We start from the raw sequence: 72,089 nt of genomic DNA, 5'->3' as shown, positions 1-72,089 counted from the left end.
AAGCACTTAATCACTACTGGTATATCCTTAAGAATCTGAAAGATAGTAACAGAGATAGGTAAGAATTTCCTGTTGCCAAGAATATGAAAAATACTATCGAATTAGCCGAGTGTAGTTTTATTTTTAATGACCCTATATTTCATAACATTTTATGTGAAATATGAAGATCAGATGAAGAAAAATTCAGGAACTATGCGGAGAAATAGTAGGGAAAGACATCTTGGAACAGAATCAAAATCCTCAGCGAAATCAAAGAAAAGGGTTCAGCATGATTACTCGGCTTTTCTAGAGGCAGTTCAACACGAAATACAATAAGTAAATTTGTTCATATTAAGCATACTGCCTTCATCTGCCATTAGTTTTCGCCAACTGTTGTCACATTTAACGAACTACAACAAGAAATATTTTGTTTCAGATGTGTCTCCAATATCTGACTCTCGCAGTCAAAATAAAAGGAAGACTGACAATATGGCTTCAAACATTGTGACCAATTCTGGAGACAATATAGAAATTTAATCCAAATACCTTAATCTGGAAGAGCGTTAAATGTAACTGTATTTTACTAATCAAAAAAGAGATTGGACAGATTATGTTATTCGTAAACTACTTCAGAATTTCTGATAATCATAGAATAGTAAGATGTAGCATTGGATTCACAAGTAAGTACGAGAAAATTTATGATGCGGGAAATCATATATGTAGATTTTGATAATTTAATAATAGGAGGGTGCAAATTATTAAATTAAATTTAGCATCTTACGAAATGAACAATTAATTATACAGGCATGGAAGGAAAGAATTATTATTTTACATACTTTACAAAAGTATTCAGCTAAAGGCAAAAAATGTTGAAAGTAAGAAGGTAAGCACCGCCGTTCTGGCAACAGATAGGTCAATAAGGACAGAGCGACCGCGAAGTCATCATCTGCCGATGGCGTCCTTTGGTGTGGTATGGAGGGGCGTGAGATTAATACACAGATATCCTAGCCGTTGCCGGTTCAGGAAACCTAGTGCTGTTACTAACCCGTCAAGTAGCTCCTCAATTGCCCTGACGAGGCTGAGTGTACCCCGTTCCACTCCCCCCGCTAAGGAAACATCCCTGGAAGTGCTGGAAATCGAATCCGTATCCCCCACATGGCAACCATACTTGCTGAGCACTCAGTTCCGGAGGTGGACCAACTAAGACGGCACAAGAGAAAAAAATCTCAAATGGAAACATTAGTTATTAAGGAGAAGTTACGAGTTTTAAATAAATGGCAATCCTGGTATGATAGAATATGCAGAAGTATGCAAAACTATTCAGATTCATGTTTTACATTCTGTTACGCTCAATGAAAATATAATAAGATAATCAACTGTAAACAGTATGAGTGTCAAAAAACAAAACACACTTAATTGTCCAGACATCATATTTCATCTGTTGTGGCACACTAACTACAGAGAATAATCAAAGACTTCTGCAGTTTTTGTCGGTATCGAAGGAACAATAAGAAAGAAATGTAGTCAATGGTGAAAACAACCACATTATGGAATTGACGACAGATGAAATGTACAAACTAAGTTGAGATGTAATGGAAGAAGAGTCACCCGGACATAAAAGTGTTTCAATCGATGGTGAAAGATTTAGGCAAAGTAATGAATTAGGAACTTGTAAAATTGTTTACAGAATATCTGTCGACGAAGAGAATTCTGGAATGTTGAAACAGATGGAAGGAGAACAGCTAGACTTACGACCTACATACATATCAAATGCCTTTTCATAGTGTAAAAGATATCATAAAAATTATTTCCCATTCGAGTGAAAAGACCTTAGATTTTAATCAAGAAGTATTTTTTTCCTTCAACTGCGATTTGGAGGTGTCCTTTTTTCTGTTGCTCCTTTAGGATTTTCTTGTTTTTTCTTTTTTTTTTTATTGTTTGAACATCTTTATACTCACTCACCAGTTCGTCTGCTGAAGCTCAGCAGTCTATCCTAACATTACTTTTATTAATTTGATCGGTTGGTCAATTTTAACCTCTGATTTTAGTTTGTGCCACTCTTAGATTCTTTTTCCTGTTATGTTCTAGGAAAGTACTGAACAGAGCCTGTCACCTTATCTCACTCCAGTTTCAGTTTCAAAGTGTTCAAAATAATGTTGCTAGAGACACCAAATGTAGGCTGATCTACTGGCACTATGTCCTTCATTCGTTTTGTTCTGTAAATCCTACCATCACGGAGAACACTCAGGAAAGTGTAAAGAGTAAAGTTATACATAAGAAAGGAAGAATTTCTCAGAAGCTGCTTTAATAACTAACTATGGTACAACGGTTTCAAAGTACATGTGCTTACTGAGGGTAAATTTAAAGCAATAAAGCTAGCGAGATTTCTTCTACTTTTAAAGTAATTGCTACTTTCTCAATTATACAGAACAGTTGCTATTTATCTCCCTCTGCTATGGATGCAAAGGGAATCATACAGTCAACCTGTTGCACATCAAAAGTTTAATCAAACCTCTCCCTAGGTTTCGACAGATATGACCTATCTTACTCAAAAAAATTAATGACACCAAAAATAGATTATATTACAACCGGTAAGTGGACGTTCACCATTTCCACAGATTTATTTGCTTTTTTTATAATTTTTGCTATGTTTACTGTTTCTGTAATATTATTTTAATGTAATTTCATTAAAATATCAAGTTGTGAGGTACAGATATTATTTTGCTCACTCTGTAAAATCTGTTTCCTATGTAAATATCGTTATGAATAGCTCACACAGATCAAAATCTTGTAGCTGAGTAATCTTTGATTGTTGCTACAACAGCTTTGTGTTGCTACACCGCCTCTGCTGAGAGTGCTATCAAAGTTACACGCATTTTAAGTTGAGCAGTGTTGAGTGGCAGACGTGCTTTGAAGAGTGGTCAGTAAATTTTCTTTATAAGTGTCTTTCGAGATTGATCGAACTGGAGTTTGAATATTTTTGATGCAATTGTGGAGAGAGATGCTAAGAAGATTATTTGTGAATTTTTATGGAATGTTGAGATATTGAGATAAGAACACAAGAGCTACAGCAGCATTTTTTCTACTATTGAGATTATAGTAACGATGCACTAGTAATAGGTTTGTTAAATGGATTACTCTGATAGAAAGATGATATTTCTCTCGATTAAAATTATTTCTTAACGTCATGTTATATAAAAGCACTGTGAAGATTCAGTTGAGTTTTAAAGTATCATTCAGTTTTTTATGCACGCACATTTCAATTAGTGGTATGAAATTTTCAGTCGTAGTTTTTAATGTTGCTTTGTTGCTGTATGCTGCTTTTGAGAAATCTGGAAAAACGTTTGTCAAGACACGAGGTAAGTGAAAATACAGGTCAGGGTCAGAAGTCAGGTTACATTCAGAGTAGCACTGAATTTTTTTAGGAACAGTTAGGTTCAATTTCTAGACTATGTTGATCAAATCATGTTAAGTCTTTGTATAATTCAGCGTAGTCACAGTTAAGCATAGTACGGGTTTGTCCGGAAAATACGTATAAAAGTTGAATAATGTCTTTATGTTACAAGTTGCAGTCACCGCCAGGTGGTACTACTGCTGTAATCAATCCCATCAACGCTCAGTTCGAGTCAGAGCACTCTGCATGAAGGTGGGAGTGTGCGGCAGCTTGTTGATAGGTACCCTTTTTCACCTGCCGTCGGCATGGAGCTCTTTCTGATTGAGGAACAGCGTGTCAACATCAAGTTTCTTGCAAAGCTAGGCAAGAATGGCCGTGAGATTTTTGAGTGTTTGAAACAGGTTTACGGAGACAATTCTCTGAAGGAACCTACCGTGAGCAAGTGGTTAAAAGGTTCCGGCATGGCCGAGAAGAAGTGAAAGATGACCCTCGCCCAGGACGCCCGTCGACATCGAGTTCCAATGCAAATGTTGAACGACTTCGGGCTTGTGTTCTTAAAGACCGTAGATTGGCAGTCAGAATGATTGCTGACGATCTGTCAATCCCCAAAACAATCGTTCACGAAATCCTGACACAAAAACTTGAAATGAAGAAATTGTGTGCGAAAATCGTACCGAAGCTCTTGACACCGGAACAGAAATCAAAGAGGGTTGAGTGCTGTGAGGATTGGTTGGAAGCAGAGGAACGAGGGGACTTTCTCAACCGAGTCATCACTGGAGACGAGTCCTGGTTTTACGAATTCCATGTGGAGCGCAAATCTCAAAGCCAGGAATGAAAACTAGCAGGAGAACCGAGAACAAAAAAGTCGCGAAAATCAAGGTCCAATGTGAAGACAATGTTGATTGTTTTCTTTGATTGTAGGGGCATTGTTCACAAGGAATTTGTCCCTCCCGGCCAGAGAGTGAACGGAAATTTTTACGTTGAAGTTCTGACACGTCTCAGAGCTCGTGTGGCCGGAGTTCGACCGGAGTTGGCAAAAGGGGGCAGGTGGATCCTTCATCACGACAATGCGCCCGCTCACACGTCGCTCGTTGTGCGCGAGTTTTTGGCCCGAAGCTCAACCACCGTGACAGACCACCCGCCTTATTCACCTGATTTAGCCCCGTGTGACTTCTTCATGTTCCCGAAATGCAAATTGGTGCTTCGGCGGCGGCACTTGGGAGATGTGGAAGCCATCAAGGCGGAAACGACACGGCAACTGAATAACATCACAACTGAAGACTTTCAGCAATGTTATCAACAGTGCAAACGGCGTTGGCAGAAGTGTATCGCGTCTCAGGGCGAGTACTTCGAAGGAGAGCATATTGTAATACCTGAATAATTGTAAAATAAAGTTATTATTCAACTTTTATACGTATTTTCCGGACAAACCTCGTACACGAGTTTAGGTTAGCCAGTAGTTTGTTTGATAATCATTTCTGAGATGTTTTAGAAGACTGTTTTAGGAAGACTCACTCAGACATGGAAAAGTAGACAAGCATTTAAGTTACAAGGTGTATATTGTGAATGGCATCGTTTGTTACGTCAGCACCATCTGGGCGTAAGTTTCCTGCCGGACTGTCCCGTCCGTCCTGTTAGTTGTCTTTTCGTGAGTATGATGCAAGTCTACCTTAGATTTTAAATGGATCATTTTTACTGTTGATCTATGGATAATTTTATTGTTGACGAAGTCCTATAAGTTCTTTTCTCTTTTTATGGTATGTGTGACTCTTAAGTTTATTTTGTATTTCCGCTTTATGCAATTTTTGATGTTTCTTTTTGCTGCAAATATGACTTCCGTGGACTGGCTGTAATTTATCCTGTTTGAAGTGTAATTACTTCTTCTGGGAAAGGCAAATTTATGTCTGTCAAAATCTACCTAAATATTTGATTAAAATTTTAATGTGTAACTGTTTGGCTGTGTGATTCACATTATATCTATAATTCTACTGTTGCTGCCTGCTGGTATGTTCAAGTGTTTGTTCTTCGTTATTTTGAGATGCATATGTCCTCGTTGTTGTTTATCATAGAACATCAGTTATTTACATTTATGAGAACATGAGCCTATTCCCCTTGAACTTCCTACTTTTAACGAATCTTTTCTTTCTGCTATCATAAGATCTATATGCCATAGTTATTTATCACAAAAGGTCAATTATTTAAATTTATGAGAATATGGACCCATTTTCTTTGAACTTGCTACTTTTAACAAATCTTATGTCATAAAATCTAAAAAAATCAGGTGACTTGCGAAAGGAGCGTCTGATTACATATTCAACATGTTCGACTCAGTTGACTGAAATGGGACGGTTAAGAGGGGTGAGAACAATGTTCACAATGCAACGAAAATCTGACGAACGATATTGCTTACAATTATGAAACTGAAAATTATCACGTATTCAGTCAGCATGCAGACCCCTAATTAACCCTGGACAGTAAAAGTACAACAATGTGACACTAGCTGTAAAGGTTGTTCAAGCCTACATTGAATTATCAATAGGTATTGTTGCTCAGTTTCACCGACAATTAGTTCATATATTAAGTAGTAGAGACAACGAGATTCTGGAACGAAACTCAGTCGCTTCCTAATTACCCCCGCCTCCACATCCACTTTCACATCCAGCCAATTGTCCGAAGACAACCCAAGTCCCACCCTATGACGTCACAAGCTTTCTCAGGGCTTTGTAGCCACACTATTCTAGGTAAGAGACCCACCATTTTCATTTTTCTTAAATTTCATACGATGTTAGGAGAATTTGCAGTAATATCTAAAGCAAATACCACCCCTGCAGGAGTACCTACACACACCTTCCCCCACAGCCCTCCGCCACCCCTGCTGCACTTCACTATCCGCACCACCCTCTCAACCCCACACCTGCCCCCATATCCACCACAACCCGTCGCAAGCCCTAGAGTCTAGAGCCCATCCCTAACCCACCTCCACCCCTGCCATCACTGTATCACTTGAATGATACCATTGAAGTAATTCCCAAACTTTGTCTCTGTGAAGGGGATTGTACATGTGTACAAAAACCCCATACAGCATGTAGCACATTCGATAGCAGATGGCGAAGGTCGATTTTTTTATGTCACAAAGTTAACGCAAACATACTCCACTGGAACTGCGTTATCATGTAAGCTTCAATAATGCATTGCAAGCAATGGTTATTATCACAAATATTAATGTCTTTGTACAGAAATAAATAAATATTCTTAAACCATTTTTTATTATTATTATTTTTGTTTGCATCCTACAATATGGTTTAAATAATAGATTTTTATATGCAGTGAACTCTGCTTGTACAGTATTCAAACCACTAGGAGCATCAGTGTACTTACGTATACCAGCTATAAATTCAACTTGTATGGATTTAATACATACAGGAGTAATAGCACCAGACTTTGGTACTGGATTGCGACATGTTTTTGTACACTATATACACACTAATAACTCACAAAGTCATCGAAAACTGTCTTGGCATATGGCTGCCATTGTCTGTCTGTCTGTCTGTCGTAATCCATAATGCACTCAAATTCAGTATAGTTGATTGATTTAAATAATTGCATTGTGAAGAGTCTTCAGATGTTAACTTCACTCTTAGATCTCTGCACATGTCGATGATGGTTGCCTTGTTGCTGAAGACAGTGATGTCTGGAGGAGGATGAGATTATTCACACTCTGTTATCATTAAGTCCTTGATGTACTTCAACTTGCTAGACAGATCATCTCACTCCATCACAGTATACTTCCTTTTAGCACTACGTTCAAAATTCTTAATTCCTATTATTACTTCACTGGTACGTTACGTATGTTTACACATTTCGACCCACAGGCTGTTAGAATCTGTGTACTGGTAAACAGGTGCTTTCCGAACTGAATTACAGTTCTTGGAAGACACTAACGGTACTGACCGACCACCATGTGTTCCTCCGCCTATAGGTGTCACAGGATGCAGATACAGGGGGCATGTGGTCAGCACACAACTCTGACAGCCATTGTCATTTTTCGGACCAGAACCACTACTTCTCAGTCAAGTAGCTCCTCGGTTTACCTCACAAGAGTTCAGTGCACCGGGCACCCTGCTTGCCAACAGCACTCAGCAGACTGGACAGTCAACAATACAAATGCTAGCCAAGCTCGACAGCGTTTAACTTCCTTGATCTGGCGGGAACTGGTGTTACCACTGCTGCATGGCTGTTGCCAATACAGTCTGACTGATAGGTTTTATATACCCTAGTATGACGCCCTCCATAGCTGTGGAAATGGTTATGCGGGGGTGCATTAGGCATTACTGCAGAATTTCACTTCAATTGGATGCCATTTAAGGAAACAGAACATAGTGAGACTCAACACCAAGCGTTGTGACTACATTGTAGTACGGGGGGCCCAAGATGATTGGCCTTATGTGGAAGTATGTCTAGGTAATTAGGGAGTGGCCTACTTTGTCTTAGAATGCATCTTATCGCCCACTATTTTATCTTTCACAGTCAAAGATGAATGAAAGAAAGGAATATTTATGTTTTGTGCTCCATCGACTAAGATGACATTGGAGACAGAATGCTAGTTTTGGCTGAACAATAACGGTTTTGGAAATGGCTGTGACTAGTATCATCCCTTGAAAGAAAAATTCTGTCCAGTTTATAACACTCTTCCCTAACAACCGAACCTTTGTTCCTGTTACGGGAAAAGCTGCATATAACACTAACGAGCCACGAAACACGCTTATGTTACCATCTGAGAGGATTTTGAAGTTCGACCACGCGTGTGTCTAATGAACAAGGGTATCGGACTATAATTTCGAATTTGGTGAAACAGCAGAAAAACCAAACGGGTTTCAATCTTGGGAGTTAACGAAAGTGGTAAAATCATAAATGAATAAGAAAATGAACGGTCGCCAGCCCAATTAGGCACATTAATTTGGAAATATATATTTGAGAAAATTGAATATTGGTTATTGAAGTTGCTTTTGTTGAGATTTCCCTTTGAATAGCAAACAGGATAAAAATTGACACAGTGCACTTTGTACTGTGTGTAGCAACAGTTACCAATAACACACACACACACACCAGTAAATTACGGGGAGAAAATTTGCAACAACTCATAGTAATGAGAGCCACACTCAAGAGCACTACTTAATCAAACACTGAAATGTCACTGCATGAAGTGTAGAACTAAATTTGAACATTGAGGGCTTCTATCTTGACTAACATGAAAAACACAGATAAAGATGAATAACATCATAAATACACTGTTTAAGCTCCTCTACATATAGCAGTTTTCCTTAGTAACAGTAATAGTTCAATTTTTTCGTAATAGGTGGAGAATGTGATGGGGACCTATAAACTAGAATAATTTCACTAGTCAAAGCTCTTTGATTATTACAGTAGTAAAGACTAACTCTAAAAGCTAATCATTCACTTCACTTTGAGTCGTTCATAAATTATTTTGCAAGACAATGAAATACAACGCTGGGTTTAATTAACTTCAAAAAAGGAACCTTTCAAGATGGGTACCAAAAATACACCTTCTTTAAAATTGTGCATAATTTTTTTCTAACAATACAATCGTAAATCTGTTCATTAAAGATTTACATGTACTTGAACTTTAATTACCTGTGAAGCAAGTATTCTTTGCAATAATATTTACACAACCTTGCACTGTAATCCTACAAAACTACATTTTATAATAAACTGAGGATACTTTAACAGAAGCCTATCCAGCTTTTGTGGTTTTTGCTTTAACTTGTACTCCTTTTACTTTAGACAAAAAATTACTTTTAGACACATGAATGCAAGAATTGTCCATTTAAATCAGGATACTCGGTTTTAGTCACACTTAGGTGAGGACCCTGCGTAGGTTCGTGATCAGGATTGAAAATACGGCTCCGGACAAGAATTTACGTTTTATGTGATTAGTATTGAAACAACACAAAAATTAACGGGCCCGTGCCCATATACATCACTGAATGTATAAAGTTCCTGAAGCAGTGGCGAAGATCTATGGAGGGCTAATTGTACTCACGGCGTTAGATGTACGAATGCTCTATAAAATCTCTTCTTGGCGACGGATTTTCAACACGTTAGAGCCATTCCATTATGCCGTGAATACCAAATAATAGTCAGATCCATATCCGAGGCAAATCCCTTATAATTCAGCCTTCAATTGCCTCTTTTAGCCCCGTTGAAGAGTACCGTGCTAATGCTAGCTACGTACTGCGTGTCATTCACACAAAGGAGCCGCTCAGTACGACCACCAAACCCACCTTACAACGTGCCATGCCACTTCCGTTTGCGGAGGGACTTCCTTACAGCGTTCACATGTTACAAATACAAGTACCCTAATCATTAACCAGCTTTTAACAAACATTTTATTTTTATAAACATGTTCATCTTATAAAAATTTACCATTTCAACATATTCTTTTGTATTTTTCGCATGTACATTACAAAACTCTAATTTTCTGGCCATAGATCAGGAAGTTTAAACAACACAGAATACACACTTCATAAATTTGCATTTACACAGTTACATAACATGAATCTACTCTTAATCGATATAAGTGCTACAAGTGTTTTGGAAGGAAGCACTAGCCATACCCGTCTACAACGGAAGGTTGTAGAAGTTATCCATGTAACTACTGTTCATTACCCTCGACTTGCACTTGTTGTAAAATCTTAGAACATAGTCTGTGTTCAAATGTAATGTGGTATCTCGATCAAAACGATGTCCCCCATGCCAGTGAGTATGGGTTCCGAAGACATCAATCATGCAAAACCCCTCTCCCACTTTTCTCACATGACATCCTGAAAGTCACCGATCGAGGCGCTGCAGTATTACTTGATTTCCCAAAAGCATTTTCTCCGGTACTAGACATAAGCTTGTTATCGAACCTATGATTTGGTACAAAGCGAAATCAGTGACTGGTTTGAGGATTTCTTTGTAGAGACGACGCAGGATGAGATCCTACATGGAGAGCCATCAGCAGTTGTAGAAGTAACTTCAGGTGTGCCCTAAGGGAGTGGATTGGGGTGCTTGCTGTTAATGTTCTATATTAATAGCCTTACAGACAATATAAACAGAAGCCTCTGATAATTTGCAGATGGTACAGTTATCTATATGAAGTACGGTCTGAAGAATGCTGCACAAACACCCAGTCGGTTTTGCAGAAGATTTAAACGTGATTAACAGATGAGCAGTTGATTTAAATGTACAGAAATTTAACATTGTGCCCCTTTCAAAACGAGAAACATAGCATCCTGTGACTACAGTATTAGCGAGTCAGTGTTGGAATCCGTCGACTCATGCAAGTACCTGACTGCAACAGTATGTAGCGAAATGAAATGTAACGACCATATGAGTTAATTCATAGGTAAAGCAGGTGGTAGGCTTTGGTTCATTTGTAGAATACCTGGGAAACGCAATCTACAAAGAGATCGCTTGCAAACCATTCATACGACCCATCCCAGCGTATTGCTCTCAAGTGTGTCGGACCCGAACCAAATACGACTCACAGCGGGGACCGAACGGATACAAAGAAGGAGAACACGAACATTCACATGTATTCATAGCGTGTAGGCTTTCACGGCCGGCGTCTTCAGTAATTAAAACTTCCGGGCTAAGAGGAACTTCTCCCTGACGTTTCGTTGCCAGCTGCGGGCAACATCATCTGAGGTGAGTCTACGACTGGCTGCTAGGCCGTGGAGGTCCTGTTTATATAGAGCGCTTAGAGGGCGCCACCACTCGTCACATGTTGTCAACAGTAAAACTATCTCTGGCTGGCGTCATTACTCTCGATCGAAGGTAATCGATTGTCACATCTTTGGTACAGAGTCGATCGCCATATCTTATCTAGCTTCAAGCCTTCTTCTTTCCTGTTAAAATTATTGTGGTGTTTAAAAATCTCTACAGCCTCTCTATACATACGTGTGTAATAATGCGATGTCTTAGCTAGCACGCTCGTCTCACTAAATTTTATTTCATGGTCACCCGTTTCAAAAACATGTTCCGCAAGCTCTTGCTTGCATATCTGACATATTTCCTACTGATATAGTAGCTTTGTTTAGACATTGCCTTTCCACGACTTACTTTCAGTATAATAATGAGTTCTATGAACAAATTAATGGAGTGGCAATGGGTAGCCCTCTAAGTCCAGCCGTTGCTAATATTTTTATGGAATTTTTTGAACAGCAAGCACTGCAGTCAGCTAGAAAAAGGCCTTTGAAGTGGTATCGGTATGTGGACGACACTTTTGTCATATGGAATCACGGTGAAGAAGAACTGAACCGTTTTTTGAAGCATTTGAATAGCATCAATTCAAAAATACAATTCACTATGGAGACAGAAAGTAACGGACAGATAAATTTTTTGGACGTCTCAGTAATTAAACGAGCAGATGGGACGCTGGGTCACAAAGTCTACAGAAAAGATACGCATACCGATCGTTATATTCATAAGGATTCAAACCATCATCCCAGGCAGAAGAGAGGTATTATCAAGACATTGGTGGACAGGGCTAATAAAATCTGTGAGCCAGCTTATTTGCAAGAGGAACTAAACCACTTTCGAACCGCTTTCCAGAAAAATGGGTACGCTGGCAAGGAGATAGATAGAGCACTCCATCCCAGAAGAAAAATGTCCGAAAACGTGCAACAACAACAACCATTGGTGGGGAAAGTTTTTCTTCCATTCATCCACAATATTACGGACCGTATCGGGAAAGTGCTGGCCAAGTTCAGAGTTGAAACAATCTTCAGACCCACCAAGAAGATTAGTGAATGCTTAAGATCGGCGAAAGATGCACGACACCCTCTAGCTACTCCTGGTGTCTATAAGATTCCGTGTAGTTGTGGGAAGGTTTACATTGGAACCACAAAAAGAAGTATCGATACTCGCCTAACTGAACATAAAAGGAATTGTCGACCGGGACACACGGACAAATCGGCTGTAGCGGAACATGTTTTTGAAACGGGTGACCATGAAATAAAATTTAGTGAGACGAGCGTGCTAGCTAAGACATCGCATTATTACACACGTATGTATAGAGACGCTGTAGAGATTTTTAAACACCACAATAATTTTAACAGGAAAGAAGAAGGCTTGAAGCTTGATAAGATATGGCGATCGACTCTGTACCAAAGATGTGACAATCGATTACCTTCGATCGAGAGTAATGACGCCAGCCAGAGATAGTTTTACTGTTGACAACATGTGACGAGTGGTGGCGCCCTCTAAGCGCTCTATATAAACAGGACTTCCACGGCCTAGCAGCCAGTCGTAGACTCACCTCAGATGATGTTGCCCGCAGCTGGCAACGAAACATCAGGGAGAAGTATTTCTATTATTGGACCACGGCCTCTTAGCACGGAAGTTTTAATTACAGGATTCACATGTATGTTCGTGGGAGAGGGTCACAGAGATTCCGGAGAAATTGAACTGGAAACGCTTGAAGATAGATGCCAACTATCTCGAGAAACCTTACTTACAAAGTTTTAAGGACTAGCCTTAAAAGATGAATCTAGGATTATACTAGAACAGTATCCTTCTCCCCTCCCTGCCCTCGAGGACAAGATTAGACTAATTGTAGATCGTACTGAAGCGTTTAAACATTCTTCCAACGTTCGAAACTCAATGCAAAGAAGTCCTAAAAACGGGTGCAATGGAAAGTATTGTCTCGTGCGAAGTATGGATATAGATGTAGATAACCGCTGTCTCAGTGCGACTCAGTTTTAAACAACCAATACTAGAAAACAGTTACCACTAAAAATGAGATGCATTCCGAGCACCACAGATGTGATACAGATGCCTGTAGCTGGATGTGTAGCTTTGAAGCCTAATGGTGAAAGAGTCTATGGTTTGAATGTGCTTCACAGAATATTTTTTTTTAATTTTATTTAAATTTTTTTTGTAAACTTGAAATTATAATAAACTAATAATAAATATTGAATAACAATTTTCTAATGAAAATAACATCAAATTAGTTACAGTTATGAGTCATATGAAACAAATTCAAATTTGATACAGACTTGTGAAATAACTTATATGTATCAATAACACTCCATAATGAATTCTCACTCTGCAGATGAGTGTGAACCGAAATAAAACTCTCTTGCGGATTTAAATGCAACTGATCAGCAAACCTTTCTGTACATACTGTCCATCCTTTCGAATTATTATGTACTAGAATCTACTAGATTACTACTGTCAGGAATCCCGCTAATGATAATTGTTTACTTTTTCACTTAACTCACAGTGACTCTCAGAGTCTTACGTGACTACATTAGTTTTTCTGTAAATATTATTCATTCCACCAAGTATGGACACGTATAGCTTTTTTTGGTGGGCTGAATCTCTTTGCAATTTGACACATACGACCACCAGAGGCGTAAAATCTATACAACCTGCTACCTGACCAGAGTGCAAGCACAAATAGAGTGTGTAACAAATGTGATAATAGCTCTAATAGACTACAATCCTTTTCACAAATCAGCAAAATTACAACTCGATGAGTGTAACATCTAATGGCAGCCTTAGGTACTTGGTGGCTTGCCGTCACGAGCCGCGGTCCCAGTAAGACAACGTTTTAAAGTCGAGTTAAAATTACCTTTGCCTTATTTTCAGAAACGTCTCCCAGACGACGACTATCTTTCCCAGTAAATCCTTCGTCTAGGGCGGCAGGCGCTGGCGGCACCCAGCTGTCACGTGGACTGGGAAGGAGCGATTCATCCCTGTCAGGGCAGCAGTTACGTCTGAGCCCGGCTGGCTTCCCGGGGATTCTCAGACGTTAGCCAATTGCATTACGATCCTCTGCGGCTCCTATTTGGTAGACGATGCCAGCTGCAGGACAACGTGCTTAGGTAACTGACGATCCCAAGCTGCGCTTGTTTTGAGCCGGTAGAAAGCATAAAGCAAAGCGTACATCATCCACAAAGATGTAGTACACTTTTAGAAAAGTGTAAACGTGTAACTAATGTCCCTACAACAGACCACCGAGAGACGTGACCTCGAGTAATTTAGTTCGTTAGTCATACAGCGCATTCCATGTATCACGCTTATGGTGATATAATGAAATGGAAAGTGTCAACTGAACAACAACCTCACAATCATCTCGTCATCGATGGGACATTACAATGTTACCTTGCTCCTGTCTATACTCGAACAACAGTCGCATGTACGCCTATGTGATCAGAAGTATCCTGACACCATATACCCAACCTTCGCCTTTATGACGGCTTCAACTCTTCTGGGGACACTTTCAATTAGCTGTCTTAATGTCTGTGGATGAATGGCAGCCTGTTCTTCCCCCAAAGCCGAAACCAGACGAGGTAGTGATGTTGGACGCTGGGATATCATTCAATAGTGTTGTATCTGATTCAGCTCGGGACTCGGGTGGGCCAGGTCTTTGAGGAATATTACTGTTCGCAAACTACTGCTCATAGATGCCACTTTATGATGGGGTGTATTGTCATTTTGATACAACCAATCATAGTCTCCGGACTGTTCTTTTACTGCACACGATGCCGCAAAATGTGTTAATCTCCTTCTTAAGCAAAATAAGAGGACCACACCCTGACCAAGGAAAATACCCCCATGGAGTAACACTGCCTCCTGCATACTTCTTTGTTCGCACTGCACACGAAAGGCAGATAAAGTTCTACAGGCATTCACCAAAACCATACCCTTCCATCGGATTGCCACAGGGTAGAACATAATTCATCACTCGTTTCTAGTCATCCACTGTCGCACTTTACACAACCTGAAGCGTCGCTTAGCACTGACCAAAGAAACGCGGGGCTGGTAGACCATTGTGCCCCATACTTTTTAACTCTACACTCATAGTCATTGTGCTAGCTGAACTGCTGGTAGCTTTTTGGAACTCGTGATTGCTTCCACTGATTTCATACGATCTTTCACGACCATCCTCCGCAATTCACAACGGTCCCAGTCCGTCAGTACATAAAGTCTGCTCGGTCCTGGTTTAGCACGAGTTGTCCCTTCGCTTTTCCATTTCATAATCACAACAGCAACAGTCAACTTCGGCGCTAAAGGAAGGCTGAATTGTGTTTGATGAATGTTACTCAGGTGATATGCAATCAGTAGTCCATATACGGATACACTAAGCTCTCCAGACCAACACATTCTGTTGTTGCTTACTTCTCTACTGACAACACAACACATCCCACTTTCCTTTATACGGGTGGATCCGCCTCTCGTAAAATGCTGTGGTCAGTCCGCAATGGTGTGTGTGCTTATGTCGTTCATCCAAGTCTCACGCCTCAGGAGTATGTTTACAATTCGCTTTGTGTGGTTGCAGCGTAGCGGTTATGTAGATAAGTACTGTCAAAGTTGTTTGTGCATTGTATTCGAATATTAAATTTAGTAGTTTTCAATCGTTCATCCAAATATGAGCAGTCTGTTTACATTTCACGGCGTGCAGTTGCAGCTGTACCGGTTCTTAAGTTCTGACAAAGTAGTTTGTGCACTGTTATACAGTTATTAAATTTAATAGTTTTCAACGGTGTCTCGTGCTGTTTGTGGCGAAATAACGGTTTAATAAACTTTTGGAAACGTTCGCTCTCTGTGTCTCTTAGAGTTTTCTGTGCGTTGAAGTCGTTTGGTAAATTTCGTGCAGTAGTTTTCAGCTAACGTTCGCTATTGTTTCTAGTGAAATACTTCAGTAAAATTTTCATTCACTGTTTTAACTTCGTTGAGTGTTCCAGTGGCCGCTTGAATTTTTGGTTTGAGCTAATAAATTTTGTGAAGTTCTGTTGGTACTGGTATTAGCTGTGGCTTGTATTGTATTGTATGTTAACCGGGGACCTAGAAACGACGGAGAGGCTCCGTCCCCGCCGCAGCCGCAGTGGTCCACAACCCCATGACGATTACCGCAGTCCACTTCACCCCTCCGCCGCCTCACACGAAACCCAGGGTGATTGTACGGTTCGGCCCCCGGTGGACCCCCCAGGGAACGTCTCACACCAGACGAGTGCAACCTCTGTGTTTGCGTGGTGTACGCGTACGTGGACAACTTGTTTGCGCAGCAATCACCGACATAGTGTCATCATCATCATCAGTGTTCCGCCTAAAAGCAGGTTTTCACATGGTAGTTCTCCAGGCTGTCCGGTCTTCTGCCATCCTCTTCAGGTCTGCATAATTTCCTCTTCCCTTTATGTCGTCTATCATCTTGTATCTCCTTCTTCCTCTCAGTCTTCTCCCACAAACCAATCCTTCCAAAGCATCTACAAGCAAGCACTCCCTTCTCAATGAATGTCCTAACCAGTTCTTTTTCCTTTCTCTTACAACCTTCAGCAGACATCTTCTCTCACCAACCCTTTCCAATACTCTTTCATTACTCACTCTTTCCATCCAGCTTATTCTCTCCATTTTCCTCCACATCCACATCTCTAATGCTTCTAACCTTTTTTCATCCTCTCGTCTCAGCGTCCATGTTTCTGCCCCATATAGTGCCACACACCAGACAAAACATTTGCCAAGCCTTTTCCTTAGTCCTTTATCTAATTTGTCACATAAGAGACTCCTCTTTCTGTTGAATGCCTCCTTCGCTATGGCAGTTCGAGTTTTCACCTCCTGGTGATATCTCAAGTCTTCAGTTATTGTGCTTCCGAGATATTTAAATTCACTTACTTGGCTAATGGTAGATTGTCCTATTTTAACATTGGACAGTCTGCGTCTTGTACTGATGACCATACTCTTTGTTTTTGCTGTGTTTATTTGCATCCCATATTCCACACAACCTTCATTCAGATCTTTCAGCATGTTATTTACTGTCCGCTCACTTTCTGCCACTTGTACCATGTCATCAGCATATCTTATACATTCTATTCTCTTTCCACCAATACATATTCCTCTTTTCCCATCTAAGCTTTTCGCAACAGTCTCTTCAAGGTATACGTTAAACAACAGTGGGGAAAGGCAACAACCTTGTGTAACACCTCGTCCACTGCTGCTTCCTTCTCACATTTCATTTCCAATCCTTATCCTTACTTTCTGGTGTAAATATAGATTCTGTATCAGTCGTCTCTCTTTCCAATCTACTCCTTTCCTCTTCAAGATACCCATCAGCTTGTTCCACTGAACTCTGTCAAAATCCTTTTCTAAATCTGTAAAAACAGCAAAGATTTCTCCACCCTTTTGCATATATCGTTCCCCTATAGTTCTTAGCAGGCCAATAGCATCTCTTGTTCCTTTTCCTCTTCTAAATCCGAACTGCTCCTCTGCAATCCCTCTATCCAGCTTGCTATATAACCTTCTATTCAACACTCTCAGCAAGACTTTAGCTGCATGAGAAATTAGACTGATTGTCCGGTGCTCTTCACATTTTTTAGTATTTCTCTTTTTCTCTATTGGTATCATAACTGTTGCAGCCAAGTCCTCAGGCCATTCCCCTTTGTCATATATCTCGTTACAGAGGTAGACTATTTCTTTTCTTGCGTTGTTTCCCAGACTCTTCAACAGTTCTGCTGGCAAATCATCTATTCCACATGCCTTCCTATTCTTCATCTCCTTCAGCGCCTTTTCTACTTCTGCTTCCAAGATGGTAAATCCCTTTCCATCTTCCGGCACATATTGCTCCTCTTCAACCTTAATTTCGCTTTGCATTTCATCCCCCTTATACAGACGTTCAATATATTCTTGCCATCTCTTCAAAACCTCCTGTGGTTCTTATGCTAGAGTACCACCCGCTCTTTCTATTTCCATGTTATTCCTCTTTCTTTTCCGTTCAAAAACTGTCTCACTGGCCCGTCTATACATCATTTCATACTTTCCCTCTCTCTCCATTTCCTCTATTTCGTCGCATTTCTGTTTCATCCATTTTTCTCTTGCTTCTTCAGTTTCTCTTCTTAATTCATTATTCAGTTTCCTGTACCTCTTTTTGCCTTCTTCAGTTTCTACACTTTTCCACTTTCTGCGCTCTTCCATCTTTTTCAACATGTTTTCTGTTATCCATTCTTTCCTGGTGCTTTGGGATACTCTAATTCCTAGTACTTCTTTGGCAGAGTCCATGAGTCCTTCCCTCATTTTTACCCACTTGTCATTAACACTTTCATCAACACTAACTCTTTGCCATTTTTCCATAAATCTGTTCTCCAAATCTGATGCCTTTCCTACCTCTTTGAGTCTTTCTATGTTTAGTCTTTCCTTTGCTTTACCTCTACAGACTTTTTTCAATTTCACTTGTATTTCTCCCACCACTAGGTTGTGGTCTGAATTTATATCCGCTCCTGGATAAGCTTTAGCATTCTTCAAACAGTTCCTAAACCTTTTTTGCATCAGAATGTAGTCTAGCTGATATCTTTCCTTATTCAAATTTGATATCCATGTGTAACGTCTCCTTTTGTGGTGTTCAAATAATGTGTTACCCACTCCTAATGAATTTTCTTTACAGAAACTAATTAGTCGTTCACTTCTCTCATTTCTTATCCCTAATCCAAATTTTCCTACTGTATCTTCATCTCTTCCTTCACCCACCACTGCATTCCAGTCCCCCATGAGTTCTTGTATTTTCTCATAATATTCTTCCACTTCCTCATCTCTGTGCTGGCTGGTTGGCATATATACCTGTATTAATACCAAATCTTTTGAAAGGAAGAAAGGGACATAGTGTAACTAAGGCGGAATGAGGGGAACCAGCCCGCATTCGCCGATGCAGATGGAAAACCGCCTAAAAACCATCCACAGACTGGCCGGTTCACCGGATCTCGACATAAATCCGCCGGGTTGATTCGTGGCGGGGACCAGGTGCTCCTCCCGCCCGGAAAGCCGTGCGTTAGACCGCACGGCCAACCGGGCGGGCCTAGTTGTGGTTTAGCAGTATTAATAAAAATTGTTGATCTGCTAGTAGAGAGACTTTCGAGACCACTGTTGTTAGTTCTATAAGTAGTTCTACTGGTGTAATTGAACATAGGTAACGTAGACGTTTAGTTTTTTTCGGTAACTGCAAAATTTTACCCTGAGTGAGAAGTGTGGGCTCTGGTGTAGGTTTGTGAGTAGTGGATTACGATGTAGGATTTGTTCAAAGTTTCTCATTGGGGGGGGGGGGGGGGGGTTGCAGTGGGTAAGCCAGCCACTGGGCATTCTAGCGAGGTCCTCTCGTGGGAACGCAGAATCTGTAGTAGAAATAAGTTGACAGAGGAGCAGGAGCGTAAGATCTGTGCCCTTCAGGTTCAGTTACAGTACGCAAAGCAGGAAGAAGATAGATTGAGGAGGCTGAAGGGTGCTGGGGAATAGGAACTGGCAATTGGCAAGAAGGCAGTAAGGAGGAGGAAGTATTCAGACAGTTATACTTTGCGTATATGTAATAGATTTGACCAAGTGTCAGAGTTGAGTGGAGAGGAGGCTCTTGTTGCTGTAGGTATAGGAAAAATGCAGCAGTCCTCAGCAGTTTAGTTAGGAGGCCTAAGTCAGTTGCAAAATCTAATAGAAAGAAGAAGGTTCTGCTGCTAGGTAGTTCTCACGGTAGAGGTGTGGGACAGCAGTTGCAGGAAGTGTTGGGGAGTGAGGACCAGGTCACCAGCATTGTGAAGCCTAGTGCAGTGTTAGCTCAGGTGACTGACAGTATAGGAGAGTTATGTTGGAATTTTGCGAAAGAGGATCAGGTGGTGATAGTGGCTGGAGCAGGAAACAGTCTTGGTAGGGACGGGGGATATGATGCAGGTGGTGACCTGATAAAGATAGCTACTCAAACTGGTGGCACTAATGAGCGTTTCGTGCAATTGTTTCAGCGTCATGATCGGCCTTATCTTAATGCGGCTTTTAGACGTGTTAACATGAGGCTGGAGAAGGCACTGATGTCAGAGGGCATGGGTCACATTGCAGTGGTGCCAGCTTAGTCTGTCAGTATACTGGGTTTCACTAGGCATGGCCTGCAACTCAACATGTATGGGAAAGGGAGGCTGGCAAAGGTGACAGTGTAGTGGGTGGTGGTGGGCTCACTCATGGAAAAATTCCTGTAGTAGTTGATATTATAGGTGCACCTTCTTTTAGACTGAAGTCAGCTGATAGGTATACCTGCTTAAAGGAAGTCCCTCTAATTAAGTAATCACCTTCAGAGAACGTCATGTTTCCATGTAGAGAAGGAATTAGCATATTTCATCAAAATATAAGAGGTATTAGCGATAAAGTTAGTGAACTGCTTATAGATGTTGACTCTGTCTTTATTTGTATATCGGAGCACCAGAATTTGACAATTCAGAGGCTTCTTTTACTATGATACAGATTAGCTGGCTGTTTCTCAAGGAGTTCCTTACGGAGGGGGCAGTGGTCATGTAAGTAAAAAACAGTATTCCGTTTGAGTCCATAGACGTATCACGGCACTGCACTGAACAGATACTTGAATGTTGTGCAGGAGCGGTTGAATTTAGTCAAACTAAACTTCTAATTATTGTTATTTATAGATTCCTTAACTCTGACTTCAGAGCATTTCTGCTCAAGCTGGTGGTGACTTCAGTATTAATTTTGTATATGATTGCGCTAGAAAAAGGATGTTGGTAGATCTCTTAAACTCATGCGATCTGATGCAGACTGTGTTTTTCCAATTAGGGTGCAGGGGAAGAGTAGCACAGCCGTAGACAATATTTTTATTCATTCTTCGTTACTAGACGGGCATTCTGTTATTAAAAAGTGAATGGCCTTTCAGACCATGATGCACAAATTTTAACACTAAAAGGCCTTTGTACTCAAACAAATGTCACATATAATTAGAAACTAAGTAGGAAAGCTAATCCAATTGCAATAGAGAGTTTTTTAAACCTCGTTAAGAAACAGGAGTAGCAGGATTTTCTAGTGCCAATAACACAGATGACAAATATAATGCTTTTCTTAACACATTCCTCATGCTCTTTGAGAGGTGCTTTCCGTTAGAACGTTCTAAACGGGGTACTAGCAGTAATAGGCAGCCCAGGTGGCTGACTAGTGGGATAAGGAAATCATGTAGAACAAAACGAGAAGTATATGAAAATATTAGAACTAGTCACAATCAAGCTGCAGTATCCCATTACAAACAGTGTTGTAAGGTGCTTAAAAATGTTATTAGGAAGGCAAACACAATGTGGTATGCAAACAGAATAGCTAATCCACAGAATAAAATTAAAACCATATGCTCAGCTGTGAAGGAAATGTCTGGTCAGCAGCACAAGGTCGACGATATAAAGTCAGTTCGTAGTAAAGATATTTCTGTTACTGATAAATAAGATGTATGTACAGTATTTAACAATCATTTTCTGAGCACTGCTGGTGAATTAAATAAAAATTTAGTTTCTGCAGGGAATCATATAACTCTCTTGGCAAATGCCTTTCCAAGACTGATGTCTGAAATACTCCTCTGTGATACTGACAAGGGGGATATTGAGTCAATAACTATATCACTGAAGACTCTGGACTCTCATGGATGTGATGGAGTGCCTAGAAGAATATTAAAGTACTGTGCTGCACATTTTAGTCCTGTACTTAGCCATATTTGTAATTTTTCCTTTGAGAATGGTCAATTTCCTGAACGAGTAAAGTATTCATTAGTAAAGCCGCTTTATAAAAATGGAGATAGGTATAGTGTAGACAATTTTAGATCTGTTTCTACGACATCAGTGTTTGCTAACGTTATTGAAAAGGCTATGTTTATAAGGATAATTGATAACTTTATATCACATAATTTGCTATCAAATGTACAGTTAGTCTTTACAAGTCATTTAACTACTGAAAATGCTGTATTATCTTTTGTCTGTGAGGTACTGGATGTGTTAAACAAAAAGGTTATGAGCGCTAGGAATCTTTTTTGATTTAACAAGGCTGTTTGAGTGTGTTGATCACACAATATTGCTCCACAAGTTGTTGTTTTTGTGGTCTTCAGTCCTGATACTGGTTTGATGCAGCTCTCCATGCTAATCTATCCTGTGCAAGCTCCTTCATCTCCCAGTACCTACTGCAACCTACATCCTTCTGAATCTGCTTAGTGTATTCATCTCTTGGTCTCCCTCTATGATTTTTACCCTCCACGCTGCCCTCCAATGCTAAATTGGTGATCCCTTGATGCCTCAGAACATGTCCTACCAACCGATCCCTTCTTCTAGTCAAGTTGGGCCACAAACTTCTCTTCTCCCCAATCCTATTCAGTACCTCCTCATTAGTTACGTGATCTACCCAAATAATCTTCAACATTCTTCTGTAGCACCACATTTCGAAAGCGTCTATTCTCTTCTTGGCCAAACTATTTATTGTCCATGTTTCACTTCCATACATGGCTACGCTCCATATAAATACTTTCAGAAACGACTTCTGACACTTAAATCTATACTCGATGTTAACAAATTTCTCTTCTTCAGAAACGCTTTCCTTGCCATTGCCAGTCTACATTTTATATCCTCTCTACTTCGACCATCATCAGTTATTTTGCTCCCAAAATAGCAAAACTCCTTTTCTACTTTAAGTGTCTCATTTCCTAATCTAATTCCCTCAGCATCACCCGACTTAATTCGACTACATTCCATTATCCTCGTTTTACTTTTGTTGATGTTCATTTTATATCCTCCTTTCAAGACACTGTCCATTCCGTTTAACTGCTCTTCCAAGTCCTTTGCTGTCTCTGACAGAATTGACAGAATTACAATGTCATCGGCGAACCTCAAAGTTTTTATTTCTTCTCCCTGGATTTTAATACCTACGCCAAATTTTTCTTTTGTTTCCTTTACTGCTTGCTCTATATACAGATTGAATAACATCGGGGAGAGGCTGCAACCCTGTCTTATTCCCTTCCCAACCACTGCTTCCCTTTCATGTCCCTCGACTCTTATAACTGCCTTTCGCTCCCTGTATTTTACCCCTCCCACCTTTACAATTTGAAAGAGGGTATTCCAGTCAACATTGTCAAAAGCTTTCTCTAAGTCTACAAATACTAGAAACGAAGGTTTGCCTTTCCTTAATCTTTCTTCTAAGATAAGTCGTAAGGTCAGCATTGCCTCACGTGTTCCAACATTTCTACGGAATCCAAACTGATCTTCCCCGAGGTCGGCTTCTCCCAGTTTTTCCATTCGTCTGTAAATAATTCGCGTTAGTATTTTGCAGCTGTGGCTTATTAAACTGATAGTTCGGTAATTTTCGCATCTGTCAATACCTGCTTTCTTTGGGATTGGAATTATTATATTCTTCTTGAAGTCTGAGGGTATTTCGCCTGTCTCGTACATCTTGCTCACCAGATGGTAGAGTTTTGTCAGGACTGGCTCTCCCAAGGACGTCAGTAGTTCTAATGGAATGTTGTCTACTCCCGGGGCCTTGTTTCGACTCAGGTCTTTCAGTGCTCTGCCAAACTCTTCACGCAGTATCGTATCTCCCATTTCATCTTCATCTACATCCTCTTCCATTTCCATAATACTGTCATCAAGTTCATCGCCCTTGTATAGACCCTCTATATACTCCTTCCACCTTTCTGCTTTCCCCTCTTTGCTTAGAACTGGGTTTCCATCTGAGCTCTTGATATTCATACAAGTGGCTCTCTTTTCTCCAAAGGTCTCTTTAAGCTTCCTGTAGGCTGTATCTATCTTACCGCAAGTGAGATAAGCCTCTACACCCTTACATTTGTCCTCTAGCCATGCCTGCTTAGCCATTTTGCACTTCCTCCACAAGTTGTATCATTACGGAATATGGAGAGTAGCTCACAACTAGTTCACCTCTTACTTTAGCAACAGACAGCAAAAAGTCATTATTCACAGTGTTGAGAATGGCTGTGGTGTGAGGTCTGAGTGGGGTACGATCAAATGGGGGTGCCCCAGGGCCACTCCTGTTGCTTATTTATATAAATGATATGCCCTCTAGTATTATGGGTAATCCTAAAATATTTCTGTTAGCTGATGACACTAACTTGGTATTGAAGGATGTTGTGTGCAACATTGGCTCGGTTTCAAATAGGGCAGTTCTTGACATAAATTCACGACTTGTAGAAAATAAACTAACGGTAAATCACACTAAGACTCAGTTTTTACAGTTTCTAACACACAATTCAACAAAACCAGACTTTTAGTTTCACAGAATGTGCATGTAATTAGTGAAACTGAACAATTCAAATTTCTAGGTGTTCAAATAAATAGTAAACGGTCGTGGAAACCCCAAGTTCAGGATCTTGTTCAAAGATTTAATACTTCCATTTTACTATTCGAAAGGTATCTGAAGTACGTTATTGTACGACACGAAAATTAGTCTACTTCGCTTATTTTCATTTGGTTATGTCGTATGGTATTATATTCTGTGGTAACTCTTCCCATTCTAAAATGATATTTTTGGCTCAGAAACGGGCAGTCCCGGCAATAAGTGGTGTAAGTTCGCGAACCTCTTGTCGACCCCTGTTCACTAGTCTGGGTATTTTGACAATGGCCTCTCAATATATATATTCTTTACTGTTGTTTCTTGTTAACAACATCAGCTTATTCCCAAGAATTAGCAACTTTCACTCAGTTAATACTAGGCAGAAATCCTACTGCATTTGGATCGCACTTCCTTAACTCTTGTGCAGAAAGGTGTGCAGTGTACTGCTGCATCCATTTTCAATACGCTACCACAAGAATTCAAAAATCTTGGCTGTAATCCACGCGCTTTCGAATAGAATGGGTCACTCTTTCTATTGTGTTGAGGAGTTCCTTGAAAAATTAAGCTGATTCTTATATTATATTGTTGACCGCGTTTACTTAAATTTGTGGCTTGACTTTTTTTGGGTTCAGAAACATTTTATTTTTATCTGTTATTACTTTTATGTTGTAACTTCATGTGCTGACACGTTCCATGAACTTGGAGATTTCCTCCTCAATTTGGTCCTACGGAACTAGATGTGTAAATAAAAATAATTAACATAGGGGTGTCCAGATACATTTGATCAGACAGTTTATATGAATAAAATTATGAAAATCTTCATATTTCACAAGCTTTTCAGAATATCGAAACGAGACTTACGGGAAATGATAGTATAGTATTAACACTCAATACTTTACGTACCTATGTTATTATGATATTGATAGTATACTATTAACACTAAATACTTTATCTACCTATGTTTAGAAACCACTGTAATTTTCTGAAATTCAGTTATGTACTTAAAGTCATCCAACAGTTCACCTAAAGAAAACAATACATCAATGACTATATCATTGATCATGGTGAAATTAAATTAAAAAGAGTGAAAATAAAGCAAAATAAATGGAAACTGTTCAAAACGTCAGCAAAATTCTGTAACGCAGTGCTTTCCGAACTATGTTTCGATGTAAATATTCCCTAACTTTTTGGCCACAAAATGTAAATCAGAGAAGCAGCGGGACTGTCACTCGTCGTAGAACGCTTGCCGATTGCTCGCCACATGTACCAAGATATTGTGTTGGTGAAAAGCCACGTGCAGAGCTGCGTAATGGAATAGTAGTACCGTGGACTTTGAAACCTCGCTGACGTTACGGTTACTGTTCAGATTGTCCTGAATACTTGGTGTTCCAGTCAGCATGGTGGCACGTCTAGAAACCTAATGTAGCAAAATACCACTCAACGGGCCAGAAGCTATATCACAGCGGTGTTTGAAAAACATGCAGTCATCACTGTTGAACAGGTTGCTGCGGAAAGCTTCCAAAAATAGGACATTTTACTGCTCACTTCACTGGCGCATTGTAGTCTAAGCCATTCGTGATTTTTGGGCAACGGAGCAGACGGAATGACAAGCGTACTACCAGTCTAGCAGGATGCCTCAGAACGCTCATCTATGATTTGTCTAATCTCGTTCTGAATAAAGCAAGCTGCAGTTGATATAATGGTTCATCAGTTGTACATGTCACCATAAACACCCACTCTGAGGGCAAGAGGAATTAAACATCCTTCTCCTCACGAACTCAAACATCTGCTCCTTCAAACATCTGCTGAATTGAACAACAAGAAATGATTTTTCTACAGATTGTTATGAGTTCATCCAAATAAATTCAGACAAATGAATTACATGCTGGTTCCATCAAAATGACACGCCTATTCCTTCGTCCACGTCCAGATGAGCTACTGCTCTGTCTCTAATGAACTACCTTAAAAAAACATAAAAAAAGTTTAGAGGTCTGCAGTTTGACTCTGTATTACATCCCATACACGCATCCATAGCATTCAGAGCGTGGCACCTCGCTGGCTGGTGCACTTGGTGGATAACTTCACCAGCTAGAAAATCTCTTACCTGCTCCATGAGCACAGGACTTATCCTCCGTGAATAGGAATGCTGGTCCAAGAGCAATTCAGTGTCTACAACTGTACATGTAGTTCTAGTACCTCGTCTCTGTATACGAGGCGTTAACGCTAATTCTCTGCCCACCAACGAGGATATGAAACTCTGTACTTCCATTCAACGTGACACTTCCTAACAAAAGGATCCAGCCACTATCAAATACGTCTCGTTTCCCTGCGACTGTAAAGAATACACATTCTCGCCATATGAAAGTGCGGTTAAAGTCTTTTGTAGTCTGAAGTGGTATTCATATGCGAATAGCTCATCCCTCGATTCAAGAAATGTCCAATCTCCAAAGTAAGCAGACCCATCTCTTCATCTCCATGAGTGTTACTCTGGGACATACTGTGCCTGTCGTCTTGCAGGTCCTCTAACCCCTCTTAGCTTCTTCCAAACAATTTTCTGGGTAACTGTTACTCCTGTGGCAGCTGGAAAATCTTAAGTTATCGTTCGATTTAAGATTCTTGAATGATCTTCCATTGCCAATAGCTTCTGTTTTCTTTTGATGTATTCGACACAGCAAAGAAACCGATATATGTCTGTCCGACTTCTATGTGTACATGGATTCCATTCATGCTATTACATTTTTCTGACACTACGTTGTAAACTTCGCTAAGATACTGCAACCTCCTCGACACAAAAACTCAAACGGGACCGAGGCAATATGCTTCAATGTATTGTTTTCATTTTCCCTGTTTGAATTCTTTTCCTATAAATAAACTCTGTTCGTGAATTTGGATGAAACTTCGGCCTACCACCAATCTTCTTTCTTCTAATAATAATCAAAACGACGGACAAAAGGCTTGTAGCACTTTTCAAATGAACTTGAGCCAGTTTTTTCAGCTGCAAAATGTGATGTATGTTGGAAATAAATGTGGATATAATAATGTGGACATAAGAATCATTTCGTGGCATTTTTTCTGGAAACGAAACACCAAAACGATCGATGTGGCTGAAATTAAGGCTTTTGTTGGGTTACTTATTTTGACCTTTTATTACCGCACTCGACATATGAATCTGAAGGACGTGTAAAACAATTGGTTTTGGAATTAAGTTTTGCAATTGAGATACTTCATACTACAATGAGTTTGTACCGGTTCCTGCTCATGTTCAGACACGTAGGGTTTGATGACGTTTAAAGCAGACAGAAGAAAAGGAATAATATTGCACGTTAGAGAAATATTGAAACTGTTCCAGGCGAACTGTAACAAGAACTAAACGGCGTCTGAGTATGTTACAGCAGATGATCAGTTGCCGGCCGCGGTGGTCTCGCGGTTCTAGGCGCTCAGACCGGAACCGCGCGACTGCTACGGACGCAGGTTCGAATCCAGCCTCGGGCATGGATGTGTGTGATGTCCTTAGGTTAGTTAGGTTTAAGTAGTTCTAAGTTCTAGGGGACGGATGACCACAGATGTTAAGTCCCATAGTGCTCAGAGCCATTTGAACCATTTGAACCAGATGATCAGTTAATTGCTTTCGAGGAAAGTGTATTTTTGACAGTATATATCAAGCATACTATCAAATATACTGTGAAAATTCTAACGCTCTATGGTAGCAGGACTTGTTATGACCATGCTATGGGGGTATACGGCGGAATCAACCAGATGGACCATACAGAGTTTCAAACTCGCCGCAAGATTGGGTAATTCGCCTGAACGTGACAACTCAGGGGACTAGCAGTAATGTAACTGTAGACAGTTTACTAGCTGCAACTTGTCTTAAGAGCTGCTGATGAAGAAGAAAGGAAGATTGGGTTTAGCGTCCCGTCGATATCAAGATCATCAGAGACGGGGCACAAGCTCGGGTTATGACAAGGATGGGGAAGGAAATCGGTCGTGCCCCTGTAAAGGAGCTATCCCGGCATTTGCCTGGATCGATTTAGGGAAATCACGGAATGCCTAAAGCTTAATGGGCAGACACAGGTTTGAACCGTCGTCCTCCCGAACGCGAGTCCAGAGTGCTAACCACTGCGCCACCACGCCCTGCACTGAAGAAACTTTTTGGTTAGAACTGTTTGTAAAAGTAAAACTGATCTTCATCCACAGTTTATGAATGTAAAGCAACAATGAACAGTGACTTATTTGGATTTGAAAAGTATTTTATAATCATCTCACACGTGCCAAAATAAAGAAGAACGTGCAACTTCTTTCATCAATGCACTTCGATAACAAAATAGATGAACGCACAGGAGAGCAATAGAAGCCTGAAATTACCACAATATACAGTTCTGCAGAAACAAGAGTTCATACATTGTATGAAATGGGAGCCATCTAATCAACCGTCAAGAAAAACATGACGCTGGCCTCGTACAATATCCTTGACATTTCTGGTATAAATGCACAAATCATATTTACCAAGAATAATGAGACCATAAGATTGTGTATTATGAGGATATACACTTACAATATTTGTCAGACGTTACGTATGAATTAATAATTATCAGGGAAATCCTAAATAAAGGAATTCCTCGAAATGCATTTTAGCAGACATATCGCACCCCTGCAAGAGCAGTGACACAACTCAAAAACGCAACAGTTGAGAAAAACCTACTTAAAAATTCTGTAAAACTTATACTGAAATACAATGTGTTTGAAAAAGAACTTCCTAGTTTTAATTCGTCCTAGAATCTGTGCAGAGTGACACACAATACTCTCGTTTGTGGTGCTTGATTCATCAAATCTACAAGATTGGCTCCCCTACAGTTGGCAGGTATGCTTGACCTTGAGGCGGCACCATTTCTGTTTTTTCCTCTGTTCCCTCAGTTCAGTCCAGGAGTGCGTGCAGTGCAGTGCAGACCAACTCAGCAACAATGTGTACTCCGCAACAGAAAGCGTATTGTGTTATTTGGCTTGTGAAAACTGTTATAACAGTTCAACGTAATTTTAGACGTCATTATGGTGGTGAAACTATCTGTCATTGGCTTAAGTCTTTCAAGGAAATCGGTAGTGTTTTAAAAGCAAAATCACAAGGTAGATCGAGAACTTCTGAAAATGTTGTCGAACAAATCCGTGTTTCGTGTGTTCGGAGCCCGAAGAAGTCATTGGCCAGACGTAGTCTGCAATTAGGAGTGCCTAAACGTAAAGTAACCATGTGCATGTGGCTCTTGACACTCGCTTTCAAGGAAGGTGTATAGGCAGGGCCGGCCCAATATCTTGGCCGCCTTGAAGCCCAGACTTCACCCCACTGGACAGTTTCTTTTGGGCCACGTAAAAAATATTGTGTACAGTGAAAAGATGAGAGATATCAATCATTTACGGGAAAGAATCGTCGCGGCGGTTGGGACAGTTACACCTAAAATGTTGGTGAATGCTTGGTGGGAAGTGGAATATCGTCTCGACGTGTGCAGGGCAACAAATGGATCCCACGTTGACGTCTACTAACACTAAACAAAACTTGAAGGAATGATATGTACTGATTGATGTAATTTTTCATAAATTTCCCCATTAAATTTTTACTTAAAACTAGGAAGTTCTTTTCCAAATACCATGTAGGATAAGCTTCCTTCAAATTTCAAGTCAGTATTTTTGGTAGTTAATTCTATTATATTTTATACAACAGTAATATGTAATATGGACATTTAGTTCTGTTTAGGTTTAATGAGTTAATTAATTATTAGTTCTTCGAGTTGTGTCACTTTTCTTCCTTTTCTAAAAACTTTGTTTTTCTTATGATCCCTCGTGTAATAGTTCCGCCACCTTTCAATCTAATATTTTTCTTTTTTTTACTTATAGCAGTATAATGCGGCGTTCCAATCTCCAGCACGCAAAATTAGTATTTAAGTTAGAATAAAAAATGAAAAACAGGTTGGGATCCTTTTCTTATAAAATATATAAAAAGCTAAATTATAATTTACGAAAAAAATAGGTTTTAATAAGTAATATCAAGTAGGTACAATTTAAAGAACATAATTTACAAAAATATGGAACCATAAATGGGCTCATGTGTAATGTAGCAACACTTTTTACTGAGTAAAGAGGTAGAATATGATAGCAGAAACCACCTTTTTTCCTTATACCCTGCAACACATGAAATTTGGTAATATTTACGACACTTATAATCGTAAAAACAATGTCTATTCCTTAAGACAAAAGTGCATGTCTGAAAGACATTGTAATGTGAGACAGAGATGCTGTACAAACAAAGACATTACAAAAATCAATGCTATTAGAAATTGCATTCAACTTACCTTAAACGTTGCAAAGTGTAACAGCTCGGAATGTGCCGCTCTTCTTGAATGACTCATGCACACCTGCCAATAGCAACACTGAACCAACACTGTTCTTGCCGTGGCGAATAAATGATGTGACCTACTAAGAACCTGAGACAACTGCCCTGAAGTGGAGAAGTTGCGAGATAGAGCTGTGACGTTTTCCGGTACATGTTGCGACACCTCACGCGTATTTTTGAAGTGACGTAAACTAATAAGTGCCGTTTTTTAACTAGTATCATTTTTCTTACCGCGGTGCGATATGTCAATGTCACTTATGCTAGCTTTACGAAAAAAATTACAACTTCTCTCGAACTAGTAAACGAATTTTCGAGTCAGAATTGACTGGAAGTTTTATGAACTTTTGTATTAATCATGACACTTTCTTCATTCGCAATTATTTTGCTGTTCCTCTTTTGAGTAATTAAATCTCAGAAAAGGTTGCCTTCAATGTAAGTTGCATTATACTGTAACTTTTATTTTAAGAAGGAAGCAATACAGAGTGACCAGAAGGGACTGGGAGGGGAGTCAAATGCATTACTCGATGTACTGTCACAGAGACAAAATAAATAAATCTAGCCTGCTTTCATGGAGGAATGAATCGAAAAAAAGCTTTGTCTCACACTGAGTTTAAATACAATAAGTACTTTATAAAAGTAGCTGCTTACAGCCGCCTAAATCTTCTTGAGCCTTCGCCTGTACATTTGCAACTATATTTCTCAACCGGTTTCATTTATTACAAGTATTGTCACTGGCGGACTAGAAGTAAACTAAAACGAAAAATGTATGTAGTATGCACAGTCAAATAAAAATATGGCTGTTGTATGTAAGCAGAGAGGATCACCTACAGTGCTTACGAAGCTGTACAGTAAAAAATCAAAATGACAGTAACATCGAATAGGGCGTGGTCATATGTTCCATATAAATAAATGTCATGGTGAAATGCTTACAAACAATGCAACTTACTTCAGTGTGATTCATGCAGATCGTGTCATGAATAGATTAGATTAGATTAGTACTTGTTCCATAGATCATGAATACGACACTTCGTAATGTGGAACGTGTCAGGTTAATAAAAGGTGTCTATACAAAATATTACATTACACAAAATATTACATGACACTTAATATTTTTTTGGGGTTGGGGGTGGGTCAAAAAATGGTTCAAATGGCTCTGAGCACTATGGGACTTAACTTCTGAGGTCATCAGTCCCCTAGAACACAGAACTACTTAAACCTAACTAACCTAAGGACATCAGACACACCCATGCTCGAGGCAGGATTCGAACCTGCGACCGTAGCGGTCATGCGGTTCCAGACTGTAGCGCCTGGAACCGCTCGGGTGGGGGTGGGGAAATTACCCACTTACTATATCCAAAAATTCATCTAATGAGTAGAAGGAGTTGCCATTCAGAAATTCTTGTAATTCCCTTTTAAATGTTATATGGCTATCTGTCAGACTTTTGATACTATTAGGTAAGTGACCAAAGACTTTTGTGGTAGCATAATTTACCTTTTTCTGAGCCAAAGTTAGATTTAACATTGAGTAGTGAAGATCATCCTTTCTCCTAGTGTTGTAGCCATGAACACTGCTATTACTTTTGAATTCGTTCAGCTTGTTAATAACAAATTTCGAAAGTGAATGTATACATAGTGAGGCTACAGTGAAGATCCCTAGATCCTTAAATAAGTGTCTGCAGGATTATCTTGGATGAGCTCCAGCAATTATTCTGATTACACGCTTTTGTGCAATGAACACTCTTTTACTCGATGATGAGTTACCCCAGAATATGATGCCATACGAAAGCAGAGAGTTGAAATAGGCGTGGTAAGCTAAGTTACTGAGATGTATATCGCCAAAATTTGCAGTGGCCCTAATAGCATAAGTAGCTGAACTCAAACGTTCCAGATCTTCAGCGTACTTTTTCCAGGTCAACCCCTCATCAATGCAGAAATTTTGAATATTCTACTTTAGCTACCGATTTCTGATCGAAGTCTATATTTGTTAAAGGTGTCATTCCATTTACTGTGTAGAACTGTATATACTGTATTTTGTCAAAGTTTAATAAGAGCCCATTTGCACAGAACCACTTAATGATTTTCTGAAAAATATCGTTTACAATTTCATCAGTTAATTCTTGTCTGTTTGGGTGTGATAGCTATACTTGTATCATCGGCAAAAAGTACCAGATACCAACAAACAGGTGTATATTGTCAATATAGCACCAGATATCGTATAATGAAAGAGTATTGAAAGCAGACGTACGTCTTAAACAGGACCAGAGTCTCACTTCATCACGTAACGATGCCGTTCATTAAAAATGACAAAGGAAGATGTCTTTTACTTCTTGATTACAGATTATTACTGAATATTTTGTTAGCAAGGACTTTTTACTGGAATCCACTATGATTAGGTAAGAACTGTTTCGACACCAATACGCATCAATGTCTTGGATGTCATTTGTTTGGTATTTATGACTGCTGCAGATTTTTGACTTGATAGCAGGGTGGTTGTTCTGCGACAATATATGTTCCTAGGCTTCTGATATTCTTTCTTTATACGATCTTTGGTGTTATATTGATAATATGTATTGCTAGTTACCTTCTGTTCTTGACGTTATCTGTATGAAACACACTGAAGTCAGTTGCATTGTTTGTATGCGCTTCATCGCGACATTTATTCATGTGGAACATATGACTACGCCCTATTCGATGTCAATGTCCTTCTGATTTTCACTGTACAGCTTTGTAAGTACTGTAGGTAATCCTCTCTTCATAAGTACGATATCTATATTTCTATTTCACTGTGTGTACTGCAGATATTTTTCGTTTTATTTTACTTCTGGACCTCCAGTCATGATGCTTGTAATAAGTGAAACCGGTTGAGAAATACAATTGCACATGTACAGTTGAAGACTCAAGATGCATTACTTCAAAAAAAGTTCAAATGCAGTTTCCTGCAAAAACCAAACAGATGTTCGGCTCGTTAACCTACTTCCCCTTGTTCATTTATATTGTTACCCATACACTGCGAAACCGGATTCCTATACTAAAATACGAGCCGATTTCTGAACCGTGCGAGAAAGGCGATCACTCCGAGACCCGTAGTATCAGGCCCCTGGCACTTCCGGCAGCCTGCATCGAAAGCGGGCGTAAAACAGGGGATAACCGGCGACCTCGAGATTGGCAGGCGAACAGGAGGTCGTCAGGGCAGCTCGACGCCCAATGGAAACTTGCCCGGGGCAGCGATGCGTGCCACAGGCCACGTGCGCGCCCTACGGCGGTTCAGGGCCCATCACGCTGCCACCCGTCTTCGCGCCCCTGCCATGCCTCCTGCCTGCTGTTACTACTCTGCAGGCCTCCTCACGGTTCTTAGTCCATCCTTGGTGTTGGCAATCAACAGTAATGCTTACAAAGTTTTCTTGTTGCGTTCTTACTTCAGAGACGTGCCTGGGCTTCTGAATTACACGTGTACCAAAACTTCGAGCATAATAGGAAAGGTGAGCCATGGTCGTCAATATTTCGTAATAAATGATAGTTGTGATATTTCTGTTGGAAAATATTTTCTATAGCATGCAAGATTCTGAAACTACCACTATTGTTGTTGCTGATTCGGTGAGTTTTCATAGGTGTCGTCCCCCAAGAACTAAACATTACAGAAGGTATGAAAAACTAATTGTACTCAAAGCAGTGACAGATGTCCACAAAATATGTTTCTGAAATTAGATTAGTTAGATGCTCAACAGGTAAGCCTATTTCGTTTGGAAAACAAAGTACATCCGTCTGTATTATGAATAAGATTATGGATGACAGATTTTTTAAGTTCATGAGCCTAAACTTACATTTATACGTGATTAAATACAGCATATGTATCTAATTAAGGATGAAGCTAGAAAATGTTCATTAGGATATTTTTTAGTAAAATATCACTATGCTGTGTTGACACTGAATGTAAAGAACCTGATTATTTTTTAAAAAATGCAGGACTGAGAAATTCGTCTTCAGTGTCAACAAATATAACTAACCAAAAAGAAAAAGAAAAAATGATACCATCGAGCAAAACACTGCAGTATGGTGATTCATTAAAATATGTCAATAAAACTTTGTTTAATTTGGTGTCATCTATAGTGTGAGCAAAGTAATACTAACCCAGAAAATAAGTATAAGACTGACAGTTAGGACCAGACGAAGTCGCTTGCTGTGTTCCAGAGGAATCCTCTCGCAAGGTATGGACATTCACAGAGAGTGGGATTACTGCAAGTTAGCAGCTCCATCATTAGGCAACCGTGGGGAGCTCTTAGCGACATGGCTGCGAAGGAGGAGAAGGAATCCAGTGTTCACTCTGTGTGCGTAGCGGGAGGAGTCGTTCCAGACATGGAACAGGTGCTTCCGGATGCCATAAAGAGCACAGGGTGCAGCCAACTGCAGGCGGTGTTTCATGTTGGTACTAACGATGTGTGTCGCTTTCGATCGAAGAAATTCTCTCTAGTTTCAGGCCGCTAATTAAACTAGGGAGGACTGCCTGTCTTGCTTGCGAGGTGAAGGCGGGGCTCAGCATCTGTGGCATCAATGACAGAACAGACTGTGGTCCTTTGGTACAGAGCCAAATGGAGCGTCTCAGTGTAGGTTGCAAGTTCCTCGACTTGCATAGAAGGGAGGTGGGTTTCCGTGTTCGGCTAGATAGATCACGACTCCACTACTCACAGGACACACAGGAAGCTTCTACCCAGGTAGCGGGGGCTGTGTGGAAGGTACTGGGTGGTTTTTTAGATTAGAGGGTCTCGGAAAAGTGCAGAAAGGCATGCAGTTCAATGGATGCAGAACGAATACAAGAAGAGGGTAGACATAACAATCAATATTGTAGTTGTAAACTGTTGTAGCTCTGTTGGAAATGAACTAGAGCTCCAGGAGTTAATAGAAAGCACCGAATCTCAAATCGTTGTAGGTATGGAAAGCTGGCTATTTCCAGAGATAAACTCAACAGAAATTTTTACAGAGTACCTGTTCGTGTTCAAAAGGATAAATTAAATACAGTTGGTGGTGGACTGTTTATTGCTGTCAGAAATAGTTTACGTTGCAGTGAAACTGAAGGCTCCTGTGACAATCAGAATAAATTAATACTTGATTCCTTTCACCGATCCCCCAACCCAGATGATAACAGTTGCTGAAAAGCTCAAACAAAACTTGAGTGTCATTTCAAGTAGTACCTCACACGTACGGCTATACTTGGTGGTGTCTTCAGCCTATCCTCGAGAGGTCGCCGAAAATACGTGTTTAAATTGGATGGTGGACACAAAGCGTCGTCCGAAATTGACTCAATGCGTTCTCAGTAAACTGTTTTGAACAACTAGTTCAGGAACCGTCTCGAGGTGTAAATGGTTAAGAAAACATACTTGACCTCTCAACAACAAATAATCCTGAACAAATAGGATGCATCATAACGGATACAGGCATTAGTGACCACTTTCCCTTTAATATGACGGACGCTAGTTTTCATGAGCGTCTGCCCTCTATCATGTCATTTCCTATCTCGGCTTCCCATGCGACTTTCACGTGCCCACAACCTAGTGGTCACCGTGTGTGGCTGTCTTGCGCATCACGATGTAAGTTATCTTGTGTTGTTCGGTGATGTTCTCTGAGTATTTATTACCTTTTTTCTTTCTTTGATCGTTCACTTTTCTTATGTTATTTTGTGTTCATACAGTGCGACACTCGTATTTTCGTTCTGACAAACCCGACCATATCAACCCCATTCTTATAGTTGGACAGTGAATCCCGACTATTATTATGAGAAAAAAGTGATAAGTGTTGTACAATTTCTTGTCATAGTTTCTTAATTTTCCCTTTTGCAGTCTTTCACATACAAAGATGGGCTTCTAATTACTCGAAACCGGCCGTGATTTTGAACCAATAAAATTATTTAGAACTGAAGCGGTTAATTACCTGATTATACAATAAAAGAAATGTTAAAAATTTGTGTAACGTCTCCAGTAAATGTAAAGAAATACTGCGTAATATGAACCGAAACTTACTTGTCGAATAAAACATTAACATACTATTCCATTCTGTCTTGAAGTCATTAGTAAATGAGGGATACCAAGGTTGAATTTTGAATAATGTATTTCTGATTTGAGTGTTCCAGACGTGTTGCCATGTGTTACTGTCTTCAGAAGATCCCCCCTCCCCTATTCTAGTTGTAGGTTTGGTCACTGCTTGAATGGATATTGTAGGAGGATTATTCTTTCAATGTTTCAAAGCTAGACAGTTCAGTTATCAAACGTTGTGAGGCAGATGTTCGCTAGTCTGTTAATATCTCATTGTAGAGAGCTGTATAAAAGCTTTTGACAGTGACTGATTTTGTGCATCTATTCTGAGATAAATGCTAAACGGTTCCATCTTACGTAATGAATCTCATTAGTTTAAAATTATTAATATCTGGTTCAAAATTAGTTGTCCGATTTGGACTGGCGACCTGACAACAAGTAACGATTCTATACTGCTTTTTAATCTATACTCTCCTGCATAGAGTAACGATGTTTAGCAGACGAAACCAATTGTCTAATTGCTTATGATCAGTTATTTACGCGATCAGAGTCATATAACCTGGTAAAAATGGTAACAACAATTTGTTATTATTGGCGTGTTACTGGTGGCAATCAAATTGGTGACTACTCTAATTTGTAGAGATCACGCCCGCCATAGTGTGTACAGTCTTTACATGTCAAGAAGTCGACTGTATTGCGAGTCGTCGAGTAAATCTTGGATAGCGTTGCTCAAGGTCATTAAACTTGCCAAACTTTTTTGATATTGACTGCTAACTAATTAATCTCTTTTTGTGCGTAAAATCGTGAGTCGAATTTACTTGATTAACGAAGCATGTAGCGTCGAAATGTTGCATCTCTCGTTTACGTTGCAACATCGAGTGACGGTTGCTTCAGTATCCTTGCTCAAGTTTGGTTGTAATTGTAGCGTCACTAACAGGTGGTAGCAGTTGACAAGCTTTAATGTTAAGCTTCCTAGTTAGAGGTCAGCTGTGCAGTGCTACGTTGGAGATGTTAAGTAATTTAACACTTCTTCTCTCTAACCAAATAATGCTCCAAATGCTAGAGTACATGCGAAATAGCTGATACATTACAATAATGAACGAATAAATCCCGCGGTTTAGTCGCACGAAATGGATGTGTAAGTTCTCTTGAATTATCGTAGACGTCCCAGCAATTCCTGACGCTTTTCCTGGGTCTCTGTATTAGAAACTGTGTGAGAGCATTTAGAAAGTGATTTAACGTCTCTCTACATACAACACGGCTTTATTTATAGAGAACTTATGAGACCTTGGAGATAGATACAAATAAGAACTGATGTTTAGCATAGAGGTAAAAATATTTATTATTTCGTGTTCCTTCACACCGCCCGTTAGCTCTGAGCAGTGACAGTACTGCCGGAGGATGGAGACATGGGGGGGAGTTCCTTTTTGTTATCGCCTTTCGGCTATTTGTACTGGTTTTTGGTATTTTGGATTGTATCGCTTTTCGGCTATTTGTATTGCTATCATGTTCTGCCTTTTTAGACAGCATCCTTTATTAAAAATACATTATGTAGGTTTGGACCCATGGTCTTGGGGTAACGTAAATGATTGTAGTACAATAAACGTCCTAGGTCCCGGGTTCGAACCTCCACATAGTATAAATTTTTAATTAAAATTGCAAGGAATGGCGGCCGAAGGTCCCAGCATAAGATGTGCTTAAATCTTTAAATAAAATCATCGGAAATAGCGGCCGAAGGTTCCCAATAAAACGGGTCACCATCATTCTGCAAACGTGTCAAAGAATGCGGTGGAGCTGACAAGAGTTTCGGGCAACATCTTGCCCTCGGGGGTGCGAAAACTATACATAACGGGCGGAAGAATCGGCAATGATAAACGGCATGAGAATTAAAAACGACAATGGAAACCAATACATTAAAGATATACGTGATGTATACACAGCACTTGCCTGTAATGGAAAAAGTACCATAAGGATCACTCCACTGGCAAAAGATTCCGACTTAGTTCGTCCACCATTTGGATCTCCGAGAAAGGGCAGCCAACGGGGACGTAACCATGAAAAAAAGAGTGTATACTCAACGAAAGCATGAATACTCATCGAAAGGTTAACGTAAGAGTTGGGAGTTTGAATGTGGTCGGGAAGCTAGAACCCTGAAAAAGAAATGCAAAGGCTGAATCTAGATACAGTGTGGAAAGGGGGGGGGGGGGCGGGAGAGAGAGAGATGAATGAAATGAAATGGGAAGAAAAGGATTTCTGGTTAGACAAATAAACTATAATACCAAAAGAAGCAGAAAAGACATGGTGAGAGTAAGATTCGCAATGATTAGGAAGTACAACAGAGAGCGAGTCACTGCGATGAGTTCAGTTTTAGGATTTTTCTCAGGATAACCGACAGCAGACGAAGAGTCAGTCCTGCAACGGTGGCCAGTTCACCAGCCATTCGTTTCTTACAACAAATTCGTCTTTCTGTTGGAAAGTCGTATTCCACAGATTTTTTCGCAGCGAGACCTTTTGACTGTTCTTAACTATGACCTTGATTGTGTTCAGTATAAAGACGAAAGTGGCAGAGGTCAAATACAGGGAGCAAAAGGCTATTTACAATTTGTACAGAAACCAGACGGCAGTTATAGGAGTCGAGGGGCATGAAATGGAAGCAGTGGTCGGGAAGGGAGTGAGACAGGATTGTGGCCTATTCCCGGAGTTATTCAATCTGTATATTGAGCAAGCAGTAAAGAAAACAAAAGAAAAATTCGGAGTAGGAATTAAAATCCATGGAGAAGAAATAAAAGCTTTGAGGTTCGCCGATGACATTGTAATTCTGTCAGAGACAGCAAAGGACCTGGAAGAGCAGCTGAACGGAATGGACAGTCTCTTGAAAGGAGGAGATGAGATGAACATCAACAAAAGCAAAACGAGGATAATGGAATGTAGTCGAATTAAATCGGATGATGCTGAGGGAATTAGATTAGGAAATGAGACGTTTAAAGTAGTAAATGAGTTTTGCTATTTGGGGAGCAAAATAACTGATGATGGTCGAAGTAGAGAGGATATAAAATGTAGACTGCCAATGGCAAGGAAACCGTTTCTGAAGAAGAGAAATTTGTTAACATCAGGTATAGACTTAAGTGTCAGGAAGTCGTTTCTGAAAGTGTTTGTATGGAGTGTAGCCATATATGGAAGTGAAACATGGACGATAAATAGTTTAGACGAAAAGAGAATAGAAGCTACAGAAGAATGCTGAAGATTAGATGGGTAGATCACACATCTAATGAGGAGGTATTGAATAGAATTGGGGAGAAGAGAAATTTGTGGTGCAACTTGACTAGAAGAAGGGATCGCTTGGTAGGACATATTCTGTGGCATCAAGGGATCACCAATTTAGTATTGGAGGGCAGCGTGGAGGGTACAAATCGTAGAGGGAGACCAAGAGATGAATACACTAAACAGGTTCAGAAGGATGTAGGTTGCAGTAGGTACTGGGAGATGAAGAAGCTTGCAGAGGATAGATAGAGTAGCATGGAGAGCTGCATCAAACCAGTCTCTGGCCTGAAGACCACAACAACAACAACAATGAAGACGAAGTTATAGGTAACTGATGTAACTTCGCAGTGCAACGTGAGTACAGTTTACTTCTCTTAGTAAATCATTCCAAAAGTAAAGATAGCAAAGAAATGTGAGATTACATACAGTAGGCATAAGATTGTGTGCAGAACCTATCGTGTTTCAATTTCCTAGTTGATCACATAATCAGTAAACTGCAGCGACAGCTCCATCAAAATTTTCTATCAGTACTTTTGCTGCAGCATAATGAGGAGCCTAAAGCGTTATCGAGTCTTATAACAGGTCCTTTGTTACGTTTAATAGCATACCAGAGGCTAGTGGAAGCGGAAATAATATAAAGATGGTCTCTATCGCTCCGGAAAACGGTACACAACATTTATTTTGTGCAGGCCACATAAGTTATTTGAATAACAGACACGGCTTTATTACTTTTAGCTTTAATAACAGCAGGTACTCCTCCACGTACGTCGCTCGTAAGAGCTGCATTGTCAAAACCTTGAGATCGACACATCATACATTTAAACAGTCGGTTTCCAGCCTCTTATGAATTTCGTCACTTAGATCAGCGGCTTTTTTTTTTTCCTTATGAAGGAAAAAGTAAGAAATACTTCTTTACTGCCTCAAACTACTAATAGTTTAAAAAAATCGCTCAGACATCTGATCAGTGTGTGAAACGTCAGTTGTGCTATCAAACATAATACCAAAATACTTAGATGATTTAATTTCGTTGGCGAGTTTTTATCTTACGTGGTTTGCTAAAACATTTATAAAAATATTCTTACTTCTGACGACAAATAAGATGCTTTTTGTGATTTACCATATTGCAAGTTCAAGATGTGTTCCTCCAAGACAGTATCAAACTTTGATAATTTGACTAGTTCTAAGAAATTGCCTTTAATTGTAGAGCCCTTGTCTTCATCATGCCCACTAAACACTAGGTTTTGTTTAGCCAGAAACAGATACATCCGATAATCTACATAAAAAATGCTTCGGATTCGGTTTCTCAGTATCCATTAATTGCAAGGCTATGTTATCTATTGTTTTAAACAATTTTAGGCTCACTTCCAAAGTTTTCCACTTCTAATGATTTTGCACATGTTCATTTATAGTTACATGGTCGGCCACTTCAGGATTCAGCTTCCATCATTTCTAAAATCAGGTCATAAATGTAGATGGTGTAATAGTACTACTGGTGACAGCAAATAAATGACAGGATAAACAAAAGAGGTGATTCGTTATAGGAGAGCAGACCACACAAGACCGTAGAATTTTTCACGGTAACTGTGTTATTCTCACCGTATAAAACCATTCTTTTGAAAGATACCACACATTACTTTTTGTTTCTGTTCCGTGCCTAGATACAATGTTTAACAGCCCTTCTCTGTTTCGGAAATATCCACTTTCCTTTTTTTATGATTGCAGCGCAAACATTTTCAGGAACTAGTACGCTCCAATGAGAGATCTATCAAGTCCTGAAGTGATCCATTCATGTTATTATAGTCTCTTATAGTAGTAACACTGTGAGTATATCACATCATTTTCAGTGTTTTTTCTGGGCTATCATAATTTCTGTAATATCGCTGCTACCTTCTGAAGATGAGCTGATATCTGAATCATTCCTGCAGCATCGTGAGAATTAGTTTCTTTTGATGACCTTTGGCTATCGTCAGCTTTCGTAATATGTTTGAAGATGGCTCCAGACATGCCCAGAAGTGCGCCAGTTTTAGCCTGTTTTGCTTTTCTCTGCTGAAATCCGCTTTTTCTTGTAGATACATGAATTCCTCGATGCACGTTTATTCTTCTAATTTTTTGGCTCTCAGTTAGTATAACCGACGTTATATATTCGAAATATATTTATATATTGTAATAAATACACGTTTTTAATGAATAAATACTCTACCCATGTTAACAGATAGGAACAGTCGCATTCTCTGTCAGTTGTTCGTATATACTGTTAACATGGCTTTTAGGTACTTCGTGAAACAAGCATGCTGAAAGGCAGTAACAAACAGATACTACATGATGTTTTAGTTTACGGAAAAATAATAGCACAGTACGTCACTACCGCTTCCTAATTCCTAAACAATGGCCTCTCCTCAGGGGTACCTGTCCTAAAAGGGTGACTGTACCTTGGGAAATTTCACTTACTCATCCCAACAGAAAGATGGCTCGCATAGCTGCTTATTTCCTCGAATGAAATGAAATTTTCCTTGACACGAGTGTTAACGATGCGTAACATCATATATCCAGAATACTATGGTAATGTTACAATCGGTTTCGGGTAGCACAAGCCATCCAATTCCAAAAGTTACATGAGATGATTTATGACGTGTTTTTGCTTGGGCAGCATAAATCACACACATAAATCTTAAGAGAAGTGGGTCTGTAGAACGCACGAGCTGAGCACCGTATGGTTAACTAACAAGTGTTTATTACCATTTCTGTTATGATTTATGTGTGTGAATACGTTGCCCTCGCACAGACATGAGATAAATCTTTCTCATACAGCTTTTGAAAATAGCTAATGTTAACCGAAACCGGCCAAAAATAAATTCCTTTCCAAGCGCAAATGGTGGCTATATTTTTCATCCTGAATTATATCATATTTCCTGAAGCGACGACGGTCATGGATACATCATTGATAAGTGTTGTTACAAATTATTAAACTGTCCGGTCCACTTATCTTGGTTTTAGCTTACTATAAGACATCTTTTCAGCTCTTTTCTAATACACTATCGAAATAACGATGATTCACTTCACGTCAGTCACAGATCACAACACGAAAGAAACGAGAAATAAAACAGCCGACGAGCAACGACGATTTTTGACGAACCTCGACTGAGCCACAGATCTACGAAAATAAGAACTGATAGGGTGACCGTTACAGTTTATGATGAGGACAAACGCTGAAGTTCAACTCCGTAGAAGTCGCTGTACTTCGTGCCTTCCATCACATCTGCCATTCGTAGTGATCTATTGTCTGGTACGAAGCACAGTTATTAGAATGCATTGCGGTAACCGTGGTACGAAGTGTGGCACGTGAACCGTGTGCGTTGTTGTTGTTGCCTTGTTGTACAGCATGTAAAGGTGAGCGTCTTTAAAATGCTGTTCCACAGTTGTTCTAGTTCTGTGAGATATTTCTGCCTTAGCATACAGTCTTCGCCCGGGTATAGATGTATCTTTCCCCTCTCCCCGCAAAGACCACTGAGCGGACCTCACTGTAGCTACATAGACAGACTGTATATTTGTCAGTATTCTAGCTTTTCTCGTGAACCCGAACAGAATGCTAATCAAAAGAAAAAAAATAACGCTGCTTAGTTATTACAGCAAAACGAAATTCAGTTTTACTCATCGTTTTATCTCGCCACCGTACGGGCAGTACACGGGGTGGGCCAAACACCCCTTCTCCCCTCTCGCCCAATGCCCCCTCTCCCGCCATAGCTACACTACTGGTGACCACCATTCTTCACCTAGGTGACCATGATTGCCCTCGGTAACCAAGAAGCGGAATGGCTCACCATTTACGAAAACTGGCCGGATCTCCATTTATTAAAGAAACGGAATGGGTCTCGGTTTGAAAACCGGAATGGATTACCAAGCAGTTGATGGCAAATGGTAAACTGTGAACGATAAACGGTGGTATAACACAAACGGTATTTCTCAACCACTGGACCAAATAATGCCTCCTTCCCAAGTTTGGATACCAGTACTTTACAGGTGTACTTGGTATTTACTGAATGGTGCTGGTTTCACAGACCCAGATGCTGTAGCCAAATATTTTGCTCTTCATTCTGCTCGAGCATCTGTGTCTGAGAACTATCAACCTGCCTTTCGTGTCCTTAAGTAACGGATGGACTGATTGCACTTATCTTTTACTACATGCCACCTGGAGCCCTATAGTGCTACATTCAGTGAGTGGGAATTCTTCAGTACCCTAGCTCTTTGCCCTGATACAGCCCCAGGGCCAGATCAAATCCACAACCAAATACTCAAGCACCTGTCAGTGGTTTGTCATCACCAACTGTATCTTGAGCGAGGGTGCGTTCCCATCTTAATGGTGGAAAAACATCGTCGTTCCACTACTGAAACTGGGTAAGCATCCCCTGGAGCTGGACATTTATCACCCAATTAGTCTCACCAATGTTCCTTTTAAGTTGCTCGAACACCTGGTGAGCTGGTAGCTGTGTTGGCTCCTTGAGTCTCAAGGCCTTCTGGCTCCATCCCGGTGCAGTTTATGCCAAGGCCCTTCCACTGTCGGTAATTTGGTTTGCCTGGAGTCTGCCATCCAGACAGCTTTTGAACAATGTCAACACCTTATTGCTGTCTTCTTCGACCTACAAAAGGCTTGTGACGTCACATGATGACACCACATCCTTCCTACGTTACATGAGCGGGGTCACCAGAGCCTGCTTCCGATTTTTGTCCACAACTTGTTATCACACAATACTTTCTGGGTTCATGTTCGTGCTTCCCCCACTACTCTCATATTCAAGAGAATGGGGTCCCACAGGTTTCTGTATTAGCTGTCCCTCTCTGTCTAACGGATATCAACGGTCTAGCAGTAGCTGTGGAGTCCATAGCATCACCCCCTTGTATGCTAACAATTTTGGCTTTTACCATTCCTCGTCTAGTGTGAATGTTGCTGAGCGCTGACTGCAGGGAGCCATTCAAAAGCCGCAGTCATAGGTCCTCACTTACTGCTTTCAGTTTGCCCCCATCAAGACACAGTTCATGAACAACTGTCGCCGTCGTACTGTTCATCTACAACCAGAACGTCACCTCGCTGACAAATTACTCATTTTGGTGGAGACATCGTTTTTTTGGGACTTGTCTTCAATATCTGGCTGATGTGGCTTCCCTACCTTCGCCAACTTAAGTAGATATGCTGGCTATACCTTAATACACTTCGCTGCCTCAGTAACACCAGCTGTGGTGCAGACCATACTACCCTATGGCAGCTTTACAGATTCCTGATTCTGCCCCATCTTGATTATGTGAGTCTAGCATATGCCCTAAGCATTGTGATCACTGGACCCAGTACACCATCATGGGGTTTGACTTGCAACAGGAGACTTTCAAACTGCCCCTGTGGACAGCCTACTCATGGGGACTGGGGTCCCTCCACTACGGATCAGGCACCAGTTATGTTACACATGTTCACAGTTCCTCTAAGCATCCCAACTACTGTGTCCTTTTCCCTAGTTGGAAGGTCAACCTCCCACAACAGAGTCCGAGAGCTGGGGTCTCTGCTCTGAACTCAAATTTCCCCCAATGTCGCTTCCTGTCAGGGCATACAGCCCCATGGCATGTATCCCAACCTCGGACCTGTGTCAGCTCATCTTTTGGACCAAAAGATTCAGTTGACTCCATGACGTTTGCCATCTGTGTCTGGTTGTCCTCGATGCATGTCTGGGTTTGGAAGAGGTACATACTGAGGGCTCAACAGTCGATGGATAAACCGATTTTGCATACACACATGCAAGGTGCAGTGAGCAACACTCATTGCCAAATGAATGCCGTGTTTTCATGGTTGAACTGGTGGCAAAGCCCTTAGCCACACTCGTTCTTACATAGGCAAGATGCTTTTAATCTAGCAGCTCCCTGAGCAGCCTTAAGGCTGTAGGCCACAGTTCTCCTTGTCACCCAATAGTCACAGCTATCCAAGATCTTCTTTCCAAACTGGATCAAACTGGACGACCAGTCGTCTTCGTTTGGACCCCTGGACATTTTAGGATCTCAGGGAATGAACATGTAAACCATTTGGTAATATTGGCTACCAGGATGCTGATTTTGGAAATGGGGCCCCCAGAACTGGACCTTCGATCGACTCTACAACATCAGTTGATGGAGGTCTGGAGCATGGAATGATCCTCAATGGATTCCCTCAACAAACTGAGGGCAATGAAGGAGACCATGATTCCATGGCAGTCTTTCCTTCACACTTTCTGCAGGGAATCCACTGTCTTTTGTTGACTATGCATTGGCCACACTTGTCTGACCTATGGCCACATTCGCCAATGTGAATACCCAGCTTACTGACAATGGTGCCCACCTGACGGTGGCCCACATCCTACCCGACTGCCCAGATTTGGCTGCTTGGCGGCGATATCTTAAACTTCATGACAAGCTTCCTTTGGTGCCAGCAGATGATGGCAATGTGACTGACCAGGTTTTATGTTTCACCTGTGGAGGTGTTTACTACTTGTCTCTGTAAGGCAGAGCACTTTGCCCTCATTGACTGCCTGAGTGGTTAAAGGGGCACACCTCTCCTGCTCTATCTGACAGGTCCCACGGTGGTCCTTGTTTGGCAGTCTGGTCAGACCGTTACCCTCACCATCTTTTTATTTTCCTTTACCTTTTATGTTCGCCACTTTTCATGTTTTATTATTCCTAAAGTTTTATCATATTGTCTGCATTTGCTCGGTTTCTTGGGGTAACAGACGGTGGGATAATGCTGGTGGGAAGCAGAGGGTGCATCTCCTGCTCCATGCCATGTCCTACTGCATTCCATTCTCCAGGGATATCCAGCTGCATTCTGGGCAGAGTGGCGTCCTACTTCTCCTTGATTTTATCTCTGTATTATTGTATCTTGCTCACGATAATGCTTCCCAGGATTTGCCTTTTGTGTCCTTCTTCTGAGTATTATTCCTGGTTCGATACAAATACATATTTACAGGTAATCACGCTGTAACAGCATGCGGTCTCAGAAATGATAAGTTCACAAAGGTACATGTATCACATCGGAACAACCGAAATAAAATGTTAAAGCGTACCTACGCTCTGTATTTTAATTTAAAAAACCTACCTATTACCAACTGTTCGTCTAAAATTGTGAGCCATATGTTTGTGACTATTACAGCATTTGTGACTATTACAGCACCATCTATCACAAAGCGAAAAAAGTGGTCCAACTAAAACATTCATAATTCTTTACGTACTACAAAAATATGTAATAAAAATGGAGGTTCCTATTTTTAAAAAAACGCAGTTGATATCCGTTTGACCTATGGCAGCGCCATCTAGCGGGCCAACCATAGCACCACCTGGTTTCCCCCTTCAAGCTAGATGAGTTACGTTCTTTGTAGTTTTTTCGTTTGACGTTTATTTCGTGAGATATTTGACCCGGTCACAATCAATGGACCACCCAGTATAATGCATATATCTAAATCTCGCCATTTTTACAAAACATTCTAACACCACAGCTATGTAAGAGTTCTAATTATCTTTGACTTTCAAGTGAAGTAATGCAGCTTGACGCCATTTTTATGTATAATTTTAATATCATGCCGGCGTTATGCAGTTGTACGGAATTTTATGTAGATATCACGGAAATAGTGCATATCTTTGAACTTGGCATCATTTTGACACGTCATTCTAATATTACGCAGTTATTGCCTACAGAAGAGAGGAGGGGAGGGGGTCGTGAGGTTAAAAACATCGACTAAGCTAATTCCACCATTTTTTAATAATTCCACCATTTTTTACTTATTTTACATTTTCCCACTAGCACAACTGAGCTAGTTCGAACGTATTGGAGTCTGACTGACCAGAGACAGGGGGAGGGGAAGTAGACATGGATGGGGAAGAGAGGGAATGGTACATAAGAGGAGCATGGTTTGTTACTTGATAGCTAAGAGGGGGCAGGGCTTATGATGTCATTGCCCCTGCACATAGGCAAGCCCCTGTCACTGCATGTAGGCAACCCAATGGCAAAAGTGAAAGTGCACGTAAGAGTTGGTGTAAACGCTACTGAAGAGAATCGATGCATCTGAGACGTAGCGCTATAGAAGGATGTTCAACATTAGGTGGTTCTGATAAGGTAGGGAAATGGAGGGTAATCCACAGGAACGGCGAAGAGAGGAACAGATGGGAAACACTGACGGGAGCTGTAGAAGAAAAAACTGTAGGAAAAGATACGGACTGAAATACGTCCAACAAATAATTGTGGTCATAGGGTGAAAGTGCTGCTGAGATGCAGAGGTTGTCACAAGAGAGGAAATTGTGGGGAACAGGAGTGTGAGCACATCACATGAGTCAGTAGACCGCTGACTCCAAAAATAAACGAATAAAATAATATAAATAAAGTAATACAATATATATAATAAAATAATATAATATAAATAATATAATATATAATATAAAAATAATATAAAATTATATATATATATATATAAAATTCCATCAGCACCACCTGATGATGGCGGAACGGTTATCCGCCGAAATATCGTGGAACTTCGACGATCGGATCCGGCTGGACACCCGAGAACCTTGGATACATCACATTCGCCGGGAAAGCCTCAGATCACATAGGTCGGTGTTTTTTTCGATTTCTGTAAAAGTTGGTTTGCACTGGTTTCATTTTCTTGCATCTTTTCAATTCAACGTATCTCTGATAGTTCTTAATGTACATTTTACTGTTATCGTGATCATGGTAGATATCATCGTGTTTGCCTTCAACAGCTTTACACATTGCAGTTTTTCTGTTCCTTCAAGTCATTAAATTAAACCACCGCAAAATTACATACAATATGTAGTCGGCGCTGCAGAACCTCAAAGTATCTGTTGTTATACTGCATACCTAACTGCTGTTAAAACTCTACGATTTTAAAAGTGCTTCAGCAGGACCAACTTTCATTTTATATTAATGCCCTGGTCTTACTATACTTCCAAGCAATGTCAAATTTTTCTTTCTGTCAGAATCATGCAGGATTTCAGCAGGCTTAGTGGAGTCATCTGGAAGTGGCAAATTATTGTCTTAAACGACTTGCTGGGAAGAATAATGTGGTCAGATATCGTGAAATAGTTTCTCAGATTCCTTAGAATAAGAGCTACATCAGGCATAATATAAGTTTCTTAACGCCATCCTTGTAATTCATCCAAAATTGATCAAATGTAAAATGAAGTTAATAAATTAAAAATAGAAATTAAAATGTAATATGATATAGAATTTAAAACTCTTACATAACTGTAAACAAAAAAGTAAACTTAAATGACACTATAAGGCCTATTATGCGAAGATAACAGGAAGGAAAAAAATACCTTGCCCTGAACGAGGACAGATCTTACAAACATGACAATGAGAGTCCAGCATCATGCTGCAAGCGACAACGTGTTCTTTTATTTTTTTTCTGTTTGAATTATCAGTCTTCAACTAGTTTGATGCGGCCGCCACGAATTCTTCCCTTGTGCCAACCTCTTCACCTCAGATTAGCTCATGCAGCCTACGTCCTCAATTATTTGCTGGATGTGTTCCAATCTCTAGCCGGCCGGTGTGGCCGTGCGGTTCTAGGCGCTTCAGTCTGGAACCGCGTGACCGCTATGGTCGCAGGTTCGAATCCTGCCTCGGGCATGGATGTGTGTGATGTCCTTAGGTTAGTTAGGTTTAAGTAGTTCTACGTTCTAGGGGACTGATGGCCACAGATTTTAAGTCCCATAGTGCTCAGAGCCATTTGAACCATTTTTTTGTTCCAATCTCTACAGGTTTTGCCATCTACAGGTCCCTCTAGTACCCTGGCAGTCAATTCCTGATGTCCTAACAGATGTACTATCTTCCTGTCCCTTCTTCTTGTCAGCGTGTTCACATATTCTTCTCCTTTCCGATTCTGTGCAGAATATCCTCACTCCTTATCTTATCAGTCCACGTAATTTTCAACATTGGTCTGTAGCACCACATCTGAAACGCTTCGATTCTCTTCCGTTCCGGGTTTCACACAACCCATGTTTCACTACCATGCTGTGCTTCAAACGTACATTCTCAGAAATTTCTTCAAGTTAAGGCCTATGTTTGATACTAGTAGACTTCTCTTGGCCAGGAATGCCGTTTCTGCCAGTGCTAGTCTGCATTTCATCTCCTCCTTGCTCCGCCTGTCATTGGTTATTTTTCTGCCTACGCAACAGAACTCCTTAACTTTACCTACTTCGTGACCATCAATCCTGATGTTAAGTTTCTCGCTATTCTCATTTCTGCTACTTCTCATTACTTTCGTCTTTCTTCGATTCACTCTCACTCCATATTCTGTTCTCGTTAGATTGCTCATACCATTCAGCAACTCCTGTAATTCTTCTTTCTTTCACTCAGGATAGCAATGTGACCAGCGAATCGTATCATTGACATCCATTCACCTTGAATTTTAATTCCATTCCTGTACCTTTCTTTTAATTACATCATTACTTCTTAGATGTACAGACTGAACAGCAGGGGTGAAAGACAGGGGTGAAAGACTACATCCCTGACTTACACCCTTCATTCTTGGTCTTCCACTCTTATTATTCCCTCTTGGCTCTTGTACGTATTGTATAGTATTCGTCTCTCCCTAAACTTACTCCTATTCTTCTCAGAATTTCGGACATGTTGCATCATCATACACTGTCAAACGCTTTTTCCAGGTCGACAAATCCTATGAACGTGCCTTGATTTTTCTTTAGTCTTGTTCCCATTATCAACTGAAACGTTAGAATTGCTCCTCTTGTGCCTTTACCTTTCCTAAAGCCAAACGGATCGTCATCTAACACATCCCTCAGTTTTCTTTTCCATTCGTCTGTATATTATTTTTGTAAGTAACTTTGATGCATGAGCTGTTAAGCTGACTGTGCGATAATTCTCGCACATGTCAGTTCTTGCAGTCTTCGGAATTGTGTTGATGATATTTTTGCGAAAGTCAGATGGTATGTTGTCAAACTCGTACATTCAACACACCAACGTCAATACTCGTTTTGTTGCTACGCCTCCCAATGATTTTAGGGATTCTGGTGCAATGTTATCTATCCCTTCTGCCTTATTTGATTTTAACTCCTCCAAAGCTCTCTTAAATTCTGATTCTAATACTGGAACCCCCACCTCTTCTAAATCGGGTTCGGATTCTTGTTCTATCACATCAGACAAATGTTCCCCCTCACAGAAGACTTCAGTATAGCCTACTCTTTCCATCTATCTGCTCTCTCCTCTACATCTAAGAGTGGAATTTCCGTTGCACTCTTAATGTTGCCACCCTTGCTTTTAATTTCACCGAAGGTTGTTTTCACTTTTCTATATGCTGATCAGTACTTCTGACAATAATTTCTTTTTCGATTTTTTCGCATTTTTCATGCAGCCGCTTTATCTTAACTTCCTTGCACTTCCTCTTTATTTCATTCCTCTGCGACTTGTATTTCTGTATTCCTAAATTTCTCTGAACATTTTTGTTCTTCCTTCCTTCATCGATCAACTAAAGTGTTTCTTCTTTTACCCATGGTTTCTTCCCAGTTACCTTCTTTGTACCTATCTTTTTCTTTCCAACTTCTGTGAGCCCTTTTCGGTGATGTCCGTTCCTCTTCAACTATACTGCCTGCTAAACTATTCCTTAATGCTGTATCTATAGTCTTAGCGAACTTCAAGCTTATCTCGTCGTTCCTTAGTACTTCCGTTCCGCTTCTCTGCGTATTGGTTCAAATTTCTCTGAGCACTGTGGGACTTAACTTCTGAGGTCACCAGTCCCCTAGGACTTAGAACTAATTAAACCTAAATAACCTAAGGACATCACACACATCCATGCCCAAGTTAGGATTAGAACCTGTGACCGTAGCGTCTTTGCGTAATGATTCTTTGCAACTAATCTCTTAAACTTGACCCTAGTCCTCATCACTACTACATTGTGATCCGATTCTATATCTGATCCTGGGTACGCCTTACAATCCAGTATCTGATTTCGGAATCTCTGTCTGACCATGGTGCAATCTAACTGAAATCTTCCCATATCACGTGGCGCTTTCCAAGTATACCTAATCAAGTGGTTCAAATGGCTCTGAGCACTATGGGACTTAACATCTGAGGTCATCAGTCCCCTAGAACTTAGAACTACCTAAAGCTAACTAACCTAACGACATCACACACGTGCATGCCCGAGGCAGGATTCGAACCTGCGACCGTAGCGGTCGAACGGTTCCAGACTGTAGCGCCTAGAACCGCCTGGCCACATCGGCCGACTATACCTAATCGTCTTTATTCTGAACAGAGTATTCGCTATTAATAGCTGAAATTTATTACAGAACTCAATTAGTCTTTCTCCTCTCTCATTCCTTGTTCCAAGCCTATATTCTCCTGTAACCTTTTCTTATTCTCCTTCCCCTACATCTGCATTCCAGTCCCCCATGGCTATTAGATTTTCGTCTATCTTTACGTGCTGTATTACCCTTTCACTGCCCTCATATACTTTCACTATCTCTTCACCTTCAGCTTACGACCTCGGCATATGTACCTGAGCTATCCTTGTTGGTGTTGGTTTGCTGTCGATTCTGATAAGAAAAATGTTATCAGTGAACTGTTCACAGTAGCACACTCTCTGCCCTACCTTCCTATTCATAACGAATACTACTCCCTTTATATCATTTTCTGCTGATGTTGATATTACCCTATACTCATCTGACCGGAAATCCTTGTCTTCTTTCCATTTTATTTCACTGACCCCTACTAAATCTAGATTGAGCTTTTGCATTTCCCTTTTCAGATTTTCTAGGTTCCCTACCGCTTTCAGGCTTCTGACATTCCACGACCCGACTCGTCGAATGTTATCCTTTCGTTAGTTATTCAGTCTTTTACTCAGGGTTACCTCCCCCTTATCAGTCCCGTCCAGGAGATCCTAATGGGGGACTATTCTGAAATCTTTTGCCAATGGAGAGATCATCATGACACTTTTTCACTTACAGGCCACATGTCCTGTGGATACACATTGTGTGTCTCTAATGCAGTGGTTTCCACTGCCTTCTGCATCCTCATGCCGTTGATCATTGATGATTCTTCCGCGTTTAGGGGCAGTTTCCCACCCCAACTACAAGATAGTGCCCTGAATTTCTGTCTGCTTCTCCATCCCCTTTGACAAGTCCGTTGGTAAAAAGGGTGACTTATGCCGGAAGTGTTCGCAACGAGTGTTTACTTACATCAAAATGATAGTCACAGAAACACATATATTGTATTGTATGTTAATCGGGGGTCTAGAAACGACATTTTCATTTTTGATATACTGAAATTAATGAGGAAAAAATCATGTTATTTGTTTTTCATTGCAGAATGCGCAGCAATCGACAGGATTTTTTAATAATTGCGACAAGTATATTCAATGAAAATAATTGGTATTTCGGTTCTTAGGTTTTATATCCGACACGAATCAAAAATAAATTCTAATCTGCAAATACTTCGGTTTTTGTATTATGTTTCCGGTAAGTATTGGAAACAAAACATACAAAACCGAAGCACAAACAGTCGATAGAGTAGATACAATGCAATGACTAATCCCATAAACGGAGCAGATATAGCAACAGTCTTTTTAGTGAAATAAGGTGATACGACGAACATGTAGAGAAACGACCAAATATCAGAGGGATCGATATCACTATTAAACATACACGGATAATCAATGTGTCAGCTCCATCAGGACGTAGCAATAGGTGACATAGGGCAGGTTTTTTAACAGTGAAATTTTCCAATTTTTAGGAAGAAACCAAGACCATATAACACTAGGGGGTGATTTCAGTTGTGTGCTAAGTCCATGAGATCAGACACCGAACCTAAATACGAGGTTTGAATGAAAAGTAATACCTCCACCCTCGTTAACTAGGTTTGGATGGGAATATTTTAATAAATCAAACGAAGAAATAATCCTTAGAATGATGTTTAATTACCAATATTCACTTTTCCACATAATCACCAGCCAATTATATAAATTTCTGCCAACGATGAACAAGTTTTCTGAAGCCGTCACGGACGAAATCGACACTGTTTCCGCAACCACAGTCTCACACTTCTCTCTGAATGGAGTGTCTCCTGGCACAATTGAATGGAGAAAGGCATCACCTTCATTCTCGTAACGCGAGAGGACTTCCTGGCAAATTTCAAGTCTATGCGCTATCATTTCAGGAGTCAGCTTTCGGGCTACCCATCGTGCACAGATTTTCCGACAGCCAAGCAAAGCAATAATATTGCTCACACGTTCTTGTGAAATGCCGATTGTGCTTCCAGTTTCTCTCTGAGTGATACGACGATCGTCCTGAATCAATCTGTCAACATTTTACTTGTGAAACTCGGTTGCTGCTGTCACAGGACGTCCAACTCATTGTTGGTCACGCAAGTCAGATGTTCCTGCCTCAACATCTTTAAACTTACTCGTCCAACGACGCACAGTACTCACATCGACAAAATCACCATAAACTGCTTTCATTCTCTGATGAATCTCCTTTGAGTTGTCACCTTCCGCTGTCAAGAATTCAATGACTGCACATTGTTTAAATCGCTTTGACAGACCGTCTCCGCAGGGTTCTATACTTTACACTGTAACAACACAACCGTTCAATGTTAAGGCTTCCCGCCAATTGGAGCTGTAGAGAAGAGGTTACGGAACAAGCCAGTACCTGCCACATACCAATGCTGCCAACTGTTGAACAGTTGGGTGGAGGCATTACTTTTCAGCCAACCCTCGTAAATCCGTAAAACTAGACCTTACTACTCACGAAATGTGTGTAACTGGTACATGGGAACACACGCACGCAACAGCACCTGGTTTCCCAAGTGTCACGAGCCACTCCGCCAGTTAGTTCGACAGCATTTATGTTTCGAAATACTTCGCAGACCAAGCAAGTTCTTCACTCCGAAGTTCAGATGACAGTTTTCTCTATCATGCTGCACATATGTGCAGCGCTAAAATGAGTAATCAAGCAAGCAACATTTCGCGCCGAAGACACGTGGAAATGCGTCAATACTCGTCTACAAGATTCACAACGTTTACGTACCTTTAACGAAACCTGGAGAGAATGCCAAAGGATATCCGCACAATACAACTGATAAGAAAATAGTGGCTAAACCCTACCAAACCCAAAATAACTAAAGTGTATGAAACTTATGCAAAGGAAATGACTTCATGGCAAAACAAAATTACCGAATTCTACTCGAATTCTATTTTAATTGTCCCAGATAGCTATACAAATTGGACTCATACGTAAAAAAAAGTGTAGCACGACAGAGTAAGTTTTTTTTCCAACAATTTCAGTTTGTATAAGTCTCTGAGACAAGTAAAATGTAATAGACCGTTATGTACGGATAAAAAAATCAAACCAGGTCTTTTAAAACTTAAGAGACAGCAGTCAGAAGGCTATAAAATAAGGTCTAGGTCGCAGAACGTGGTAGAGCAAGAACTATAAATCTTCTATGTCACCCTTGAAAATAAGGGATCGAAAAGGAAAATAACAAACACCTCTAAAGTTAAATTATGCCACCACAGTCAGTGATGAAAACGAAGTAATATATGCTGTCCACAATCACTTTGGAGCTGCTGGCAATGAAACACACTGGTAAAGGAATACAGCGAGAACTACTACATACCCTGAAGGAAAATTAAGTACAGCTGAACTCTAAACTTTCATGAAGGAAATCAATGGAGGATCTGGAACATGCTTCATCAGGAAGTTCAAAAATATATCTCTGGGACCTCACCCAGTGCAGAGTTTTACCGTGTATTGCAACAACAAACGAAATCTTAAGGTTTTTATGTACAGATAACGAATTACTACACCCGAATTTTAATTTTCCTAAATAGCTCCTTGAAGGGATCGCCATGTTAATCGATAAACATCCAGGAAGCAGATTGACGATTTTAGACCAATTACGTTACTAAATACTAACAAAAAAATAATGGCGCCCATCATTACCCGCAGACTTAAAAGGTAATGAATACAATAACTGGTTGGTACCAGACGAGTGTAGGCATGGACTGAAAGATCCTTCACAATTACAGATATACAGGTGTAATCGCCAGCTAGAGGCCTGCAAAATCAAGTGTGCTTTGGCTACACTTAATTTTGCGAAAGTTTCAGACATGCAACCCACCAACATGTCATAAACACTATGCTGATAGTGGCGATTTCCAGCACATTTTATTAACGTTAAACGTAAATTTTGAGTATAAGTATTACAACTCTAATGATTGATCAATGGTCAACTGACTACAGAAATTAAAATAAACATATCTGTGAGAAATGATTGTCCTATGTCTATGGCTCTATACATGGGATTTCTAATCACGGATGAGCATTGAGTGAGTAGCCCAGATGTAAAAGCCGCAAAATGAATTTTTTGTCGATTTTGAGTTGAGCACCCTACTGCATAGATTTTTTTTTTTTTGCGCCGATACGATGGTCTATCAAAACCCGCTATTAACGGTTGAAACTGGCAGTAGAAAATCGTGTTCGGTTGCAAAAGCCTCTAACCGCACGTTGTCTTCGGGTGCAAAGCCCGCTAATGTCCAACGTTTGTAAAACCCGCTAAGTTCAATAGGCATGGCTGTCGCCGTGACATTTCCGGGTGCAAGGAACTCCAACTGACACCAGGCTTGCCAGTCTAGGCATTCAAAGCTACCTTCCAGTTTGTTACGATTCAAAGGGATATTTTTCTTATTCAGAGCTAGGTGGGCTGCACTGTAGTGAACGCGTACGCAAGAAATGAAGCTCTCGCTGCCGACGCATTGTCGAAATATACGCCGGTAAGTATAGTTCATCTGATCAGTTAGATGTTTGCTGACGTACTTGTGTGTGTGTTTTGAAGAAAATAAGTGATTTTGTGGACGGTTTAAATGAAGAAGATGGTACAAACGAAGTGGGAGTAATTGAAACAGTAGGAACTATGTAACAAGTCCAATCCATCGTTGTAGCTGCAACCAGAACGAGACCGAGGCCGATGTCCCTCCCAGAAGAGAAAGAGGCGTCCTAATCAGTGAAAAGGAAATGTTTTCTAAATAAAATGCTGTTGACGCTAATTGTTATGGCATACGTGGAAGGATTAGTGAAAGTTACTGGTAACTGGCATTTCCTGATTCGGAAACAAAAGAAATATTGTGTTCTCGAAAAGCAAAACCAAGAAAGTTTGTCTAGTTCGTGGATATCCTTCCTATAACTTTGAAGCTGCAGACGGGAAGAGCATCCTGACGAGGGGAAAAAATTTCAACGAAGGTGATGGCCCAACACTAATCACAGCTGGTGTAAAACTTTCAGAAGCCAAACCCGAAGACGTCGAACAGCTTTTGGAGCTTTATTTTGGTGAAACAGGACGACCAACGACAAACTTAAATTCTACGCCAGGTGTTACACAAGCAGGAAGGCACTTCTGGACTCGCTCCTGCCGCTGCCAACCATATGTAGATGCCGCAAGAGATTTTGAGCTGATGGGCAGCAGTGGGGTCGATGTCACGTACAAGAGATTTTGAGCTAACTTCATTTTCTAGAATTTTTTCACTATTTTAGCCAAAATGCAACAATTTTATTATTTTCTAAAATTTTGTAGATGTTTTATTTTGATACAGTTTAGAGCTTATTTCATTTTCTACAATATCTTACGTCAAAAAAGCAATGGTTTATTAAAAAAATAAAACCTGATGCTGAGAATTCATATCTGATCTCTTTTTGACGTTAAATAAGTCAGTTACCTGGTAAAGCTATGTCACCTTTGTATTTTTGTATTCTGTTTATGTTCGCAATAATTAAATTCCAACTTTCTGTCATTCCTAACATATCAGCGAATAGCGGATTTTGCAACCGAATGTTTGTTTTGTAATTGTATCGATACATTTGCAAAACCCGCCAACTGCATAAATCGGGTGCAAAAACTGCTAAGTCAGTATTTCATCTAAGATTTTTACGTATAAAACTTAATCGCGGATTTCAGCCATTCAAACCGTATAATTAATTATTTCTTTACTTATTTTTAGAAAAGAAATGAAGTCTTTAATAGTTTGGATGGGCCGAGTTTTTCGCGATTAGCACAGTTTCGCTTATCATGCAGTTAGCGACTTTTGCATCTGGGCTACTCAGGTATGGGAAGTTCTACAAATCATTAATAAATACGAACTTCCCTCAGGGGCGAAGCTGAAAGGAGGAAGTATGAAATTGTGACATACGACGCGGCATTTCTATGCAGCATCAAGGCCACCTAACAATGCTCTCTGAAATGAAATGGTGGGGAATGTACAGGGTGCTGGGAAATGTCAGTTACAAACTTTTAGGACTGATAGAGGGGAATGGGTAGATAATGTTTGGAACTAGAACCCAAGTCCAGAAACGGGCCGTTCCCATGCTACAAACAATTGAAAACATGTTCGTAACGCAACCACTTTTACAAATAATATATTCAGCGTGAGCCACTACATCGCCTGTTTTACAGTTTCACTCATTAATAACCAGAGAAACAAAATCCGTTGACGGATTCTCTTCGAAGCGATGCGTACGGCCTCTTACAGTTTGGGTGTGCGGCTTGTCCTTGGAGCATCAGTCACGCCACGGGGAAGACGTTCGGTAATTGTTGCTGTAGCACAAAAAGGGTATGCGATGTAGTTGGACATTGTGGTTAAAGATCTTGATAAATGCGACGAGCAGTCTTCCATTATAGTGAGCTTTGCCACACAGAAGGATCATATCGATGTATTCTGTAAACTTGTGCGCAACTATGTTGTTCTAATGCTCACAAACACTTGAATGGGGCTCGAACGAGGTCAGAGAAGTAGTACAGACGTCAAATGCCATCAGCCGATCCGACATAAGCACCCCCCACCATAACAAATGTGTCCCGAAACGCTTAATTTCCATGTTGGAGCTCATTTTAGTTTCGTCCACCTACGCTCAATGGAGCATGTTACCATGATTTCATACGGAATACTCTACCTGTGCTGCTAGAACATGTGCCTTTACAAGTACGACACAACATGTGGTTCATGCACGATGGAGCTCCTGCACATTTCAGTCGAAGTGTTCGTACGATTCTCAACAACAGATTCGGTGACCGATGGATTGGTAGAGGTGGACCAATTCCATGGCCTCCACGCTCTCCTGACCTCAACCCTCTTGACTTTCATTTATGGGGGCATTTGAAAGCTCTTGTCTACGCAACCCCGGTACCACATGTAGAGACTCTTCGTGCTTGTATTGTGGACGGCTGTGATACAATACGCCATTCTCCAGGGCTGCATCAGAGCATCAGGGATTCCGTGCGATGGACGGTGGATGCATGTATCCTCGCTAACGGAGGACATTTTGAACATTTCCTGTAACAAAGTGTTTGAAGTCACGCTGGTACGTTCTGTTGCTGTGTGTTTCCATTCCATGATTAATGTGATTTGAAGAGAAGTAATAAAATGAGCTCTAACATGGAAAGTAAGCGTTTCTGGACACATGTCCATATTAACATATTTTCTTTCTTTGAGTGTGAGGAATGTTTCCTGAAAGTTTGGCCGTACCTTTTTGTAACACCCTGTATAACAACCCACAAGCACGAACTAAATACTAAAGTATGACCTAATTACAGTTAAAAATAACTGTCACAATGTCACCCCACAATGTGGGGTCACTTTGTGACAGTCTGGTTTTTCTACTAAAACTAATAGGGGAAGTAATAGAGTCACAATTTAAGCCCACAAAACTTTATTTTAACGTCATGAACAAATAAAAAATTATAAAAATGAATTTTAAATGCTAGGCTTTGATAATACTAATATCTATTGTTTCAGGCATTACAGCTCAACAACTTGAGAATAAACCTGGCAATATTAATCTACACAATTCACTTGAAATAAACCTCTGTCATTTGTGTGTTTCGGTGGGTTTATTCTGTGCAAAACTTCTTCTGCATCATAAAAAATGGCGTCAGGCTTTGATTGCCAATTCCAACTCTTCTTCGATCTCTCCATAACAGAGACAATGTAACCACCAACCTTTTTCTCAATGACTTTCCCTGGGAACAAATTAGCATCAAAATTGACAACAACATAACTTCCAACAGAAAAGTCTGTGTTATTGGATTCTTCAGTGGCAAACGTTTCTTGATTTACACAGTTTGTTTCATCAAAAAAGTCGTCTTCATCAGAATCAGACAACTGTTCATGTAAAAAGTCCAAATCAGTATCTTCGGATTCCTGTATAGAAAATGATTCACTGACATTAGTTTCATCACCTGACTGACTCTTCTTTCTTTTCTGCTTCATTCTCGTCTTTCCTTGTGTGTTTGCATCAGTTGTCATGTTTTCCTCAGTTTGGTTATTTTCCACATTTAAAACATCTGCTGTTCCAATTCTCCTTTCCGCTGGAACAGGTAACTTCTTACGTCTTTTCTTTTCTCTTGGTTTTGTCTCCTCTTGCCTTCTTTTCTGCAGCTCCTGAAGAAATGATTCTCCAATGTGGTCTGCCACATCACCCATATTGTTGTCTAGATTAGTTTTAGGAAGTCTTGACAAAACTGCTTGTTTGTTTAGTGGAAAAATTCATGTTTTGCTGAAACCAGACTTCAGATTTTTTTCTACATTCGATTCCATGGCTTCCAAAAGCTGCTTTAACAGACCAGGAAACTGATCCTTGGGAACAGATGAGCATCTGCTTCCACAAGCTGTCATCTTCCACAAAGAAAGTATTTCCCTCCAATGACCTATGTCCAATTTGTGATTCTACAGTGTATATTAATAGTAATGTTATAAAGACCATTCAGTCTGAATAAGCCCTGAAAGTAATAGTGTGTATCGTTATCTGTTATATTTATGCAAATAATTTGTTCTACTCTGTCAACTCCAGACTTAACGTTAACATATGCAGGTGTCAGAGTTCATTGCACTCGCAAGTGACAAAATATAGGTTGTGTTTGTCCGTTAAAGTTACTCATACCGGTACCTACTTTCTTAAACAAGAATGTTAATCATTCTCTTGCCTAATTAGGCTGGCGACCGTTTTCGTTATTCTTCAAACAGTGTACCTTGGTAAAATATTATTTGTTACTGTTTGAATATTTACGTAGTTCTGACTTTCACTTCCGATAAGCCACCTCCGTTAGGTACAACACGGTCAACATAACAAAATTCCTCTCAGAGGGTAACACTGCTCTTTTGCTTTATACCATAATTGCTTTAACAAAATAGTTTTATTTCACGACTAGCCTCCTACTTTAAGGTTATGTAGTGTTACAATCAACAAACGCTAAAACATTTAATGTACGTGTTAACTTCTGATGACAGTCGTCGTGCTTGTCAGAGGGAGAAGCGAGATGAGGTACTTGCGCTTTTCGCTACCAAAGCAAACATTAAAAATGCAGACGGCACCACTATGAAGAATGTTACTTCGTCAAACAAATACGAAAACACTACAAACAAAAAGAAGTTCAAATGTTTCGGTTGTGGTGGATTTGAACACATTAAAAAAATATGTCCAAATGTGAAACACAAACAAAAAACGGTCCACAACCAAAATAAAAATGATTTGCCTTACCAGGCTTTCATTGGTGAAGTAATAAGTGCAGAATTGGACGAGGACTCGTGGATCGCTGATTGTAGAGCAACGAATCACATGGCAAAGAAAACTGAGTGGTATACATCATTTACTAAGTTTGCAACACCACTGCAGATATGCATGGGCAATGATTCGACTACGAACGCACTAGGAAAAGGGACTATTTATTTTGAAGCTTTTGTCGATGGAAAATGGAAGTTATGCCATATGGATAATATTTTGTATACTCCAGAAGGGCGAAGAAATCTCTTTTATGTATCATCTGCTATGGTCAAGGGATGAGACTGTTATTCATCGAAGGAAAAGTGCGAGTTCCGAAACAATGGCGTTGTAAAAGCGTGTGTCATATGTAGTGGCAACTTATTGAAGGTTTTGATTCCAGTGACAAAACAAATTCAGCCTTGTGATCCTGAGGTAAATCTTACGCCAAAGGACTCTCTGCGAATTTGGCATGAACGCTTGGGTCATCAAAACAAACGCCATGTCAAACAATTCTTGAAGCAATGTGGTGTTGAAGTTGAACACTTTGGCGAAGAATTTAGTGAGACATCTGTTAAGGGGAAGCAGCATCACAGCAGTTTTCAGTTACACAACAGAGTGCCACACAACCTGGAGAAGTGATTCATGCTGATCTGTGTGGAACTATGGAGTGTAAATCTCTGGGAGGAGCAGAATATTTTCTTCGCTTCACTTGTGACTTTTAAAAATTACACATGATATATTTTCTCAAGCAGAAGTCTGAGACTGCAGAGAAGATTGTAGAAATGGTGAGCATTTTGAGGAATTTTTGTGGTCAACTACCAAAAGCATTTCAGTGTGCTGGTGGACAAGAATTTGATAATCCTGAAGTTATAGATTTGATGAAATTAAATGGCATACAACTAGTCATCACAAATCCTTATACTCCAGAGCAGAATGGATGTGCTGAGCGTATAACATAACAGTTGTGGAACTAGCTCCAACCATGTTGCTACAGCAGGGCCTGCCTAAGTTTTTGTGGGCAGAAGTAGTAAACACAGCTGTTTATATGTTAAACAGAACTGGTACAAGTCGTGTGGATGGCAAAACACCTTATGAGGTATGCACTGGAAACACTATACAGCTACATAAACCTCATATTTTTAGGGTGAAGTGTTTTGTTCTTATGCCGAGGGAAAAGCGAAAGAAATGGGATCCAAAAGAAAAACCAGGAATCTTTATTGGTTATTCTGATGGCATTGATAGCTTTCGACTGTGGATTGAATCAGAAATTGGCACAATTCGATGTAAAATCTGCTTTTTTGAATGGTTTCTTAAAAGAAGAGATACACATGGAACATCGTGAGGGATTTACTGATGGAACTGATCGGGTATGTAAACTTCATAAAAGTTTATATGGACTAAAACAATCTCCAAGGTGCTGGAACCACTGGTTCAAGGACTTCCTAATAAATGTTGGGCTTGTGGAAAGGAAGGCAGATTCGTGTTTGTTCTATCGAGAAAACTGCAATGACAAGTTGATGGTAGTTCTGTATGTTGATGATGGATTAATATCTGCAAGTAAGAAGATCGATACTGAGGTTTTTCTAAAGGAAATTCAATATGAGTTTAAAATTACTGTTGAGCCAGTATATATTTCTTAAATATTAATATTGTATGTCATGATAATAGAGCAATAGAGATCAATCAAGAAAGTTATGCTAAAGATATTCTTTGATGGTTTAACATGACAGAGGCGAATCCTGTGTCAACTCCAATTGCACAGTATCTGCAGCCAAATGATTTAACCAGTGATAAACCAACTAATGCTCCATATCGAGAAGCAGTTGGCTGTCTTACATATTTAGCTGTTGGTACAAGGCCCGATATAGCATTTGCAGTGAGTTATGTGTCAAAATTTTTAGAGAATCCTCGAGAAAATCACTGGTCTGTGGTAAAAAGAATCCTAAAGTATGTAAAAGGTTCAGTGTCATTGGGTATAAAATATGATGCAAACAGAAGACTGTAGATATATATTGATGCTGATTATTCCCCAGTGATCCAGCAACCCGACGCTCAGTTAGTGGAGTGGTTGCAAGATTTTGTGGAGGAGCAGTTACCTGGGCTAGTAAGCGGCAACATTGCAGATCACTGTCAACAACAGAGTCGGAGTATGTGGCTGCCCGTGAAGGGGCAAGAGAAGGATTATGGTTATCTAAGCTCTATGAAGAAATTTCACCACTAGAGAATGTTCCTGTTCTTCTTGTTGATAATGCAAGTGCTATTAAACTGGCCAAAAACCATGAATTTCACAAGAGGTCAAAGCATATTGATGTTTGCATGCACTGCATCCTTGAGAAGATCCGAGAAGGCCAGTTAGCCACTGATCATGTACCAGGCAATCAGCAAGCTGCAGATATTCTCACCAAGCCATTGCAACATGTCCAACTTAAATATTTTAGGTCATTAATTGGAACGTGTTAAGTACTATTTAGTCAGATAAACATTTAGGGGAAGTGTTAAAGTGAAATCTTCATATTAACCTCTCTGCTGTGTAAAGTATCTAGTCTTTGGTTGGTGTCATAAAATAAAATATATTTGTCTTGTTACAGCAACTACATCGTGTGTATGCTTTATGTTGTGCCCTTTAGTTCTTTCTTGAAGTTTCTGCAATACCTTCCACCAGAGAGCAGTAAAGTGCTCAACCTATAGAAACATGATCCCATCTAGCCCTCCTGTTAGAATACATTGGGTCGCAAATTTCTTGCAATCCAGTTTAACAATCTTTTTGCAAGTTAATTCTAATGCATTCCTAAACGCAAATTAATGCTTAATTAAATCAAATAAAGAAATACTACACTTAAATATCGTTATAAGTAGCTATGTATAAACTTAATATAATTATGCCCTTAGCTTTTGAAACTAAGTGGCATTATTTCAGTATTGGTATATTTCCCAACAGCAAATCTATTGCTACAGGTCAAAAAAATAACGTATTCGCCACCTGTTCAGCATCTATTTTGCACAGTGTAGTATTTCCGCTTATACTCGTTCATTTCATGTAATACAGTTCTGAACAATTATGTTGTAGTTGTTGTGAGGTCAGGTAATTGACCGTATACTGTGTGCACAGTGTCATCTGCAAGGGAAAATTCAGTTGACTGTGAAACAAGTAAACATGAACAAAGTAAATGAGTTGTTAAAAAAGTAATTTCGCAACAGGACTCACAGTGAAAAAAATTCAGATAAAAAACACTAGATAGGCCACTCCCTAATCTGAATCTGCAGCAGCAAACAAGAAATCGATGCCATAAGTTCAATCCAGAAATTAACGAAATGAACAAATGGATTTGTGGCTGTGAAGAAAGCGACAGTTTTTTGTTTTCCTTGTTTGTTGTTTGGGGGAATGTTCATTGTTGTAAGACTGGAATAACTAATATTGGGCATATATGGTCTGAAACTAAAGTTCATGAAATGTCAAAGCGACTCATGAATAATGTGCTTAGCCTTTCATTTCTAGGCAAAACCAACATTCAGATGAAATTAATTTCGCAATACCGGTATAGACGAACAACAAAAAGCCACAACAAACATGTAGAAAGAATAGATATATACTGAATTTAATTGCAAACTGTATTCGGTTCTGTGGTGCTTTGGAACTGGCTGTCAGGGGCCACAATGAATCTGATGCCTCTTAAAATTAAGGTGTTTTTTGCGAACTAATTCAGTTCAGCGCGGAACTGGATAAGGATTTTCAAGTTCATCTCTGTCAAGCATCAGTGTTCAAAGGCATTTTTAAGACTGTTCAGAATGTACTACTGCAATGCATGTTAGAAGTGTACCATGATGAAGTTCGTAAGGAAACAAAACGTGCCGATTATGTTGCAATAATCGCAGATGAAACCTCAGATATGTGTTTCTAATTTAAATTGGTTATTCAAAAAATGGTTCAAATGGCTCTGAGCACTATGGGACTTAACTTTTGAGGTCATCAGTCCCCTAGATCTTAGAACTACTTAAACCTAACTAACCTAAGGACATCACACACATCCATGCCCGAGGCAAGATTCGAACCTGCGACCGTAGCGCTCGCGCGGTTCCAGACTGTAGCGCCTAGAACCGTTCGGCCACTCCGGCAGGCAAATTAGTTATTGTTTTTCCTTATGTTGTTGACAGAAAACCTATTGAAAGACTCAGGAACTTTGTTAAAGATACAGGGTACTTTTCCAGTTGAATATTATATAAAAATCAGCACCTGTTTCTTTCAGGAACTGTTTATAATGTTTATGTTTTACGGATTTTTTTTGTTCATATCAGGTAATGCAGCACACTTTCTAAAGAAATTAGAATTGTTCTGAATATTTTTGAACCTGCTAAGGGTAATTTAAAAAAATTACAAGGCAATTAATGCAATTTTTTCCCCAGAATTCTTCCTCAAATTGAAGTACCATTTAAACCAATGTTATACATTTGAAGGAGACCAAATTTTTACCAGATATACATGACATGATGGCTGAGGTTCTAGACCAATTTAATTCCTCATATTATGTATATTACAAGGTTAAAAAATATCACATCGTACATTTTAATTTTTATAATTTTTTCCTAATAAATATTCTATTTTTCTATAATTTAGTTGATTCTGCAATAAAGCTTAGATCTACTACATAAGTATGGGCTATTGCAAGTTACAGAATAAAAATTGGAGCAGTGCTTAATAAACTTTAGGAAATATTTGTACCTGAATTCTGAAAAATACAACTTGCGGGAAATTGCGAATGAAGATATGAGTCCAATTAAACTATGCCTCAGAACATTCCTGAAGCATATTCCGCATCCTGCAGCATTTCTTCATCTTCAAGCTTCCTTTGGCATTCCTTTTAGCACTTCTTGCTTCTTGGGTAACTTGAAGAGCTAATCTTTCAGCTTCATGCACCCGTTGTCTGTCACATGCAAGCAATTGATCTTCCATATTAGAGCCAAATTTTATGACTAAATTTCTCAGGACTTTCAGCCTTCCATCACTGCATCATTGAAACATATCACTGCATCTAGTACACTAACTTTTAATGTATTTAGTATTACAAAAACATTCTTCGGTAATCTTTCGCTTATGTAATGGTTGAAACTTTCATTTGTATTTTAAGTACCCCCATGAAGACATTTACTAAGCAAAACAGGGTCACTCAGTTCTCTAAAATTGGTTTTATTTCGTTCATAACAGGTTCAGGAAGAAAATACATATGATGGTATATTTGAGCACTTCTTTTGCTTTTTGATAACCACACCAAGAATCTGCTCCTTTAGGGAAAAGTCTGTGAACAGGGTGGTCATCTGTCGACTACTTATGAAAGTAGGTGGCACATACAGGTTTTCTCATTGCTGTAACATCATTCAGAGGTGCAGTTCGTCTAATGGCCAGTCCATAATAACTCTGAAGAAGGTCTAGTTCAGTTTCTGTCAATCTGCCTCGGCCAGACAGAGATTTTCTATCAGAGAGCAAATTTCTTTTCATTCCTCTTTGTAGCTTCCTCAATCTAGCATCCATCCTCTTTTGCACATGTCCACGACACTCCAGTTTTGTTACGAAGGTATCACTGTAAACATTGATGTCATTAATGTTATTTAAAGCTTTAGAGTCCCCATTTCCTAGATACTTCGTATATCTAACGTTATAAATGGGCACCAACCTCTAAATATTTTTAGAGCTCCATCACACTCCATACCTCCGCTGTAACCATCAGAATTGTTAGAACACTGATGGTCAATATGTCCTTCAGTGTTACCATGGCAGGTGTGGCAGTACATAGATAAGCACTCAACATCAACTACTTTTCCGTTCTCCAGAGAGGTAGCACTTACAACACTATTCAAGGAACGATGTCCTCAACGTTGCCATGTCCAATCAAGTGCAACAGCAATGTCCCTGGTTCTACTAATATTTACAGTTTCTTCTACTGCACGTTTCATATATGCTTTAGACACAAGTACCAAGGCACCTAAAAGTATTTTTATGTACTAGCTTCTTCTGGTTGAAGGCATACGCGACATTCATTGGTGAAGAGAATGTGATGCCAATCCTGAGAGGTCCATTCAGCATGTTGTTGGGCCCATCTGTATTGCACTGCATGGAGTCGGGGTTAAAAAGATGGTCCTCACCATGGACGTCGGGAGTGAAGTTGCGCATCATGCAACCTATTGCTCACAGTTGGAGTCATAACATGACATCCTGAAGCAGCACGAAAAGCGTTATTCAACATTTTGGCGTTGCTGTCAGGGTTCCTCTGACCCATAGTCCGTAGGTACCAGTCATCCACTGCAGTAGTAGCCCTTGGACGGCCTGAGGGATGCATGTCATCGACAGTTCCTGTCTCTCTGTATCTCCTCCATGTGCAAACAACATCACTTTGGGTCGCTCCGAGAAGCCTGGACACTTCCCTTGTTGAGAGCCCTTCCTGGCACAAAGTAACAATGTGGATGCAATCGAACCACAGGATTGACCATCTAGGCATGGTTGAACTACAGGCAACACAAGCCATGTACCTTCTTCCTGGTGGAATGACTTGAACTGATCTGGTGTCAGACCCCCTCCGACTATTAGGCGCTGCTCATGCTTGGTTGTTTACATCTTTGGGTGGGTTTAGTGACATCTCTGAAGAGCCAAAGGGACTGTGTCTGTGATACAATATCCACACTCAACGTCTGTCTTCAGGAGTTCTGGGAACCAGGGTGATGCAAAACTTTTTTATGTGTGTATATATATCTATGTAATCAGGAAAGCCTATAGAATTTAATAAAGCCATAAAAAATTTCTATTTATAAGTATTCTGTATCCTTAATCCAGAAAATCAGAATGCTTATACTATGATGATGATGTCCTGTACTTCGAGGAGCGTAGGGGACAATGCGGGAGACCCGCACCGCCGACTAGACGAGGTCCTAGCAGAGGTGGTTTGCCATTGCCTTCCTCCGACCGTAATGGGGATGAATGATGATGATGAAGATGATGCAACAACACTCGATTAGTTTGAGGTGGGGAAAACCCCTGACCCCGCCGGGAATCGAGCCTGTGTGCCGGAAACGAGAACACTACCACAAGACCACGAGCTGAGGTGAGAGTATTCTGAAAGAAATGGAACCATTAATTGGCGATGACCAAGCAAAACTAACAGCTCAGAGTTGCAACAGTGCAAACATAAAGAGTGTCAAGTTAATGGGGCTCAGAAATTAATTAAAGACAAATACCCAATGCAAACTACATCCATTGTTATGCACATCAGTTCGACCTTATTATGCCTATGGCAACCTCTGTTAATCGCGAAGCTTGCAACTTTTTTACATATCTTTCTGGTATGTCTTCTGTCTTTTCTAACTCGTTTCAGAGATCAAAAGTGGTGCAAACATTATTTAAAGAAGCTTAGCTTGTGTGTGTGTCATGAGATACAATTTCCATTCGCAAGTATTAAAAGATGTTTTTGAAAACAGGGAAAATCTTATTATTGTTATGGAAGTCACTGAAACAAGTGCAAGTGTAAAACTATCTTGTACTATTGAAAAACCTGGTTCATACAAACAAAGAGTGCAAGATAACAAATTAATTTTCTGGCTGTCATTTTTATATAAGATAATGCCTCTTGCAGACGTACTTCATTTTACATAGTCAATATTATGGGATTATTGTTGGGTGAAATTAAAAAGTGTTCATGTAAGAAACATTAATAAACAGACATAAATAGAATAAAAGATTGACTAATAAGGTGATGCACACAGATATGCTCAGATACGATTCCTAATTTTACAGTACAAATTATGAATATTGTCCCATTTCAAAACTGTTAAAAGCTCTACTCCTTTAGACTCATGGCACATATGTATTAAATTCCAAAGCACAAATCTATTACAGAACACAACTATATAGTGTACCATAGAGTTTCTTGACTCAGTCCATAGACAAGGTAGAACTTTAAAAATCACATCGTTTTACATACTAAATTCCAGACAAACAAAACACAGTTATAAAGTCTTATGCATCTACAGATAGATTTAAACTCAGTCAGTGGATAAGATAAAACTCTAGAACTACATGATCTTACATACTAAGTTCATGAAAATGGAAAAAGAATAAACAAACAAAAATTAGATACTTATGGATCAGTTCTATATGCTTTACATTCAGTGTTATTGTATAAGCCACACAACTTCTTAGATTTTGGATACACAAGTCTGTATGCATTAGAATGTGGATTTTCATGAATTTTGAATGGTCCAATATAAATAGCAAAAAATTTCTTTATCTCAGATGTCAACACTTAAGATTTCTCTTTGGCTTTCACCAACACAAGATCTCCTACTTCAAACTTAGAAAATCTACCCTTACCATCATGTCTCTGCTTTCTCCTAGTTGTTTCATCATCTCCCTCAGTCAACAGATAAGACAGAACTTTGAAACTACTTGATCTTACATACTACATTCATGGCAAACAAAACACAATTACATAATCTACTGGCAATGAATATTTTCCTCTAGACTAGGTATCATTATGCATCCATGTTCATATATCTTGGCATGTATACTAAATGTTAATAGTACTTAACATTGAAACTTCCTGTCAGATTAAAACTGTGTGCCGGACCGAGACTCGAACTTGGGAGAGCTCTTGCCCGCGAAAGGCAAGGTCCTGAGTTCTAGTCTCGGTCCGGCACACAGTTTTAATCTGCCAGGAAGTTTCATATCAGCGCACACTCCACTACAGAGTGAAAATCTCATTCTAGTACTTAACATTTCATATACTTGCTTTGCTTACAAGTAGCTCCTCTTATCTTTACTCAAGCAATGGACATTTCCATTAAATTCTTACTTTACTGGATCTTTCATGAATTCTTCTCAGGTTATCAGCTCAGTGGTGGCGTCATTTTGTCACAATGTTTCAATGAGTTTCATACCCATCAACCCGAGAAGAATTCATCAGTGGAATACACCGAGACTGCAATCACATATACTGGATCTCATCTCTAAATTCTTCATAGATGTCACAAATTGTGCTACCTGTATCAATCAAACAGTTCCCTTCCCACTGATCACTCTTAATCTTAATGTACGCACATACAAAATCTGAATCATAATCTCTGTTATTAATAACTTCATGTAAAAGATCACTTTCAGTTTATTCAAATGCTACTTCATCTACACTGTTTTTGGAGGGTTTTGTCAGTTTTACTAGTATAATAGCATTACTTTGGTTATACATGTTGTCAGTTAAAGATTGAACACACTGAATGGGTTCCATAGCACGATTAAGATCACTCTTTACAGAAGGAACACAAAGTACATTACTCTCAAAATTACACTTCCTACTTACATCTTCTTTCACTTCATTCTACCAATTTGGATACAGATTTTGACTAACCATGGCTAACTTATTCCAGAATGCAAATTTATCTATGTTATTACCAATGTGGTCCCAAACAAATTTGAAAAAAATTTCACCTTTTTCTTTAAGCTTACAGACAACCCACCTTCACTGTTTGGATCATTACTCTGCATGACATTAATGAAAAACTGCTTCAACTGGACTGGTATTCCATGACTCTCACTTACATCATCACAAAAATCACTTAGGTTACCTGTATTCACAAATAACTCTGAAACTTCATTATTCTTAAATTCCAAAAAAACCTGATACTCATCAACATCATCATCATTATCATCATCATATTCTTTCAAAATTACCTCATCAAACATCATAATTCTCATCACTATCAAAGTTACACACCTCACTTACATTCATTTGCAATAAGCTACCAGTCTCAGACTTATCAACCTCATTCAGTTCACAGTTCTCATTCACACCTACATAAAAAATACAACCTAATTCAGATCCAATACACTCATCACTTGTTTTACATATATAATAACATCATTTTCTCATCAAGAGAAGAAATCATTAGAACACACTACAACAAAATTCTCATTACTCTCACATTGTGGCTTGTGATTAGTATCTACATTATTATAATTAAACATACTATACCAAAACTTTCGATTAAAACATAAATGAGAAATCTAATGTTCCTTCTGTCCAACTTCAGATACCTGTGCTACATTATTAACACTATTATTATTGCCTAAATGTATGTGTAGATTGGGGGTTCTGTACTTGTTGTGTCTCCTCACCCCAAAACTGTGGATCTTCACTGAGGCAGACCACCATTTCCCGAATACTTGCCTCTACAATTGTTTCTCCTATTATATTGCCCACAGTTATTTCCATTGTTCCTATTCTGCTGATGTTCAAAGTTTCTGTCTCTATTATCATGTTGACTCTGATTAAAGTTTCCACTGTCTGTTTCTGTAGTTGTAATCTCTATCATTTCAATTGTTATGGTACATGTTTCT

The sequence above is a fragment of the Schistocerca cancellata genome, chromosome 3 (genome assembly GCF_023864275.1).
Source record: "Schistocerca cancellata isolate TAMUIC-IGC-003103 chromosome 3, iqSchCanc2.1, whole genome shotgun sequence".
Classification (NCBI taxonomy): domain Eukaryota; kingdom Metazoa; phylum Arthropoda; class Insecta; order Orthoptera; family Acrididae; genus Schistocerca; species Schistocerca cancellata.
The sequence above is the reverse complement of the archived record's forward strand: the minus strand, read 5'-3'. Positions refer to the sequence as shown.